At 36.2% G+C, this 58,079-nt stretch overlaps 5 protein-coding genes across 8 annotated transcripts; 2 read left to right on the top strand and 3 right to left on the bottom strand.

Moving 5' to 3' along the window:
• The first annotated feature begins 11,556 nt into the window (after positions 1–11,556).
• Positions 11,557–20,800, top strand: LOC129806852 (uncharacterized). Its single transcript, XM_055855656.1, has 3 exons — positions 11,557–11,641; positions 11,752–12,043; positions 19,067–20,800. Exons 1-3 carry the CDS (start codon positions 11,557–11,559, stop codon positions 20,730–20,732), a joined length of 2,043 nt encoding a protein of 680 aa, XP_055711631.1. The 3' UTR covers positions 20,733–20,800.
• LOC129806862 (uncharacterized) lies at positions 20,757–21,309 on the bottom strand. The gene is made up of 2 exons (XM_055855672.1): positions 20,967–21,309; positions 20,757–20,898 (listed from the first exon to the last, which is right to left on the bottom strand). Exons 1-2 carry the CDS (start codon positions 21,207–21,209, stop codon positions 20,797–20,799), a joined length of 345 nt encoding a protein of 114 aa, XP_055711647.1. The 5' UTR covers positions 21,210–21,309; the 3' UTR covers positions 20,757–20,796.
• A 3,892-nt stretch (positions 21,310–25,201) lies between these two features.
• LOC129806859 (replication termination factor 2) lies at positions 25,202–26,476 on the top strand. The gene is made up of 2 exons (XM_055855669.1): positions 25,202–25,411; positions 25,487–26,476. Exons 1-2 carry the CDS (start codon positions 25,343–25,345, stop codon positions 26,294–26,296), a joined length of 879 nt encoding a protein of 292 aa, XP_055711644.1. The 5' UTR covers positions 25,202–25,342; the 3' UTR covers positions 26,297–26,476.
• A 497-nt stretch (positions 26,477–26,973) lies between these two features.
• On the bottom strand, positions 26,974–33,674 carry LOC129806857 (zinc finger protein 664-like). 4 transcript variants are annotated; one of them, XM_055855665.1, is made up of 3 exons: positions 33,443–33,674; positions 31,596–32,982; positions 26,974–27,103 (listed from the first exon to the last, which is right to left on the bottom strand). In XM_055855665.1, exon 2 carries the CDS (start codon positions 32,934–32,936, stop codon positions 31,608–31,610), a length of 1,329 nt encoding a protein of 442 aa, XP_055711640.1. In that variant the 5' UTR covers positions 32,937–32,982; positions 33,443–33,674; the 3' UTR covers positions 26,974–27,103; positions 31,596–31,607. The 4 variants fall into 4 exon arrangements, with proteins under 4 accessions (XP_055711640.1, XP_055711639.1, XP_055711641.1 ...); XM_055855664.1 differs by having other exon boundaries at positions 27,086–27,118; XM_055855666.1 differs by lacking the exon at positions 26,974–27,103 and adding an exon at positions 30,168–30,262.
• Positions 33,675–33,729: 55 nt separating this feature from the next.
• LOC129806848 (protein cappuccino) lies at positions 33,730–56,379 on the bottom strand. Its single transcript, XM_055855643.1, has 9 exons — positions 55,832–56,379; positions 55,438–55,743; positions 51,020–51,424; positions 44,997–45,239; positions 42,383–42,546; positions 41,380–41,970; positions 37,168–38,371; positions 36,802–37,099; positions 33,730–33,978 (listed from the first exon to the last, which is right to left on the bottom strand). Exons 1-9 carry the CDS (start codon positions 56,061–56,063, stop codon positions 33,867–33,869), a joined length of 3,555 nt encoding a protein of 1,184 aa, XP_055711618.1. The 5' UTR covers positions 56,064–56,379; the 3' UTR covers positions 33,730–33,866.
• Between the last annotated feature and the right edge of the window lie 1,700 nt (positions 56,380–58,079).

Raw genomic sequence — 58,079 nt, 5'->3', positions numbered from 1 at the left:
TCGAGTCGTATTCCCGGTGAGAGTTTGATTAATTTACATAGAAAATAAGCAAATAAATTAAAATATCGCATTTTTTTAAGTTTTAAATGGTTTTTAAATGATTATTTCAATTAATTAATACAATTTCCGTGTATTTAAGATAAATTTCAATTAAGTTTTTTTCTTAATAAACTGAGCAAGCATTTCGAACTTCTTTTTATTATCTGTTTTTATTTGTCTAATTTTTTTGAGTTTGATACCAATCATTTTGCAAATTGTTTATTATTTTAGTTTTATTTTCTTTTAGCTCCCGTCAATAAGAAAACGGTTGTGACCATTTAATTATTAGATCTTTGAATAAACTATTTATATTCTTAATAAATACGAAATTGAACAGATTTTTAGCAGTTTACTTGGCCGTGATCTCTTTAAAACTCTTAATTTTTGTTTTAATTAAAAACCAGAGAAAAAAGATCGCATAATTTATAGGGAGTTTGTCAGGAAAAAGGTCTTTTTTAGTAAGTTGAAATTGTTAGATCTCAAGAGTCAACAAAACAATTTTTTTTAAATTTTTTTTTATGTACGTGTTCCTCTTTAAATTAGGAAAAAATATATTGAGTGAGATTCTTGAAATTTGCATCTATATTATCCTTTTTTATTCGACATACAATCTAAGAAAAATTGTTACTTCTCTATCGAAAAACTAATTACAATATTTGAGACTCTTTTCTTTAGGTTAATAAAGTTTTTATTCGAGAAAATTTCTTCAAATACTCCATGTAAAATAAAAAATAAAACGGATAATGTCTAGAATTTTCCGAGAAAAACATATATCAATTTTGAATTTTACTCTTGAGTGATTGTATGTATATCAGTATCTTATAAATTTCAAATTTTCAACGATCTTTCTATTTTTCTCAAATTGACTATATAGTTCTTATATGCGTTCTTTTAGAGATAAAACCGAATTCCGAAATAATTCTGTAATAATCGAAAAATCAAAAAATCCTCAAACTGTCATTAAAATAGTGGAAGTTCGAAATGATTATCAAACATTGCGAAACTATCATGAATATTTGTCGAGGTTCTCGTTACAAAAATACTCGTCAAATCCGAAAACAATACCTAATTAGCCACTAAGAAAGCTTTCCTTGGCGAAAACTAGTAACCTTCATAACATTTAATATGACTTGTCGCTTGAAAATAGGTTTGAAAAATCACAAAAAAAAAATACAAGAAAATGAGAAAATATTGAAGATAATCCTTGTCAAATTACTTAAAAAAAAGAAAAATTAAATGGTAATTGGCTTTTTGTTACAAAAATCTCTGAAAATTAACTTTAGCATTATTTGACAATTTTCAGAAAATTTGTACAAAACCACAAGAAAATGAGAAAATCTATATACGTATAAATACGTATTTATAATTGAATTAGTATAAGTGCAAAGAGTTCTTTTTTAAAGATTTTTTTGTACTGTAGTAAAATACTCCCTCCGTTCCGAAATAAGTCGTACGTTTGGGGAAAAATTAGGGATTAAGGAATGGTTTCAGAGAATGTTTTTGTTATTTGCAAATATCTTGTGTATGAACTATCCTCCATGTTCAGGGATAATATGGGGATCTTACCACGATGGTAAGTTGAGGAATCGATATGTTGAAGTTGACCATTTTTCGCGTTTTTTTCAAAGAGCTCCGGTGGATAGTTAATTACTACCAGGATGGACTGTGATTAACATTGCAGGCTAGAATTTGTTCTAAATTTTTAATACGCACAAGTAGTACTCAACAGTTTTTACCGATATGATATTTTTTATATCTCAAATTTTGAAGAATGAGCTATAAAAATTTTTTTATGTGTTCGAATATCTGGGTGCAAAATGGTGAGAGATAGGGACTTGGGACCTTCAGCGCGGACCGCCCATAAGTTGACCCTGGGACCATTTATATATTTTTCTAAAACATATCGCTCCTTGGAAATTACAAGGCGCCATCTCACTTTTTGGCGATTTTGAGGTTTTAATGCACTCAGACAGAGAATTTAATAAAATTTCAGAAGATATAAGTCATTAAATTTCATTATTAGAAAAGTTTTTCAAAATTTTACTCTTTATGATTGCTTGCGCGGTTTTGTTTGAAGTCAAGGAGCACAAAATAGATTTATCGTTCAAATTTTTGTGAAACAAGGGACTAACTCAAGCAAGTTGATCCCTTATCATTCTAATTTCATGAAAATTTGCGCATCATTTAGAATGACAAAGAGCTAACTCATAGAAAAACATATTTTGAAAGGTAAAAATATGTATGTTTCGATATTTGTAATAATGCTCATACAAATAGAAGAGAATTAAATTATTTTTATTAACCTACTTAATTGAGATAATTATTTATACAAAGTTGAATCTTTCATGCTGTCTCCTGAAAAATGGCTCAGATTGAGATGGCCCCTTGTAATTTCCAAGGAACGATATACAGAATTGAAAAAAATCGCACGACGTGTTTTCAAGCAATCCCAAAAAAATGATTTTGGAGGGGTAGCGGAGGAGTGGGGGCAAAATAAAGGACATATTAATGGTCCCAGGGTCAACTTATTGGGGGGTCCCCTGAAGGTCTCAAGTCTGTATCTATCATTATTCTGCATCCATTTTAGATTGAAAATAAAACGCCAAAAATAATACATTTTTAAGACATTCGTTTCCCAATATACCATCAAGATTGGACCCCAATTTTAGTACTAGACATTAGCAATAGTTCTTTACAAAGGATAATTGTTGATACACAAAACATTTACCAACAAACTTTCCCTTAATCCCAATTTTTCTCAAACGTATAACTTATTTCGGAACAAGAATTTTTCCCAAATGTACGACTTATTTCGAAACGGATGGAGGTATTAAAAAGAGAAATTTGGCGAAAATTCCGGTGCAGTCATTTAAGTGTTAAGAGGAGTCGCGATGAATAAATCAAAGCTTATAACAATGTTATTTAATTGTTTATTCATTCATTTAATTTATAATTACTTCAGTATTCATTTTTACGATTTCCACAAAAAGTTCCACACGAAAATCTCACCTGCTTCTCTCCGATATTCCTGAATACGGAGAGCGGGCAGGTGGGAAAAATAGGAGAAAATGTCACGGAGAGAAGCTCAGGATAAGGATACGGGCCCATTGCTAAAATATAGGTCCCTTGAATGTCCGGGACACCCGGAAAATTGGGAAGTCTATGGGGATTATTGACAGTTCCGGACGTTCTTTCCAGTGAAAAAATCTTCAGTGATGAGAAGACCTACATCATTGTGGGAGTTATTGGGAAATCATCCACTCAGCACTGCAATAAAATGGAAATATTTAAGAATCTGAGAGAATATCCGTCCCTCTCGGAGACAATCCTGCCGGATTGTCAAGAGGGCAGGATAACATTTTACATAGATCATGGGAATCAAATAATCTACCTGCATTTTGAGACAACCTATGACAATGGGGTTATGATGAAAATGCTAGAAGAGGGTGAAGATTTTGAGCATTTTGTCAACTTTTCCACGCACATCCGGACAAGATTTGGTCGGATGTTGCTCTTTGCCAGTCAGGTTTGTCACATTGTGGTTCTGGTAGAGACTCAGAGTGCCTTCGATACGACATATTTGGGGCTCTTTAGGAGTCTGAAGGTGATTAGGGAGAAGTATGTGTTGAAATTTCTGCCGAAATTCTTGAAGAATTCCACAGTGGGTGGGATTCTGGGCAAGGAGGGACGTCTGTGTTCTCCTAGATTTATTTTTTTCTTCGAACAATGCCCTGGGGATTGTCAGGGGCAGCCGGAGAGGCTGAAAAAGTTGGAATTTGAGATGGAGGATGATATTTACAAAATGCTAAGGAATGATTTTATTATCATGAACAATTGTGCCAATTCCCTCTTTTCAATCCCGAGGAATAAGAGATTTGTGTTTGTGAATACAGATCAGGATATTCATTCGGATCCCACGGTGGATGCCTTGAATCTCCTGATGGAGTTTATCAATAAACCAAGTGGGAGGAATTCGATTGGTCAGGGAGATGAATTTGATTCAATTAGGCCTTTTAGGGGCTTTGCTAAGCCTCTCAGTGCCTATGGGGATGTGGAGGAGGAACAGAAGCCAAGGTCCTTTATGAGTCTCATCCGGGAGCATGTCCAGGAAGCCCTAAGGGTGGGATTTGATGATAGTATGGCCAAATTTCGAGGGAAAAGCCATTTTGCTGCTCCGACGGCGAAAGTCTGGCTGGAAACTTTCAAGTTGCTCCGTAATATTTTCATCCAGAATCCAGACACACCGGGATTTGAGGCTAATGATGTGGACTATGAGTCCTACTTGGAAAATTTTATCCGAATCATGGATATTGATGAGAGATTCTTTGCTGAATGTACGGATGATGGATTGGAATTTGCCACTTTGCACTACCATGAGCTCCTCCCGCCGCACTACAGCAGGCTGATGCATGAGCAGAGGCTGGCTCAGAGTGTTGAGTTGTTCGGGAAGTATGCCCGAGGGCCGAGAAAGGCAGAGAATGAGGCAAAATTGAGGGAAGTTTGTGAGGCAACCTGGCTGTCAAAGCAACAATGCGAAGTGCCGAGTTTAACAGGGAATCCCTGCAATCTGGCCAAGCACGCAGTCACTGATCCCACTCAACACTCCAGTGGAGTTGTCTATGTGGCCACGTGCAATTGTGGCAGGACCCAGGGACGCCGGGAAGATCCGTATACGACAAAACAGGCCAACTACGATTTCTATCAACTTCTCTCTGTCAACTGTTCCGGATGCCTCAAGGCAGAAAAGTTAATTTTTCCGGTTTTTGAACCTTCCGGACTGGACTTCCGGGCAGCTGAAGTTGTGCACGAGACCCTGGGGGAACTGTATTCAGAAGATGAGTCAAATGCAGCCACCCAATTAACCCACAATTCCCATACAGATCTCAGTCTCAAGTCCCTGGACAAAATGTCACAGGAGAAGAAAAAGTCTCCGGAAGATATGCAGGAGATTGTGGTGAAGGTTGGTGAGAGTCCGGAGAAGGTTTTGAGGCAACATTCAACCACAGAGTACCTTCCGGGGATGATTCATACTCAGAGTCTCATGGGATTGCTGCCACAATTCCCAAGTTGGTCCCTTGTCTGCATCGGTCCAAGTTCCATCTACAGCCACATCTCTGGTCTCCCTGAGCACACTCAATCGGGATTTCTGTCCGGTGCCAACTTCCTCATTCCCTGGGACGTCCATGTCCGCCTTGAGCATTCCGCGTCCTGGGCAGCGTCGTATGAGAAAAATCGTCCCCGGAAGCGCACGAAGCACCAATCAGCCGACGCAGGAGTTGTCTTCCAGCTCAAAATTTTTGTAGGATGTGAATATGAATGTCCCCGTGGGCATAGGTTCATCATGTCAGCTCCGGATAAGATTCTGAGAGGAGGAGCTGGATCACTGGTCAAAGACAGTGGCAGCAAAGTTGTCTACAATGATATGCCTCTCTACTTCCCATGTCCATGTCGTGTAGGGAAATCCCTGACGGCTCAGCTGATGCGGGTGCATGTTGTGACGCCCAAGGCACCGGTTAATGTCAATCTGGAGCCCAGAGTGAGGATTGGGGCCAAGGGAAGTGGAGTTACCTTCACAGCTGGACTTCCGGAACCGGCTAAACTCAGTCAGAGCGCTTATTGGATCCTCAGGCTCCCGTACATCTATCAGGGAGATGATGGACCCATCTGTCCGCCCCTGGAAGTCAGTCCAACCTCAGCCACTGTTCATGGATGCCTCCTGGCCGGAATGTACGGAGTGACGGAGACAGAAGCAACAGACGGTGATTCATCAATTGTTATCTGAAACTCCCGACACTGTGAGTAATTTAAAATGACAAAATCTTGGTTAATGAAGATGATTTTTTGGGAGACGGGTTAAGCGATAAGTGTTTTATTTATCACGGCGTCCGGCTGTCTGAGTGTCTCTGCTAAATGACTCTTAAACGAATTTGCAAATTTTTTTATTGGACTTCCTGAAAGAAAATTGCTGGAGGGGAATTCTGTAACGCTCTGGCAATGCCATATGGCAAATTGGGTTCGAATCTTATACCGGCTTCAGACCTAAGGCTTAGCTACATGGCTTAATTGCTCTAATTTCTAATAAATCACAATTTTTTGGGAAACTTTTACTTAGAATTGGATTATTAAAGATAAATTTACCTAATAGGCTCTCAAAAAGCAATAAAATTGTTAGCTATTTAGGATTTTGAGACCTTCAGGAACTGGGCTAAACCTCTAGTCTGAAGACCGCTTTATAAGAGCTTTTTCGAAAATGCGATTCTGCAGCCGTGACATTGCCATTTCAGCTGACGTGGCATTGTCAGAAGTCACATATTTGAGATTTCTGGCAATTCAAATGACAGTGAATTTTGTTAAACAAATCAACCAAGACGTAATGTATTTTCATAAAATCATCAATTAAAGGGATTTCATTAGAAATTCAATGAATTGCATTTTCGAACTCATATGATATGACAAAAAAAAAAGCTCGAATGGCATTGTCAGGTTTCGAACACATGCGTGACAATGTCACGAAAATTACAGAATTCCCCTACTGAGTATGAATTCTGAGATGCGTGAGTTTTTCACATGAGAAACTCACTGTTTTTAGATCGTTGTCTGTAAACGTTTGGTGAAGCTTTCATAAAAAGTGTCACGTGAAACACTTGCAACATCTAAGAATTCACATGAAAGTTTTTACGAAAGTTTGACAAAATGCTTACTAAAAGTGATCTCAGAGCCGTGAATTTCTCACGTGAAAAACTCATCATATCAGAATTCATACCCTGGTCTCATTTCCATTTTTGATTTTTAGGTTAGTTTGAAAAGTTTGAGGTTATGTGACATCTAACCTAAAAAACTTAACATGAATAATTTTTTAGGTTAGAATCTCTAAATATCTGACGTTCTATAGAATTTTTCATTTAAATTTTGTTAGGCCAAAAAAAACTGCTTGGAAACTCTTTGAATTTTGACTGAGAAAAATTCCAAACTCAAAAACGTAATAGTTCCTCTCCTGATCATCTGGGTTGGTGTTTGCTACGTTCTAAGAAAAAGATAGGGTAAATGTCCCAATTCAAAACCATTTCCAGATGCTTTAACCCATTCCTTACCATGGTATTATACATTATACGCAAATTTACTGATTTTAGATGATTTATTTCTGGGCAATTGATATTCGAATTTCTGTCGGGAATGGATCTTTAGTTACTTTAGTGCTTTAGTCCTTCAATTACTTGGAAAAAATAGCCCGACAGAGATGGAAATACATTTTGTTGTTCTTTTCTCGCTTCGCGGAAAGTCATGCAAAATTTTTGCTCAAAATGGCGCACGGAAAATTCGACATCCCGTGAAATTTGTTAAAATTGGCATCTTTCCTCTTTCCTGATTTGAATTCTAGTTGACAATTTGTTTTCTTGGATAGTTACTCTATCTAAATCAATAAAATTTGTAATAAAATAATGTACAGAATTTAAATTCAGTGACCGTTAAGACGTGTGTTTGAGGGCGGATCCCCGCGCCCCCATAATGGATAAAAATTTTTCTTTTCAAAAAATTCATCTATTAATCTGTAGGAAACTAATCCCAAAATATGAATTTTCTATCTCAAGTATTTCTGGTACATTGACTGAATGGGTTAACTTAACCCTTTAACGACGAGACAGTTTTCACTGACCGAAAATCAGCAATAAAAATGAAACCGATAAACAAAACTTATGAAACGTCTTACATCTAATCTTCGAAAAGCCAACAGAATCTGATTTAGTGTATTTTTTGTCTCTGTGAACGATAGGGACAAAAATAGCTCAAAAATTTAAGTAATTTTTCTGACGATACCAATGACAGATAATTTTAACTTTAATGAAAAATACAATGTTTGAGTATTGTAGTTTCTTATTCCAAAACGGTTTTACTTAAAAAAAATTGGAAGTATAAAAAATAATTAAAATAAATGTTCTATATTAGAATTTAAAAATTCGTAATTTTTGAGCTTAAAAATTTACTATGTAACAAATAGTTGGAGACTTGCAAAAAATATCCTTGATTCCTTCAACTTTCTACTTTGCAATTACGTACAAACATAAGAAAAAAATAACTTTACGTAGTCAGGAAAAATTATTTTCGTTATGGGACACCGGTGTTCTAATCGTGCTTAAAGGGTTAACAGAAGATCCAACACATTAAGTTAATTTTTTTTCTGAAGAAAATTACATAAAGTTGTTGTCCTGGGCTCTAGGAAATCTAATTATCCACCTCCCAAGCCCCAGAACACGGAGCCCGATGCTCAGCTTTTTCATGGTTCTTCCAAGACTCCCTTCTCTCTCTCTCTCCATGAATACCCTGTTGCGGTACCATTCTAGAGAGGAGAAGTGACTCACGACTTTCAAATTACGACCGTTGTAATCTTGATAAAGGAATTTACTTCTACAAATTTGCTCCTTGACTCTTCTAGAATGTTACTGTTTAGTGACAATTCTTTAAATATAATTTGAAAACTTCTGAAATACAAGAAAAATCGACAAGTGCAAAATGCTGCTATTGGAAATAAATTAATCTAAATGGAGACAAGGGAAAGTTTCTAATTGGAGACAAAGAGTTTAAGTGAAACCGCGACGAAAGGCTTCCAAAACCTTGTTGAGTTGCTCTTGAGTGCAGGATTTGTTCTTATTCCAGGTCTTTTTTCCTTTCCCATCTCAGACAATAAGAAAATCTCTCCAGAAATATCATATTTCTGGGTTTTCTATTGAAGCATTTGCAGATACTTTAGAAAAAACCCTTTTGGTCCCCGAACTTAATTTCACATAATTTTGCCAGAAATATTACATAAATGTAAAAAAAAAACGAAGAAAGGACAATCACCCTATTGGGTTTTTCATTAGAAAACATGATCGATGAAAAATTCGATGGTGAAAAGGGTGAAAAGATACACTTTTAATTTTTCTGAAAAATTTACAAATAAAAAATTGTGAATATGAATGGTTTTTCGATTTATTTAGAGCAAAATTAACTAAATAATGAAACTGAGGTATAGAAAATAAATAAATAAAAATTTAATACTGTATTTATCATGGAAATAATGATGTTTCCATTTGGAGTAGCAAAAAGTTTCCATTTGTAACATGTTTTGAATTAGCTTAATTTACCCTAGCTGATTTTTAATTAATTTTTTAGAAAATAGTTAAACAGAGCTCTAAAGGCCCTTACACACTACACTGAGAGAAATCCGAAAAAGTTAAAATAACATTCCGGAAATGTTAATTTTACCATGCAGTATTAATCCGAAATCGGTGTAAATATTACCCTTTTTAGGTGTATTATGGGTTAAAGTTACCCTTTTCATGTTGATTTTACCCTCAAAAGGTGTAAAATTAACATTAAAAAATGTTGATATATTTTTACACCCGAAAAGTGTTAGAGTTATGAGGAAAAAAGTTCATCGTAGCCTCTTTTTTCTCAGTGAAGGAATGGGTTAAATGTAACTGTCGAGATCTCGTCCAGATTACGCCGATCCGGATTAGAAAACGGGAACTGTACCAAATATTCCTTCAATATTTTAGGTTATGCCGAACATAACCTCAAATGTCAAAAATATTAACTTAACCTAAAATTTCAAAATATTTTCATTAAAAAATCTTCTAAAAATCTAGCTTAGAATTTCTTTTTTTTTCAGAAATTTTAGAAATTGGTGAAATACCTAGAGACGTTGAAATAAGCTTATGGTAGCTGAGATTCTTTCCAGGCAAACTACACTGAGAGAAATCCGAAAAAGTCAAAATAACATACCGGAAATGTTAATTTTACCCTGCAGTATTGATCCGAAATCGGTGTAAATATTACCCTTTTTAGGTGTATTATGGGTTAAAGTTACCCTTTTTTCATGTTGATTTTACCCTCAAAAGGTGTAAAATTAACATTGAAAAATGTTGATATACTTTTACACCTAAAAAGTGTTAAAGTTACAGTTCTGTCTCTTTATATGCACACTCTCTATATGCACAGCTTTTGTGTCGGTTGCATTCAAAATCAATTTGTTTACATTTTGACAAAGTAATAAAGAAAATTGTTTTCTTGCTAACTAATTTTTCTCGTTTCTAATTATCTTAATTTTATTTTTTCTGTCTCATATTATAGTTAAAATAACACGGGGAATTCTAGAACAATAAAAAAATAATAATTTTTTAAAAGAAAGAAAAAAACTGTTGGGAATTTCAAAAAAAGTTGTGCATATTCAGAGAGAGAACTGTCAAAAAAAGTACCCAAACTGTGCATATAGCGAGACAGCACTGTATAACGAAAAAAAGTTAATCGTAGCCTCTTTTTTTTCTCAGTGTAGAAATATTAGCAAGGTCAATTTTGACCGCTGAGCGACGTGATTATACTGAGTGAGAGAAATTCGAAAAAGTTAAAATAACATTCCGGAAATATTTATTTTACCCTGCAGTATTGATCCGAAATCGGTGTAAATTTTATGCTTTTTAGGTGTATTAGGGGTTAAAGTTACCCTTCTTTCATGTTTATTTTACCCTTAAAAAGGTGTAAAATTAACATTAAAAAATGTTGATATATTTTTACACCTAAAAAGTGTTAAAGTTATGAGGAAAAAAAGTTAATCGCACCCCCGTTTTTTCTCAGTGTATTTATTCTTTGGAAATATTCCGAGAAGCTCTGTGAAGAATCTCAGCCACCATAAGCTTATCAGGGCTTATCACTGCTTTTTTTTTAATGAAAAATATGAAAGAGCTCTATCACTGAATAACATTTGCTTAATTTATCAATTTGTGAATGAATTCAAAGAAACTTCTACATTACCATTCAGAAATTCAATTTCTTTTGAGATTTTCTCGATCACTCTCAATCTCAGAGTTTCCCTCTGAATTTTCTCTGTATAAGCAATGCTTAGCATTTCCTTCCAATGATCATGATGTCATTACTCTCTATCTGTGCATGATAACGTGAATCGAATGATTAATTGCACGGAATATCAATTTTTGCATTTTGAAAATATAGAATCATACGACCAAGGGTCAAGTGAAGATCACCAAAAAAACCAAGAAATATTTTTTCACTGAAATTTTCAGAATATTTATCCTTAAAAAAAACTGCACACAAATATATCGAGCACTTGACCGAGTTTGATGGCTTCGTACGCCAAAGAGCCAAGAGCGTAGACTGATGGGTCCGGGGCAAATAAATCAAAGTCCAGGCGGGTATTTGGCTGCCCAGACAATGGGCAGTTCCCATGAAGGCAAAGCCGAAGTGAGTGAGAGAGAAATTCTCGGGAGAAAGTTACATAAGACAAAAAGCCCGATTCCCAGACTTTGAAGAGAAAAGTTGATAAGGAATCGGGCCGCGGGTCACCGACAATGATGATTATACTGTGCGTGTGTCTGGGAGTGGGATTGTTAGCAGAGAGTGCTACCAGTGACTGTCCAGCTGTCCAGCAGAGTAAGGTGCAAAAGACAGAGAAAGAGAAGAAAACCGCAACAGAGAAAGAAAAGAAAGAAAAAAAAACGGTTCTGACCGGAGAGAAAGAGCCTGATGGGGATTTATTCTGTGTGCAAGAGTCTGTGGATTTTCTGTGTAACTTGCTGCCTTCTGCCCGTTATTCTCATTTGGTATCCATGTGAGTTGTTTTATTTATTTATTTTTTTATTCCCTATTCACTTTCTCTCAAACCAATTTCCACTGTGACTAATCCTGAGGATTTCCCGCTGAAAACAAAAAAACCAAAAGTCGTTTCAGTTGTCAGACGCATTTGGCTGCTTCTGCTCAAATGGCAGTATCCGGAATTGGCATTTTCGCCCACAAACACCGTAAGGAGTATTGCCGATACGGCAAGGAATCCGGGGATACTGCATATTGTGCTTCAGGTGGAGGGGGAAGCATGGAATGCTGATGCAATGAAGACAAAGATGTTTGAGCATGTTCTGGAGAGGAGGAACAAAGACACTTCTCTGGCATTTCCCTTCATGAAGTGCACTTTGCACAACAAATGGGGACACTATGCCTGGGCAAATGCATCCAGGTGAGTCTCAATTTTAATTAGTAAATAAAATTGCAATCCTGACAACATTTTCCGCCCACTGATTGGGCTTAAACTTTGTCAAAGCATTACTTTGGTGTTCTTGATTACGAAAATTCACCCCATTCAATCAGCACTTGAGAGAAATCCGAAAAAGTTAAAATAACCCTGCAGTATTGATCCGAAATCGGTGTAAATATTACGCTTTTTAGGTGTATTAGGGGTTAAAGTTACCCTTTTTTCATGTTAATTTTACCCTTAAAAAGGTGTAAAATTAACATTAAAAAATGTTGATATATTTTTACACCCGAAAAGTGTTAAAGTTATAACGAAAAAAAGTTAATCGCACCCCCTTTTTTCTCTCAGTGAGTACAGAATTACACCGGAAATTATAATGAGCGCGCAGAGCCCCTAACTAGCAATCGTCTTAAAGAGGTCTTCAGACTAGAGTTTAGCCATGTTCCCGAAGGTCTCAAAATCCTAAATATCGTGTAATTTTAATAACTTTTCGGAATCTAACTGTGTTATCACACTTGCACATTAAAATTTTAATATGATTCACATTAATTGTCGCTGGTGAGAGTCCAAATGTGTAATTTGTGTGTTTGAATCATTTTATATTCAAAATTTGATCTATTTGTTGATAAAAAGGTAGACTTGGTCCGCAAAATTTGATATAAATTGATTTATAGCATTAATGCGGAAAATTAATGCGATTTTCTCTTTAATTTTTCAATGTGAAAAACATTTATGCTTAAATTTAAACTTATTTTTGCAGGCCAAGTCCACTTCTTTATCACTAAATAGAAAAACCCCAAATATTAAGTGACTCAAAGACACAAATAGCATATTTGGACGCTCACAAGCGACAATTAATGTGAATCACATTAAAATTTTAATGTGCAAGTGTGATAACGCCGTGAAGGATCATTTGCCGAATAATCTAATACTAATTTTTTTTCTAAAAATCTTGACTAAAGGAATTAGAGCAGTTAAGAAAGGGACAGATAATCCTAACCGGCTTATGTAGGTGAGATTCTTAACGTGAGCTAACTCGGAGTGCGTGCAAATTCGATTTAGAGCTGAAGTTGGGAGACGCCATTCAGTTATCTTGAATCAAATTCGTGAAATTATACAAATTTTGTATTTAAACCAAAATATCAAGGATTTGGATGAACTGGCACAAAAGTGATATATGGGTGAAATGTAGACCAGAATGTTCTCTATAATTTTCCCATAGAACATGATCTCATCGATTACTCAGAAGTCAAGATTAGCGAGGTTTTTTGTTTCTTAACTCGTTTTTTCATCCAGAGTTCCCTAAGTAGTCATTTGTTGAACTTCAACTATATCAAAGAATTGTTGTCTTTTGTGGGACTTTCCATTTAAAACCCTATTTTAAGTGTCTTGGTGTTGTAGAGGCAGTCAAATTGGCATCTGAGTGATTTCAAAGCGTTATTATGGGAAAAATCAATTTTTTCACACTTAAACGACAAAATCGGAGTGATAGCGTAGTCTGAGCGGAAAATGATGTATGGACGAAATGTAGAGACAAATGTACTCTACAATTATGTCAAAGTAATCATCAAAATCGGTTCAGCGACAGTCGAGATAATTGAGGTTATGTGATATTGAAATTGGTTTTTCGACTGTGGCGCCCCTGGTGTTGGTCCCACGAAGTTCAAATATTCTAGAAAGTTGTAGCATTTGGTGAGATCTTTCGTTTAAGCCCTCATTCATCAAAATCGGTCACATAGAACCGGAGATATGATTTTTTGAATTTTGTGAACTTTGACCCCTCATATCTCCGGTTCTATTGAAACCACAGCGCACATACGCACCATTTTGGAAAGTCCTAGACTGGACTACAACATACTAAAATTTCATTAACTTGCACAATGCCGTTTTTGAGAAAAGTGACTTTGAATTTCGATGAATTTTGACGCTATCACAGTGCCACCTGTCGTGACTCTTTGAACTTCCATCTGAAAGTGCTTATCGAGACGAAACCAAAAAGGTAAAATTTAGGTTGCTATGTTAATTAGAACCGGAGATAGAGGCCGGTCAATGTTCGAACTTTGACCCCTTATAGCTCGGGTCAGGGGTTATGGATCAGTTAAAGAGGAATTTTTCAGTTATTTAACTTTTAAGATTTAAAAATTTTCTTTTTAATAATAGCACCCCTAGCGGTAGTTTTACGAACTTGCGATGTTAGAAGGGGAAGTGGCATTTCACGAGAGCTTTCCAAAAAGCCCCCATTTTTTAAATTCTGACAATTAGAACCGGAGTTATGGCCATTTTAAGAAATTTTTTTTGGACCCTTATAGCTCGGGTCAGGGAGGTCGGGGGACCTTAAGTTTGGTATTGATGGAAAGCCCTAAGGCCCAGCTATAACATTCTAAAATTTGAGCCCGATCGATGCCATAGGGGCGGAGCCATTAAGAAAACAAAAACAGGGGGGTCTTCAAAATGGCGGAAGGAGGGGTTGGGGGTGGGGGGTCAATGCACCAAGTTGCAATTTTCATGCGATATATAACCTTTGCCGAAAACCGCAAGTCGATATCTCTTTTAGTTTAGGAGCTATTAAGCTCCAAAGAGCGGCCGGACGGACGGACGGACGGACGGACGGACGGACGGACGGACGGGAACGGTTTTTAGCCATCCATATATTCGTGATCAGGAAGTGTCAAAACACATTCTGGCAAAGTTTGGGGCCAATCGGAGGACATGAGATTTTGTTAGGATTATAGTAGGTGAGATTGTTAAGAATCTCACCTAATATGGCTAAGCCTTACTATAGGTCCTCAAATAAGTTCTTAGCTCTCGCATATAAAGACATTAGAGAAGCATGTATTCGGTATACGTCTTTCGAACTTTATTTATTTTAGAGGTTAGTCATCTCCTAACAATATTATCACTCGCAATACCGACAGATATCGGAGCTCAAGAAAAAATTTTCTAAGATTTTGGGTTTTGTGTAAAAAAAAAACAGCATTGGAGGAAAGTGCTACTTTATTACTTTAATCATTCGAAAGATCTTCAACAATTGTTTTAAAAGTAAATAGAATTGGTTTTCGGGTAAAAATTAGATATCGGCTATGAAACGGTTAATTACCGGTTCAGAACCGATTGGAACCGGTTCAGTTTTATAGAAAATTCCAAGACCTTTCCAACGGGCCCAAACATGACCCCATTCGTTTAATAAATGCGCTCTCTAGTGTCTTTTTATACTTTGACCTTAAAAACCTTATTAAGAATGATTCAGCGGTATTGTGGTCTAAGGACGAAATATCCGCCTGGATAATCTCTAAAACATATCCAAAAATGAAAAAAAACGTTGAATTTGGATGTACTACCGCCCCCGCTCTATACTCCAGGCCTGGCCCCTTGCAATTATTTTTTGTTCCGATCGATGATGAATGGCATACCTGAGCTGCACTTATATTTTTCAATGTTAATTTTACACCTTTTAAGGGTAAAATTAACATGAAAGAAGGGTAACTTTAACCCCTAATACACCTAAAAAGTATAATATTTACACCGATTTCAGATCAATACTGCAGGGGCTGCAGGGTAAAATTAACATTTCCGGAATGTTATTTTAACTTTTTCGGATTTCTCTCAGTGAAGGATAGGGAGTTCTATGACCTTTATCTTTGTCTTTATCTTTATCTTTAGAAAAATATGGAGTTTTTTTATGGTACTGCTACATGTAATACTAAAAAGATAGTAAAAGGGTGTAGGTCGCAAGAGCCAATACTTTTAATGAACTAGTTTTTGTATTTAACTAGAAATTTTTCATGTTTCATTGGACAAAAAAGGCTAAAAACTTAGTGGATGACCTAATAGGTCTGAAGCCCGTATTAACAGTCACAGAATTTAAATTCCTTACAAATACTTCTATTTATTTAAATAGTGTAACTGACTAATAAGAAAAGAATTTGTCGCCCAGAATTCAAATCAAGAAAGAGAATTTAGGAATATATTATCAAAATCAGCCCAGTGTCAAACTTTACATGCATCTCTGTGAGAAATGAACAATAAAGTAAAGGAACTAAAAATCCTTCTCGGCAGCGTTTGGTATTTCAATTGCACAGAAATAACCCGTCAAATAATATCTGCAGATATCTTTAAGATTTCTGTAGAGAAAATCTACACCTCTACAGAATATCTGCAGATAAATTCTGTAGATATTCTTACGAATTTTATTTGGGCTTGGGACAAAATTCGTCAGAATATTTCGGCAGATTTTCTGACGAATTTCTGTAGAGATTCTGTAGATTTTTTCTACATTCCAGACTTTCCAGACAAGATGTGTCAGAAGAGATGGAAAAAATTTTCACTGAAGTTTGCAAAATTCTATAGAGTTATTCTTAGTGATATCACGGTGTTTATATAAAATAAAGAATTCTGCGACGCCGTGTTACAAGTAGAGAAAAGTGAAGTGAAAACTTTAAACAGAGTGTCGACCAAAATTTCGTGTTTTTGTATCATTCGATTGGCGATTTTTAAGAAATTAGTATTTTTGCTCGCAGTTTTTTTACTTATCTAAAATGTGTACTCGGAGATTCTCGGCAGAATTTCTCCCTAGAAAATCTGCATAACCTCCATTACTTCACAAAAATATTGTTGATTTATGAAGAAACTGTAGAAGTTATAAAGAAAATTGTATGCTCTGCTTAACAAGCATTACCGAGTACACATTTTAGATAAGTAAAAAAACTGCGAGCAAAAATACTAATTTCTTAAAAATCGCCAATCGAATGACACAAAAACACGAAATTTTGGTCGACACTCTGTTTAAAGTTTTCACTTCACTTTTCTCTACTTGTAACACGGCGTCGCAGAATTCTTTATTTTATATAAACACCGTGATATCACTAAGAATAACTCTATAGAATTTTGCAAACTTCAGTGAAAATTTTTTCCATCTCTTCTGACACATCTTGTCTGGAAAGTCTGGAATGTAGAAAAAATCTACAGAATCTCTACAGAAATTCGTCAGAAAATCTGCCGAAATATTCTGACGAATTTTGTCCCAAGCCCAAATAAAATTCGTAAGAATATCTACAGAATTTATCTGCAGATATTCTGTAGAGGTGTAGATTTTCTCTACAGAAATCTTAAAGATATCTGCAGATATTATTTGACGGGAAGTGAACCGCCTAAACAATAAAGGTTGGTACGAGAACGAGTTTCGGCATTAAAGTGATACGTCAGTCGATATAAATAGTCACTGTCACTGAACCAAATACACACGGAGATGGGCTGCTGTGTTTTAGTAGCGGCACTGGACGCATACAGAAAACATTACGGCCTGTAGGAGAATTCTGTATAACAATGTCATAATATGGCAAATTTGAATATTTCTATGTGGAAAATTCGGAAAATTGAAAATCAGATTCATTTCTCTTACTTAGTGCTTCAGAGAGCCCATTGTAATGGTCATTCGAAGCTCACTGGCTTTTTTTTTAATGTGGCCGTGTTCCCGAATTTATCACTAAAATTTGTCATATGACATTGTCATATCATTACAGAATTCCCCTACTGGATGTATCAGTAATCCGAAATTGGCTAAGGTATTTTGGGCAATGTTTTAAGTGATTTATAAATTGTTTCAGATCGATTGCGAACCGGTAATGTATCGGTAATAAACTGATAAGTAATTTTCGTCCGAAAATGAATTTTATTACTCTTAAGTGTTTTTTTGGGATATTTTGAATGATTATTATGATTTTGAATGACCGGTAATGAACCGGTTCATAGCCGATAACTAATTATTATCCGAAAATTGGTACTTTTAAAACAATTTTGGAGGATCTTTTGAATGATCTATGAATCTGTTCAAATCGGTTGAGAACCGCTAAATGGTAAATGATGCGAAAGTACTTCTGAGGTATATAGAATCTAAAAGTCACGAGTTCGAGCATTTCGCAAAGCCTGGGACGCTTTGCCATCCCTTTTACACAAGGACTTACATTAAAAATAATTCTTTTGATTAAAAATATCACTAGGGTAAATTAAGCTAATTAAAAAATTGCTCTAAATGGAAATTTTTCTCTATTCCAAATGGAAACGTCATTGTTTTCATGATAAATACAGTACTAAATTATTATATTTATATATTTTCTATACCACAGTTTAATTATTTAGTTAATTTTGCTTCAAATAAAGCGAAAATCCACAAAATTCACAAATTTTGATTTGTTAATTTCTCAGAAAAATTAAAAGTTTACCTTTTCACCATCGAATTTTTCATCGATCGACCATGTTTTCCAATGAAAAACACAATGAGGTGACTGTTGCTTATTCGTTTTGTTTAACATTTATGTCATATTTCTGGATAATTTTAGTTAAATTAAATGTTAATAAAGACACTTAGACACTTAGAATAGGGTATTTTTGAAGTGTCTGCAAATGCTTCAATAAGAAACTCCGGAAATATGATTTTTTTGGAGAGATTTACCTATTGTTATATATGGGAAAGGAGTAAAGCCCTGGAATAAGAACAAATCCTGCACTCAAGAGCAATTCAAAAAGGTTTTGGAAGCTTTTCGTCGCGGTTTCACTTACACTGTTTGTCTCCAATTAGAAACTTTCCCTTGTCTCCATTTGGATTAATATGTTTCCAATAGAAGCATTTTACGCTCGCGTATTTTTCTTGTATTTAAGAAGTTTTCAAATTATATCTAAAGAATTTTCACTAAACAGAAACATTCTAGAAGAGTCAATGAGCAAATTTATGTAATTCTCTTCAGAAAAAATTTGAACTTAAAGTGTTGAATCTTCTATCGAAGTTAAAGCGTCTGGAAATGGTTTTGAATTAGGACATTTACCCTACCTAATTTTTTTTTTCAATTCAAATACATTTGCGTTTTTAATTCGTGAAAATCACTTTGTCGCTGATCCGTTGACGCTGATCAATAATCCAATATGGCCAATATGGTTGCATTAAGAATCTCTTCTAATTTGAGCTAATCCAGGCTTAGCATTAATTTTTCCTTGATTTTAATCCCCTCAATCCAGAGACTTTGACATCGATAACCATGTGATCTTCAGCCAGGAGGGATACAGAGGACGTCCGGTGACTGATGCCAATGTCCAGATGTATCTCAGTGAGCAGACATCCAAGTTCCTTCCCCTCAACCTTCCCCCTTGGCAGATAATAATCGTGCCAATTTATCAGCCACAGAGATCCCATTCAAGTTCCTCGGAAAATCCTGTTCTCGTCATGGATCACTACTACATCCTCCTGAGATTCCATCATCTTCTGCTCTCGGACATGCCCAATTTGCGCATCTGCGATCTCCTTCTGGTGGAAAGTGGGAAGCCAGCTGTTCTGGCTGAGGAGAAAGTCGACGAAGAGAGTCAATTCCTGCCTTTTAGCAATCTCATTGAGTCTCCAAATAGTATCCTGGAACTCTATTCGCGCATCACCGTGGCCATTACGAATCGATGGAATGAGTTTATCTATCGGCATGATCCGCTTGAGTCTCCGGATGGATTGAAGAAGAAAGTGAAGGAATTGTCACAGCTGCTGTCTCTCATTCTGATTGCGGGAGTTTGTGTAGTCAGTGATTTCTGGCGAGGGTATCATGCCATCCGGGCACATCCGTCGGAGAAGTTCAAGTACTTTATGAGTCTCGTGAGGCGGGAGGTGAGGAGGAGGAATCTGTCGTGGGAAATTGTGGGAGATTGTATTCTGGATGCTGTGGATCCGGTGTCGATTACCAGGAGGATTGTTAGAGGATTTTTCTGGGTGATTGGGCAGGCTATTGTTATCATTCCGTGTGCAATCATCAGGGAATGCATGGCTATCAGGTGTTGCCTGTTCCTGGGACATTGCGGATATCCGAATACGATTATTGGGTTCCTATTTGAGTTCACTCCTTTGGTTTATGGGGCATTGAGGGAGATCCTCGAAGCTTTTAGATTGATCATTGTGGCCCCAAAGTGTCTCTATGAGAGTCTAATTGCTGGAGGACGCGGGAATAGCCATGGGATCAAGACTGTCACAATTTGTGGGCGGAAAGTCATTTCCTGGTCAGAGATTGTGGAGAAGGAACAAGTGAAGGATTGTGCCAAGAGATCGGGGGCTTCCGAAACTGAAATTTCCCTGACAATGCTAGCAGCTTCCATTAGAGATGCCCTTGAGGACTTTGGAGATGTTCCTGTGCCAGAAACTGTCGATGTTTCTGCCAGAAGTGTCCATCAGGATTGCCTAATGGGGAGAATGTCGAGATCTTACGGAGTTGACGGGGTGATTTGCCTCTCCTTGCCACTGGGAAATGGCGGGAAGGAACATTTGGCAATCATGAGGAAAACTCTTCAGGAAGCCAGAAGAACAAATATTGCTCTGTACACAATTACGGGATTTGAAACAAGGAGGACAGTGATGACGAATGTCTTCACCTGGGCTTGGATCAAACTCCTGACAAACTATCTCTCAAAGAAATTCTGCATCACAATCACAGATACCGTGGAGAATACCGCGAGGAGATATAGAACTCTCTGGGGACATCCAGTGATCGATATGATTTACTTTCGACCACCCATGGCCAATACATCGCTCTCCCTGACCCTGCAGAAGTTTGGTCAGCACATTCGACTTGGTGTCATTGCTGATGCTGAGCTAACACCATGCCATGTTGACATTGCCCGTTCCTGGACGAATTACATGAGACAATTCTAGAGTCCCGCGAGAAAAAAAGAAGAATTTCAAATTTTGGATCAAGTTTATTAAAAATAAGATACAATCAACGGATGGTTAGAACATTGGGAGCATTTGTGAGGAACTGAATCATCATGTTGTGGGATTTTTTGTCCAATTCTTCACCACCTTCAGGGAGCACAATCACCTGGTCAGATAAAAGTGAGGTTAGGTAAGTACAACCCCAAATTTTCTTCGTATTTTTCGCAATTTTACCTCACTAGCGTTGATGGCATCTGGCCGGGTGGGTGTCCCAATCACCTCAATCCACTGATTGATGATATTCTTGTCCAGAGGGGCTCGCAAATTGATTGTTATCCTGGCATCATCAGTTGCAATGCCCTGCATCACCATTGATCCCCCACCGTAATTTTCCACTTTTACAGTAATACTCACGGGTTTTCCCGAATTTAGGCGCATAGTAGCACCATTTACAATAGTTCTAGGGCAGAAATTCATCTTTTTTGGTGAGAAATTAAAGGAATTACACGAGATTTCGCAAAAAGAATTTGATGTCAAACAAAAAACTGGCGCGGTAAAATTCCCGCTAGATGGCTCTTATTTCCCAGCAGCGAAAGTAAAGCTTACATGTAAGCGATGGTGATTGATTTGTAAGGCTCCGTGTAAGCCTTATGCCCTAGACGCCTAGACACACTTACGACTTAAGCTGACCGTGGTGTCACATATAAGATTAATATTAATAATAAGAAAAGTCGGAAAGAGTGGTATATAATATGCACAATTTCAAATGGAATATCACGTGTGTTAGAAAGAGTACACTCTAGTGGATTAATACGATGAGTAAGATATTACTGTTCGTATCCCGTCAAATAATATCTGCAGATATCTTTAAGATTTCTTTAGAGAAAATCTACACCTCTACAGAATATCTGCAGATAAATTCTGTAGATATTCTTGCGAATTTTATTTGGGCTTGGGACAAAATTCGTCAGAATATTTCGGCAGATTTTCTGACGAATCTCTGACGAATTTCTGTAGATATTCTGTAGATTTTTTCTACATTCCAGACTTTCCAGACAAGATGTGTCAGAAGAGATGGAAAAATTTTTCACTGAAGTTTGCAAAATTCTATAGAGTTATTCTTAGTGATATCACGGTGTTTATATAAAATAAAGAATTCTGCGACGCCGTGTTACAAGTAGAGAAAAGTGAAGTGAAAACTTTAAACAGAGTGTCGACCAAAATTTCGTGTTTTTGTGTCATTCGATTGGCGATTTTTAAGAAATTAGTATTTTTGCTCGCAGTTTTTTTACTTATCTAAAATGTGTACTCGGTAATGCTTGTTAAGCTGAGCATACAATTTTCTTTATAACTTCTACAGTTTCTTCATAAATCAACAATATTTTTGTGAAGTAATGGAGGTTATGCAGATTTTCTAGGGAGAAATTCTGCCGAGAATCTGCAGATTTTCTCTGAATGTACTAGAATATACCGTTAAAATTCAAAAAAACCTCCGAGTAAAATCGGCAGGTAGAATAATGATTTGACGGGCTTAATATTAATCTTATAATGTGATATGGTCATGAGAAGCGACTTAGTGGAAAATGATGGAAATCTAATTTGACCAATATTTATAATACAGGATGGCTGAAAAAATGCAACAAACTACAGCGCTACTTTATCCTCATTTTTTGTTCAACTTTTTTGAAATGAAGACAAAATAGTAGTAAATACATCAAAATTTTAGAATATTTTCGGTTTTGTTCAATACGATCTTATTTTGACTTAATTATGGTCTTAAGTTTGTCGGAAGTGCTATCGCAGTTTGCACGAACGTCAGCCTTCTGAATGTCCTGCTATTCACGAGGAAGGGCTGCCTTCAGCTCATCGATACTGTGCTACTTTTTAGTCTTAACCTTGACCAACAAAATGCCTCTTTTTGAGAAGTGAAACGATGTTGCATCCAAGAATTATGGAGGTCATTGTTTTCCCAAAATGAAATGCGAAACATTTTTTAAGCCAAATCTTGTTCGGAGCGTGATTTCTGCGACGTTGTCGAGTCTTGATCAAACTTCCATTACTTCTTAGTGAATTTTTTGTTTATCCACGGCTCCAACACTCCTTCCAGGACAATTTTCAGAAACACACTGGCATTCGTTTTGACGGTACAGCCTAAAAACCCCCAATGGAATGTGATAATTTGTCTTCAAAGAAGTCCAGAGACCTTCAAATAGGTGGTCCTTGACTTCCGGTGGCCATTATAACATCTAAATTATCGTATGATCATTCCTTTAGATAGACACAATTATTTTGTTTGCACATTAATTGCTAAATTAAAAATTTTTCCTATCAGAAACAATGATATTCTGGAACTGACTATGAACGTGCAAGCAAATTTATTCCTTCGTCGATCGAGCATAACTTTTTTTTAAGCATCGATGAAATCTCGTCCTTTTTAAGATTTTCAGGGCTTCATATTGAGGTCCCTTAACAATATTTATTTCGTGGTTATTTGCTATCTATACGTCTCACAGATCGTTTGTTTGCAAATGTGACGCAGAATTGTACAATTCGCTTCTTCACTTTAAGGACGATGACTAGCGATGAAGAAATTTTTTTTAGACATCCACCAAAGCATTTTAAAATGCTACTAGTATCCCTGTATCAAGTTATGTTTCGAAAAATGGAAAGCTTAATTACATTAAGGATTTTGAACAGCCCTAACGATAGTTGCTTCCGCATTTCCTGCAAAATATAGTGACATCAAATTGTCACGTTTGAGTTCCATTACGGTTTAAAAAAGTTTTACAAAATATTATCGAAAATGCTCTTGTAGGCTTTTAACCAATAAAATGAACTACCACTATGCAAAATATGAAACAGCTGTATCAATATCAAACCAGTGGTTTGACAGCTATGCGCTCTGAAAGTTGTTGCATTTTTTTTTCAGCCACCCTGTATAATTACGCTAAGTCGTCTCTCGGCTAATCCTCCGTTCTGTCAAGGCCCTTACTTTCCAACGATATTTAAGTCATACGAAAGCTTTACAAATGTATTGCTTTCAAAATAACTAATATGTATGGTAAATGAAAGTATACACTGTCATGTAAAGAATAAGTAAGTCACAATGTAAGGCTTTCTTTTAATGAATATGCAAACGATACAAAGGCTTTACTATGTTGGTGCCCTACCTACTCCGGAGCCAAACGGTGGAAATGCTCCTTCTTATTTACCTCTAGATACAGAGGCTCAAAATTTAAAATTTTGAAATATTCATATTTTGGCGGTCTTTATTTTTTAATCTTCCCGTCAAATCATTGCTCTACCTGCCGATTTTACTCGGAAGTTTTTTGAGTTGTAACGGTATATTCTAGTACATTCAGAGAAAATCTGTAGATTTTCGGCAGAATTTCTGCCTAGAAAATCTGTAGATTTTCGGTCATTTTATAAATCACTTTATAAAAATATTGTTGATTTATGAAGAAACTGTAGAAGTTATAAAAAAAACGGTATGTTCTGCTTGACAAGCATTACCGATTAAACATTTTAGATAACTAAAAAGATGCGAGCAAAAATATTATTTTCTTAAAAATCGCAAATGGAATGATACAAAAACACGAAATTTAACTTCAAGTTTTGATACGAATGCTTTTCATGAAAAGCGTTCGTCGGCCTTAAATTTAAGGCTTACTTAGGTGACAAAACAGTAGTTATAAAATGTTAAACTTCAAACAATGTTTACATGTATTTATTACAATAGTTTTACAGAATTTGCTTACAAATAATTATGATTTCCGATCGGGGAAATCAGTATTTGGAAATAAAGAAGACGTCTTTCTTCTTTCGATATCCACTTTACTCTTTCTTCTTTCTATTGATACATAATATTTATATGATTGCTCTCCCTTCGATCTTCTTTGTCTTTTATTAGATATCTATTTTTAGAATTTTATGATCTTATGCCGATTTGAATTTCGCAAGAAGTACATTCCTTTTTAAGGTGATATAAACATTGTGATTCTTTGTCAATTAAACATCAAGGAGTGATCCATATAAGCCGAAACTTTGAAAGATAAACATTCTCAGAAAAATTAATATAAACATTTCCACATTCTCATGTCGATTCGAAAATAAGGACACTTAATGTATGATTTATGATCGTGAGATCTAACTAAAAGCTTTACTTATGTATTTATGTAAGGTATTCTTAAAAACCATAAAAATGCATCCAATAGCTTTCTTAGGACCTTGACAGACATGAGGATTATCCGAGGATTAGCGTAATTATATTCGAAATAATGGTTATGCTACTTTTCCATCATTTTCCACTAAGTCGCCTCTTGGCTTATGTCATAAGTGATCTACGGCATAAGGCTTACGTAGGTGACAAAAGTGTGGTTTATATACCATGTTAAACCTCCATTCCATAAGCGATAAGTAAGGCTTACATGCACTATCATGTAAGACTTATGTAAGGCATCTTTTCGCTGCTGGGATGAACTGTCAAAAAAGTGTCACAATAAAAAAAGTAAACAGAGGCGTTAAGTTTAGAGAAAAACAAAGAAAAATCCAAGAAAATTTGTAATTTTCTCGTGAAAAAAGGCAAAAAGTGAATCTTAGAAGTTTGTGCAATGGGTTGCGATGGTGGAACAATCCCTAGGAGGGATGAATTGGTGAGGACAAAGAAGAAACCTGAACAGGTGAGTCAGTTTATGAAAGTTTTTGGGGGCTTTCCGGACGATTACTAAATGGGTTGTTTGTTTGGGGCTGAGCAGAAAGACAAGGAGGCAGAGATGCAGTTTAAATGGAGACACTGTGCCCTGACGCAACAGCCTCTGCAGGAGCCAGTGGTGATGTGTGGCCTGGGCAGGCTGTACTCCAAGCAGAGTGTCATTGAGCATTTGCTTGAGAAGGACAAGATGCCAGAGTCTGCGAGTCATATCAAGAGTCTGAAGGACATTAAGCAATTGACATTGACGCCCAATCCCACATTCACGGATGCTGATAAGCAGGAGGGTTTGCTGGATGTCAGGAGTGCTCCGTACATTTGCAAATTGATTGGGCTGGAAATGAGTGGGAAGTTCAGGTTTGTGGCACTTTGGGGATGTGGATGTGTGTTTTCTGAGAGGGCTCTCAAGGAGATCAGGAGCAGTGTGTGCTCTCTGTGTCAGACGCCGTTTACTGAAGCTGATGTCGTTGTGCTGAATGGATCGGATGAGGATGTTGATGCCATGAGGGTGAAGATGGAGGCTAGAGTGGCCAGGAGGAAGGCTGAGAAGAGAGAGAAGGAGGGTAAGAAGGCCAAAAAGGCAATTGAAGTCCCCGAAGCTGGGCCATCGTCCACCAAAATGGTCGAAAGCAAACTCCCGGAAGTCAAACCAACAACCAGCAAAATTGTCAAGGAACTCAAGAGGACCAATGACGAGAAGCTCACTGATCCCGCCTTCCAGAAGGCCAAGAAATCCTACAGTGTGGCAAGTGATCCAAAAGCCAGTGATGTCTACAAGTCCATCTTCACGACGCATCGAAGTGAACAGGAACAGAATCGAGCTCATTGGGTCACCTACAATCCCTTCTACAACTGATAAACAGGTAAACACACTCCAAAAAAACATGTCTATTATTAAATTTTTTATTGTACAATTGAAAAGAAATTCAATCACTCTACAGAAATAAAAAAATTACATCAGCTCAATTGAGGAGCTCTTACAACAAAATAATAATAATAAAAAAATAAGAATTAAAATTATTTTGGTTCAATGGCATCTCTCTCTCTTTTATTTTTTGTCTTAAAAATTCGGGGAATACTTGGCAATCACAATACAAAAAAAAATATATGCCCCTAATCTTTACAAAACTATTCGCCAGATTAAATACTGCATGGCTTCTATATGGCAGAAGGAAAAATAAAACTTAAAATTATACATTTTCTTATTGGCTAATGTCTCGGAAAAATATGGCAAAAAAAAATCTACACAAAGTTCTTCTTTGAAAGAAAAGCTTCACTTCCCCCTCTAAATGCTACATTATTCAACTCTTTGTATAACTCTCTTTCACGCTCTCAACTATTCTCTTTTATTTATTTATTTTATTTTACTTTTTTTTAATTTTCTGTGAAAAATACTGCGTGGAAGCTATATCTTCGTCCTCTCACACTAAATCAACTCTTCTAAAATATATATATTCTCTCTGCTAAATATTTATAAAATACTCTACAAATCGCTTTTTTTTGAATTTTTTTTCTTGTTCTGGAAAAACTGGCACGAAAAAAACTTTCTTCTAAGTACAATTTGTTGGACTTTTTATTCTACATTTTTTCTTTGCTTGCTTAAAATTAGGATTTTTGTCATGATTTCTTCAGCATTATTTGTTGTAATTTATTTTTTGATCAGCTTTTTAAGAAACACCTGAAAAAAAGATGGAAATTGCTCTCTTTATAACTCCTTCAATTTGAGATTGATTTTACGAAGGGGGTCATCGAAGACAGGAAGTCGATATCTCTTTCCATTCGGCCTCTATTCGATTATAAACTTTTGGTTAAAAAATAAAAAAAACGGGCGGCACAAAAGTAAAACTGATAAAGTGCACATTTTAGAACAGGGGCATCACGTTTCCTATGTTTCCCATATGTTTCTAGCATGCCGAAAAAACTTTGGAGTTTATTCTGTGTTTTCTGTCATTGTGGAATGAATTAGCAAAAAATACAAATACAAAATAGAAGTAAATTTAATATCGAATAGGCAACCGAAAACTCCAAATTGGCAACCTACTTAGTTTCGGAGATATCTCGTGAAACGTGTGCGAAAAGAGGGAAAAATTTACACTAAAACTGGTTGCATTTTTCAGAGCTAATGTCATACCCCTGTTTTAGAACGTTTACACTTTATCGATTCATTAGTGATTTCAAGACCTTTCCAAAAAATCCAAATTCAACCAAATCGGTTGAAAAATAAACCCACCAGAGTGGTTAATGTTTGAATACAAAAGAAATCAAGATGTAGATTTTTTAGGACATGTATGGACGAAATGTTTGTCAAGACTACCTCCAAAGCATATCCAAAAAGGGTGGCAAAGACTTTGTGAAGTGCTCGAACTCGAGACTTAGAATGCTATCCCTCAAAAGTACTTTCGCATCATTAACGTTTACCGGTTCTCAACCGATTTAAACCGATTCATAAATCACTCGAAAGATCTTCCAAAATAGTTTTAAGAGTAATAAAATTGATTTTTGGACAAAAATTACTTATCGGTTCATTTACCGGTTCAGAACCGATTGGAACCGGTTCAGTTTTATTGGAAATTCCAAAACCTTTCCAACGATAAAAAACGTGATATCATTCGGATGAGGAATACGCTCTCTAGAGCATTTTTAACTTTTGACCTTGAAAAACCGCTAAGAGAACTAATTCAACGGAATTTTTACACATGGTCAAATGTCCACTTCGGTAATCTCTAAAACATATCCAAAAATGAAAAGATTCGCTCGATGAATTTTCGAGCAATCCCAAAAAGCATGATTTTGGAGGGGAAAGGGAGGGATGGGGGGAAAATGAGGGGCATATTAATGATCCTTGGGTTGACTCATTCACCGAAGACGGAAAGTTCATATCTCTTACCGTTTGGTCTCTATTTGGGTATCAAGTTTACGGACAGATAACAGACTAAAAGGGGTGGCAATGTGTTCCAGGCTTTGCGAAATGCTCGGACTCGTGACTTAGTTTCTATACCGCAAAAGTACTATCGCATCATTTACCGTTTACCGGTTCTCAACCGATTTGAATCGGTTCATAAATCTCTCAAAAGATCCCCCAAAATAGTTTTAAAAGTAATAGGATTGATTTTCAGATAAAAATTTCTTATCGGTTATGAACCGGTTCATTACCGATTCAAAACCGATTGGAACCGGTTCAGTTTTATAGGAAATTCCAGGACCTTTCCAACGACCCCAAACATGACCCCATTCGCTTGATAAATACGTTCTCTAATGCCTTTTTAACCTGTGACCTTGAAAAACCGTTTTTACACAGAAAAAAAAATATTTTGTAAAAATGTTCGTAAATGTTTGTGAATTCCTATGGGGGAGTTACGAAATGCTCGTGAATCGTATAACCCATAATCATGTTCGTAAAAGTTTGTATTTTTTTCACAAACATTGTTGGTAACATGATCACTTGACGAGCATTTTTTACAATTTTACACGCTGCACCCAGACCTCTCTATTGGGCCCATTATGCATCCCTTAAAAAATTAAAAAACACAAACAGGCCAGCTGTATCCCTGATAACTCACTTTGAGGCAGTACCGCTTTATCAAGCAGCTTCCGCCCCAAATTACATAAACTGGGGCAAAAACGCACAAGGCGTATGACCGTCTCCTCAGTCTCATTACATCCTCTGCACATTGGATCGCATTGGATGCCAATCCTATTCAGATGTTTCTTGAAACAATGGCCGGTCTAAATCTTAATCTAAAACTCTGTCTAAATATAATCCCTGAAAAGAAACATTTATCAGTTTTTCGTCAACGATGACGCATTGTTGCGTAACGTTTACAACGAATGCAGACGCAGACACAGAGCAAATGCAGTTAGCACAGTTGTTGATCCAACCGACGTGTTTTGTCGACTCAAGGGACAACAAAAAGCCACGGGGCTTTTCGAAATATGACGATTGCTAAGAAATATTCACGGAACACGAATCTGGGGATCTCTGGCGCAATTGGCAAGAGCGTTAGCCTTGGCGAAGAGATCTCTAGCTCGAGTATCCCAGTTCTGAGCTCGATTCCCGCACGAATTTCAGGGAAAGGACACATTTCCTGCACTGCCTTTGCCCAAAAATTCTGAGAGTCCGGAAAAGTGTTTTGTATAACAGTTTGCCAGTGTCGCCCTTCAGGAGGCACTACAATCAATAGTCCTATAAAAGGCGAGATCGTAGTAGCTCGCTCTTTTGTTCCTCCGCAGCCATCGCGTGATAAAGGTGTATCATAGGCCAACTCTAAGACTTTTCAAGGCGCTCCTGGGCGGTTTACAATGGAATTAGTAGATTCTTCCAACACGGGATATGACATTGTAAAAATGAAAACTTATTCAAGATAGAAAGGAAGGTAGGAACCCCAAGAAATCAATGAAAATGTGGTTTCTGTTCTTCAATATTCCATTCTTCAGCTAATGTTTCGATCCTGGAAGGGATGTTCTTCAAAGTGTTAAAGGATTTGGGATAAAGATTGTGATGTTCTATCTGATACCCAACCCTACAGGCGATCTCGGAATGCGTGCAAATTCGATTGTAAGTTGAATTTTGGAGCTAATGACTCCGGCACACCTTTTAGATCAGGAAAATTTCATGACGTCGAAATTCAAATCCCTTTCAAAATATTTCCTTCTTCAAAATCAAATACTTTAAGAAAATATTTAATATTCATCTGAAATATGATTGAACAGGAAAAAAGACGGGAGAAATTTCCTTAATAACATTTTTCGAATGTATTCTCCAACTCAAAAAACTTCATATAGAAGAAGTACGATTCTAGACGGTCATTGCAGCATAAACGATCTGAAAATTACGTTCATAAAGTACTCTTATATTTCATAATTGTTTTTAGTTAAATATTATATAAAGTAAAACATGATTGAGCTAATGTTACAGATATGCAGCTACGTAAATTAATTGCACAAATTTGGTGCTAGATAATTCTCAATTAATCAAAGTAAATCTAGGTATCATTCTTTAAGTTTTCCGCTTTTGTCAATTATTTTACTGATAATTGTGAAACTATGAAAACGATTGCATTGATTACTCGATCTCTCTCATTATTTTATCTAGTCCTATCAGTGTGATCATTTGTTGCCAAATAAAATTGCTCAAAAAGTATTTAAATAGTTCAATTAGCTTCGAGAGTCTCCTACTGTAATTTGTGACGCTTTTGAGAATCCTGTGATAATTTTTTTTTAAATTCAATATCACGTAATTTAAGCAATCTTATATCGACGGCTCTTACAATAGTACAGAAAGATGGTACCATTGGATGCAGAAACTTTAAATCTATAATCCCCACAAAATTGTATGTTGATTAAGTTATTCTTGTAAAAATTATATGAAAAAATTCAAAACCACCGTGCCCAATTATCGCGTTTTTTGTCCACAAGTTTATTATAATATTAACCAGAGCGTTAACCAGAAGATGTTAAAAACCTATGTACTACTAGTATACTTTCAGAAGTTGAAAGTATACTAAATGCAGTGAGATTAATGAAATATAAATATTAGATGTCAAACTTTAAATCTTTCTCCTGAAAAGTTGCATTTTAGAGTTACAATAGTATTCTTTGGAGCCGGCGATATCCATTTTTTCGTTAGTGATAAAATTGATTAATAAAAAGCGAAAAATACAGTAGTGAGGGAAGTAGGGTACCTTTTAATGTGGGGTAGCTTTGAAATTGGGATTTTTCTTAAGTGGAATTGAGCCATATCATAATGTAACTTAGCTGAGCAAACAGATTGAGAAGCTAAATTACGTCACGATAAGGCTCAGTTCAGTTTAATATAGGAGAAAAATTCCAATTTCAAAGCTGTCCCATATTCAAGGATGCCCCACTTACCCCAACTGAAAAAAAAACGTATTTTTAACCAAAACGAAAAAGCATCGTCCTTCTCTCTTTCTCATCATCATCTCTCTCTCATAACATCGCCGCGTCGAGCGGGCGAGTAGCGATCGGCAAAAGTCGTTGGGCTTCGAGATACCTATCGGCGACTATGTATGTATGAGTAAAATTTTCAAGTTTTCGTCTATGATAATATGAAGGAGTCGTTGGCCGGAGCCATAAAGAAAGCATTTTCCACCGGAAAGAAATCCCTGGGCATTTTATTAGGAGAGTTGTGTTCTCACCTTCGACAAAGCCTAGTCCTTAAAGTGTCCCCTGAGATGGATGACGAGATCATCGGAATTGTTAAACTGCGATCGGCAGATGGAGCATTGATAGATCTGTGGATGAGCCTTGATCATGTGCCTGGACATGGCAACTGGACTATCAAAGGTCTGATGGCATTCGGTGCATTGATCTGAGCCGGTGCTGTTGCGTGCCAAATTGTGCCTGATGGCCATGTGTTTGTTGAAGTAGGCCTGCTGACTGTAGGATTTGCCACATTCGCGACAGGTGAAGGGTTTGTCTCGGCTTGAGTGGATCTTCATGTGGACTGAGAGACTGGATGCTTGAGTGAAGGATTTTTCGCATTCGTGGCATTTGAAGGGTTTCTCACCAGTATGGATTCGCATGTGAGTATTCAAGCTTCCCGGTTGTGTGAAGCTTTTTTCGCATACGCTGCATTGGAAGGGCTTTTCGCCCGTATGGCACTTCATATGCTGCACAAGTTCACTGGCATGGTGGAAAGCACGACGGCATATGCTGCATTGATAGAGTGGTTGCTGCGTATGCAGTATCATGTGTTCTTGCAGCATTTGTGCAGCTTTGAAAGTTTTGTCGCAACTTGGACAGGGGAATGGTTCACCTTGACTGTGCAGACGCATATGCAGCACCAAGCTGCTGCTGTTGACGAAACCCTTGTCACATATGCTGCACTGGTGGGGCTTCTTGGTGGAGTGGGAGCGTATGTGAACCATGAGGCTGCTCGATTGTGTGAAAGCTTTATCGCACTGTTTGCACTTGTACGGCTTCTCACCACTGTGGATGCGTATGTGTGTGTTAAGGCTGCCAATGTGCGTGAATTGCTTGTCACAGATGGAGCATTGATAGGGCTTATTTTGTGTGTGTGACCGCACGTGCTTGGCCAGATCGCCGGCAAATTTGAATGATTTCTCACAGACGGTACACTGAAAGAAGCACTCTCCAGTGTTACGTGATTCAAGTTCTTCATCATCCTCATCCCGACGTCGTCCTCGGCCTGGACCCTGGGAGAATATCTTGGGTACGCCATTGCTGGACCCAGAGGAATTCTCATCACTGCCCAATTGGATGAGGCTGAGTTCGGTGTCATCGTGTCTGAGTTCACAGATGGGCTCCATCAGTGGCAGATAATCACAGTCATCATCGAGATCGTCAAAGTTACCATTGTCTTGGTTGTCTGAGTGAAAGAGCCCCACGTGGTGGGCGAGATCAGTCGGTAAATCAAAGTCAGCATGACAAAAGACACACTGAAATGTCAAATTTGGCGGTTTTAGCGCCACAGATGCTCCACCAGAACCGTCTCCCAGAGAACTCTCCACTTCCATTCTCTATTGCCCAGCAGTTAATACCCCAACAAAACATACAGAGATTCTGCAATAAAAAACCTAATCTGAATACATAGGACCCATAAGGACCCAAGTAAAATACCCCCAACAATGATCAAACATAAAGAAACATAACTTCAAGAGCTTCAAGACAATCGCTAAATTTGCGCATCGATTGTGTTAATAATTTAGGAGAAGGGTGGAAGGAGGCACCCTTACTACAAAACTTCCAAGCAGCTTTAAATTATTGATTTTTCTTATGAAAAGTCTCAATAATTATGGTGTGTAAAATTTGCAGAAAGTCCCTTACAGCAAATCTTTAAGACATTTGCAGAAAAATAAGTCTTCCTTTGCCAATCACATTCTTCAAGATATTTTATAATAATTATCAGCATCTTGCCGCGAGACACAAAGAAGATTATACACGCAAAAAAAAAGGAAAAGCAATAAGGCGTAAAAAAAATGAGAATAATGTTGAATAGCAAAACCCACGCTTCTGCCCTTACCTCAAGTGATGGCCCAACTTGGAGGGGCTGTACCAGCAAATGGGCCCAACACAAAGGCTACACAATGCACTTAATTCACAGAAAAGACATCAATTAAGGGGTGTATGATGTGATAAACTGAGAAATTGTGTAAAAAAAATAGATTATTGAGTGAAATATTCGCGAAAGACTCTTTCTCGCGATTTTAAACCATTTTGACAGCCCAACTGAACGGCCACTACGTGGCGCTCTCGGCGCTACTGGCATGTCAGTATGACACTTTAAACTTCAAAAATCACACACAAACGTCTTTTTACCATCTAAGAAGGTGCTACATTGTGAAAATATATTACTTCTCGTCTAACAATACTATAACAAGGAACAAGGGCAATATACAAGAAATATAAAACAATTGAAGGTTCTAAGAAATGTATCGTGGTGCTGTCTAACTGGATAATTTACTGGAGATCTTCTGGATTCGATCCTTTAGGCTGCCCGGAACAACTTTCTTTGCCTTTGGTTTCGTAGCCTTAGGTACTGGTTTGGTCTTTTTGAGCCTGAAATGGAAAATCTGTGATTAATTGTCGTCATTGGAAGAATACAGGGTGCTTCAGAAAAGTTGCCGAACAAATGTAGATGGTAAACCCACCGAGTTGCCAATACTTTAGACGGCTATTGTTTGAAGAAACATCTGAATAAGATTGGCATTCAATGCGATCCAATGTGCAGAGGATGTAATGAGATAAGACAGAGGAAACGTCATACACTTTGTATGTGACTGACCCAGTTTATGTAATTTGAAGCGGAAGCAGCTTGGTAAGGCGGTATTGCCTCAAAGTGAATTATCAGGGATACAACCGGTCTGTTCCTGTCGCACGTAGGAGTGATCGAAAATGATATTGCTGATCAGCAGCGAGACGGGGAGTATGTGCATTGGTGGTCCAAGAGGAAATGTGAACGGAGGATTGGTTCGCAAGTGCATAACGCAGTGGAGGATAGCATGGCATATGGGTGAACTGGGTAGATACTGCCATTCAATTTTGCCAAATTGTAGTGTACAATCTTGGTTTAACTCTTTCGTCTCTTTTGTGACTCTGAGTACCCAAAGAAGCATATGAATATTCTATGAAAAACAATGTTTTTTAATTATTCAGAACTGATAAAAGTCTGATTCTTGTGGATGATTACAAACTATAAGGATGTCCAAATGTAAGATATTTTTGTAGGACATCAATTAATTCCTGAGCTTAGATATTTTTGATTAAAAAATGGTGATATTGGCTTGCAGCATATGCTGCCGTCCGGAAAGAGTTAAGGGAATGGGAAATTTGAACAGGGAAACCATTGTCATTATAAGCAGACTTATTTCCAATCACAATGATCAGAGAGCTCATAAGAAACAGAATATCCATAACCGAGGACCCACTATGTGCCGAATGTATCGAATACGAGGACAGTGATCATGTCCTCTTCAAGTCGTCGGCTCCGAAGAAGACTATTGTTAGTCTAAAATGTAAACTTTACAGGAGAGAGCTTTAAAGTTTGACAGCTAAAATTTATTTTTATTAATAAATTTCACTGCAATTAATTACTTTCAACTTTTGAAATTATTGTATCATACTTACGCATTGAATATCTTTTGGTTAACGCTAATTTTAAGTTATTTGCAGTAAAATTGTGGACAAAAAACTCAATAATTGGGCACGCTGATTTTCAGTTTTTTTTTCTTGTAACTTTTCCAGGAATATCTTAATATCCAAAAAAATGGTTTGGGTTTTCGACCTTTCTAATGTTTTATAAAATTTCAATAAAAACTTTAAATAATATTTACAACGATTCTCAGATAGCTGATTGTAAGTAAATATATTTATTTTTATTCTTCTACCTAGCAAATTGATAATTCGATAAATTATACGATGCACTTTCTTCGCTTTTAAAAATTTGTTGAGGATTTTCATTCGGCTCTCTAAATAAGCAATTTACATTACAATAATACTACTTAATAAAGAATAGATCTTTTTATTGAAACCGTAATTCTCAATATTTCTGTGTGAAATTCAGAGAGAATACTTGAAATGGTCCTACTAATTGATTTCCATTGCGGAATTTGCAAAATTTCGACAAGAAATTTTTTGACCAAAAAAATCGATAGGCTAACCCCTTACAGTTTTTTCAAAAAATCGAAAATCTGCCCTAAAAACCGTAATTCTCAATATTTCTGGATGAAATTCACAAAGAATACTTGAAATGGTCCTACTAATTGATTTCCATTGCGGAATTTGCAAAATCTCGACAAGAAATTTTTTGACCAAAAAAATCGATAGGCTAACCCCTTACAGTTTTTTCAAAAAATCGAAAATCTGCCCTAAAAACCGTAATTCTCAATATTTCTGGATGAAATTCACAAAGAATACTTGAAATGGTCCTACTAATTGATTTCCATTGCGGAATTTGCAAAATTTCGACAAAAAATTTTTTGACCAAAAAAATCGATAGGCTAACCCCTTACAGTTTTTTCAAAAAATCGAAAATCTGCTCTGAAAACCGTATTTCTCAATATTTCTGGGTGAAATTCTGAGAGAATACTTGAAATGGTCCTACTAATTGATTTCCATTGCGGAATTTGCAAAATCTCGACAAGAAATTTTTTGACCAAAAAAATCGAATGATTAAATTCTCTGAGATATAAAGTTTAAAATTTCGACTTTGGGCCATCATGTTTTAAAGTCATTCTACTCATGTTATGCATTGTAAAGTCATATGTTTTTATGTCTATTTCGAGAGTATGTGGTCATTTAATACATTTCATATAACAGATTATTTTTCTTCTACGAAAATAGTTTTTGCTGTAGAACTTTTTCCCCATGGTTTAGAACTTTGGTCCCGGAACAAAAGTGGTTACCTATACCAAGGTCTATTCAATGATATAGGTCTCATTGGTGGTCACACCACAGACCACTTTTGCCCATTGTCTTTTATGACATAGTCTGGCTATATTCACTCATAGAAGTGGATTTTAAGTCTGTTGTAGTCCGTTTCCGTTATTTATTGATTATATCTTTTAATTAAGTTATTGACAGTTTAAATTTTAACGTTTTTAGGTATTTTATGGGACAGGATATAGGTCAAAATAGGCCTAAGGCCTAAGACCTGAGCAAGGGGATTAAACGAGGGAAAAAAAGCCGGTCTGTTTTTTCTAAATCTTACCGCCTCCCTTTCTAAATTTAAAATCAAATAATTCGCAACTGTGGATTCCTAATGAACGCCATGGCCTCGTTTCCTCTGCACTATAGGACCTTCTGGCCTAGGCTGTTTGAGCCAAAATCTTTTCAACGTCTTCTTAGATACCCTTCCAAAAGAGAAATAGATAAATGACTTACAGTTCTCTTGTGAGGTCCTGAATCTCTCGCTTCCAAATGTCTTTGAAGTCATTGGCAAAAGTCACCCAAAGTTCGAAGAATTGTTCAGGTTTCGTGTCCTCTAATGTTCCAGATTTAGGTGAGAATTTGTAGAACACCATGGTTTTGCTGAACACCTTTTTGCAATCGCTGACCTCTTTCTTCTGCAACAGCAGACGATCTGTGGCAGCATTTAGGAATACCTTCATTTTTTCCTCGAAAGGTTGAACATTTTCTGGACTTGAGGAGTCTATCACTTTCTGGGAGGTTTCCTTGCATTCTGCAAATTAATCTTGTTTAGTATCGAAAAGGGGTTTTGGATCATCAAAAGAGAATATCCTCATCTACCTTTTAGTTTCTTCTCAAGGCGCTCCAGTTGCTGTGTTAGATCCTCAAAGTCTACAGTTGCACATACTGATACGTCTGCAGCTTCCGGTATGGGAATCTGCAGTTCAGTGAGTGGGGTTCCATTTTTTCGGCATTGATCGATGTATGTCTTTACAATAAAGTGTAGGAGTGTTATGCGGGAATCCTTGGATTTGACGTCCTTGAGTTTGCCTAGGATTTCTAGGCCGAAACCATCTGCTTGGCCCCGGGTACGATTTCCGCCATTCATGTAGTTGCCAAGTGTTAAAATGAGGGAAAAGAGATTCTTGAGGCTTTCGCTGTCCAACATCAGAGTGCAGGTGTCTGTGAAGACTCCCATCTTGCGTGCGAGCAGAGTCACTGCTTCGTCAAATTCAGCCTGAAAGACTATGCAGGAGATCCGTTCGGAGCATGAGGAGATGTCTTCCAGACGCAAAAGGAATTGCTCAGGTTCATCTAGTGGCAGTTCCTCACTAGCAGCTTCGCGGATTTGTGTTAGTTCTTCTGATGTTGCCCTAATGTCTCTGATAACTTGGAGAGCTTGGAGGCTAATGACTCCTGTATCGCAGTGATTGATGGCATGTTCGATTTCGGCAAAGTCTGCATGTAAGGATCTCACGAAGATGGCTACATTTTGACTCCTCTTGCTGTCCAGCACTTTGACTGATCGGATCTTAGTTACTTTGGGGGTTTCCTTGGCTTTTGGCACAACAGCCTGTCGTGAGAAGAGTTCCGTGAACTCATCCAGATTGTCCAGTTTCATCTCATCAATTTCAGCCCATAGCAAATTTGTGCTTGTATTCTCAACGGGAGATTTAGGAGCTACGATTCGTGTCCAGTAGAGTGGTCTCATGGGTTTGGGAGGATTAACTGCGGATTTCCTGAGCGCCGCTGTCTGTTGCCATCCTCCGGCTGGTGGAAGTGGAAAGGCAGCAGGTGTGATGGGGCCTTTGGTGCCATCTGGGCAGGGAGGAGCAAGGGGCGGAGCTGGAGGTGCTGGAGGAGCAGGGGGAGCTGGGGGGCCTGCAGAAGGTCCAGGAGGCATAGGAGGCGGTGGTGGACCGGGAGGAGGTGGTGCTGGAGGAGGAGGTCCTGGCATGGCTAAAGGCGGTGGCGGTGGAGGTGGTGGTGGAGCCGCCGGTCCAACTTCACTGACAGTCTCTGCACTCTCTTTCTTCCCACTCTCCTGGATAGAAAGAAAAAAACAAATTTTGCAGATTTGAAGATTAAGCTTAATTAAGATTGCAGATTTGAAGAAGGTTGAAGTGGAAATGCAATAAATCAAATGATTTATCAACGGGTTGCCAAAGAAAACCAATTTAGTACTTTTCACGCGGAAAAGGAAAGCTAAAATAACTAAAAAATGAAATCGATCTTAGGGATGAAGTCAAGTATTTAGGCTTGATCCTTGAAAAGAAGCTTATTTGGAATAAACATTTGGCCAAAAATCATTTGGACCTGGGGTCTATCACCAAGAATGGTGTATTTTATATATACCATGATGATCAGGCCCATTGTAACGTTTGGAACTGAAATTTGGTGCCTAGGGTAAATTTGCAATGCGTCAAGGATATTCTAACTAGATTTCAGAGACATATTTGCATCGCAATCACGGGTGCTATAAGATCGACTCCAACAACTGCTTTAAAGATACTATTAGGTTTACCGCCTTTTCTACTTTTCATTGAAATGGAAGCTGCAAAGGGGGCTTTAAGATTTCGCGATCTCGATTTGTGGACACTGAAAGGCAATGTTGTACGGCACTGTTTAGCCTTTTAGCCTTTTAGCCTTCATAACTTTCATTTTTTCCGCGGTTGATCCGCCAAGTTTGTTTTTAATCACAATAGCAAACATACAATAATTTTAGAACGTTACATTTGCAATTTATCATCTCGAAATTATTTTTTTTCAATAATATATTTTATTTTTCAAACTTGAACAAAATTCTGTAAGATTGATGAATAATTTTTAACTTAAATTTACCTTATTTACTTGGTAAAGCAACTTACTTGAAAAACATGTTTAAAAACATTTTTGTTAAGCGGGATGAAAGAGATTCATGCGGAATCACAGGAAAAATTTATTCATTATAAAGCTTGGGATCATAAAAAGCATGGGCACTTTCTCCTAAACTTAATATTTTCAAGTGTTTTTGAATTTGATATTATTTGGAAAAAAAGTAAGATATCGAAAAGAATCTAACCCGAAACAAGGAATGCCGTAGATGACGTCCCGAAATGCGTTTCTTAATTGCGACTTATGACAAAAATTAAAGTTGCATATCTCGGGAACGTACAAAGGTTTTTAAAATAAATAAATAAATAAATAAATGAAATGAATAAATTAAAAAGTGTTATTAAAGAATTTAACAATAAAAGTGTTAATCAGTAATATTGAATGCTACATTCTATGACAAGACAGCTTTTGCTTTTATTTTCTTTTAACATAATTAAACTACATTATAAAACGGTTTAGATTGAGCTTAAAATCACGCACAGCTCAATCTTAAAACGGTAAATGTGCTTAAAATCACGCACAGCTCAATCTTAAAATGGTAAATGTGCTTAAAGTCACGCACAGCTTAATCATAAAACTGTAAACGCGCTTAAGATCACACACAGTTCAATCGTAAAACGGTAAATGTGCTTAAAAATGCGCACATCGCAATCATAAAACGATTAAGATTGCGCTTAAAAAATCGCATTCTTAACGGTTTTTTTTAACTGAACTGTGCATGTTTTTAAGCGGAATCTCAACCGTTTTATGATTGAGCTGTGCGTTATTTTAAGCGTAATCTAAAGTGTTTTATGATTCAGTTGTGTGTGATTTTAAGCGCAATCTTAACCGTTTTATCCTTAATCTACGAGTGTTTTTAGCGCAATTTTAACCATTTTATGATTTAAACACAATTTTAACGAAATTAATTTAATTTTAATGACATAACATGCTGAATTTGATCAAAAATATGAGTATTGGTCAATTTATATAGCCAGATATTAGTGGACTATACAATAAAACATAAAGTGCTTTTCAGTTTTGCGCTTTACAAAACAGTATATGTATGTTAATGTGTAATTTAACAATGGTTTCACAAAGTGATATCCATTATTAGGCAAACATGCATATTGTATGAGCATAGTAGCATAATCCTGTCAAGTGCGTAATTCTTGGATCTAGTATAAATAATATTTGTCTTCGTCGCATCACTTTATTACTTCTTCAAATTCATATACTCTTCCACACACACACACACAAACACCTTGCCATTTTTCCCACTAATAAGTGGGGTTGGCACTCCTTGTACACCTTCGCCAGGTTGCGCGATCCTGGGTCGTTTCACTTTCGAGTCCCTTAGACTTCATGTCCTTTCTACATATACTCTTCATATACTCTAATTCATATACTCTTCCAATTACATAAATTGTTCTTTGATTTATCATATCGTTTTTCTATGTTTTTGTAAACTTCGCCAAAACTTAATCAATTAAATTTTTTTTTTTACAAAATCCTAGAAATCGGGTCGGATAAATGTTTAAATAATACCCGAAAATTTGAAGGGTTGTATCCGTGACCCGCCCGACTCGCAGAAAATAAAATAAAACCCGCCCGACCAGCAAAAAATCATGCGGGTACCCGCGGGTCGGGTCGGGTCGGGTATGCAGGGCTCTACTTCCAATATATTACAAGAATAGAGCATACAGCACTTTGGAATAATGTAAAAAGTTGTAGTTTCGTGAAATCCGTAATAGATGGATGAGATTTAAATAGATCTCAACTCTTGTTAAATCATAACAGGGGGAACTTGAAGGGCTATTATAGGAATTTACACAGGACACTGGCTAAATTCACATCTTGCAAAGTTGGATGTAGACGTTACCTCAGCTTGCAGTGAGAGTTTGGAAACAGTAGAACACATTTTATGTTATTGTTCCAAATTCTCAAGCCAGAGAATTAAAATCTTTAAGAAAGAAGTGCTGACACTGGAGGATATCAAAAGAGCGGCAGCTCAGGATGTTCTGCAGTTCAGCCAGGTTTTAAAAGAATTGGAGTAGGGTTTGTTGGGTAGACATAAGGGGCACAAATAGAGCCTAGGTGTCTGCAGCCCACAGATCGTACCATGCTCCCTATACAATCTATCTATCTATCAACGGGTTATCTAGGTCAGGGGCTTTCCCGCCAAAAAGATATTCTTACCGTGTCCATGGCTTCCGGGACATGAGGTGCTGGAAGTGGTGGTGGTAGTGGCGGAGGAAGAGGTGGAGGTGCTGCCTGGACAGGACTCGAAACCGGACTCTTTGGTGTAGTGGCGGAAATAGTGATCTTCTTCAGATGCAGCACATTGTAATCCTTCTCAGTATCCGTTTGTGTGCCTTTGTCTTCGGACAACCCACGAAAACCATTGATCTGCCCATTCTGCGCCACATGAATTGATCTCATGTCAGCGTCTGTAAGGTCACTGGACAGATTTCTCCGAATTCGTTTAACATGCGGTTGCACTTCTCTAGACACTTTAGCTACTTCGTAGATCACAACATCACTGTTTGGAATTTTACGTTCTTCACAGTATTTGTCCACAAGGATCTTCATTTCACTGACACTTTCACATTCACTGAGGCGTTCTTTGAGCTGTCCTAAATTGTCTTCTGGATCCTCTTGATCAGGTTTCTCATGCAGCGTTGGTGGCTTTTCTGAATGAGGCCAGGCTGTGGAGGTGTCCAGACGACCAGGAGTCACTGGAGTTGCTGGTGGTGCTTCGGTGTGCGTCCACTGATACATGAGATTTGTCTGGAATTACATTGGAGAGGCGAAGAAAAAATTCCGCATTGAATTAATCACAAACTTTCTTGCAAAGAGATAAGCTTTTAACGACAGTTTCAGCCTGAATTCCAAGAATGAAAATATTTACTGAATGAATTGTTAAGAAAAGATAAGAAATGAACTTTTTACGATTTGGGGATTCTTTAGAGGTGAAGCTAAGCACAATAAGATCCAGAATAACCCCATGGATAAGTCTAATAACCCTTATCGTAGCTCTTCTGAGCTGTGATTAGTATTTTTTGAAATTAGAACTCCAGGCCAAGTGCTGGAAGTTCACTGACTCAGTGAGATAGAAGTGGTAGCACCAGTGTGTGCGACATGGGAAAGACACCTGGCCTCGGAGGAGGACAGAATTTGAGGTGTGTAATATGTGGCTTACGCGGAATGTCTCCTGAATGGGTGCAAAACGATCTGGTATCTGCTTGATGACTCCGGCCATGAGGAGATTTGTGCAAGTCTGCTGGCATATGGTGTGGATGTCGTGGTCGGTGAGATTGGTGTGTGGTTGCACTGATGTCACCAGCCAATTCATTAGCATTTGACCTGGAATGAGAGTGAAAGATCACGCTTGAGAGATCAGTATCGAATGCGCCCGCGCGCGCAGCAAAACCCACATGGATCGATGGGCACGAGAGAGAAAAGGTACTCTCGGGCTGAGCGAAAGTGATGACTTAGGTGAAGTATTACTACGCCGGAAGTTGTTCTGCACGCACACTCAATATTGAGATACCAATTCAGTGAAGCGCACTGATAGCAGACAACCTTCACACCAAAACACGCGGGATGCACAAAAATACCGCGTCTCCTCACCCTTCGCCATCCCAGGCACCTCCGTGGCAGCCACTCAAGGCACTTTTGGCGCCAAAAACGACGAAAGTGCCGTAGAATTGAGAGAGCAGTCCGCGTTGAGGATACCATGGTCTGGGATTGCCAAGGAATAACTACCAAGAGCTTGCGGATGAGGATGATTTTGTGATCTTTCATCGTGTCACCCGAAACAATTGTCTTGGACTGAGAGAGAGGTGATTTTCCCATGAGTTCAAGAAAAATTACTTAAGACTCATGAAAGCAGGGCGGAGGCATTTGCACGGATTAGGTGTACACATGATTTTTTTAGTTAATATACTTTGGTTGCTGTTCACTGAATTCCAATACTTTTAAAGGTCTTTCAACGTCCCTTTAACTATTTCGCATCCTTTTGAAAAATATTTCTCTGGGGACTATCCCATTGTTTCTTCAGGAACTAGGTCTTCCCGTAACCGAGACTTCTAGCTGTGCACTATTATTATCAGGGGCATGACATTTCCTATGTTTCCCGTATGTTTCTAGCGAGCCGAAAAAGCTTTTGAGTTTATTAGCTGTTTTCTGTCATTGTAGAATGAATTAGCAAAAATACTAATACAAAATAAAAGCCAATTTAATAGCGAAGAGACAACCGAAAACCCTAAATTGGCAACCTACGTAGTTTTGGAGATATCTCGTGAAATGTGTACGAAAACAGGGAAAAAATACACTAAAACCAATAATACAACGATTATCATGTTTGGCATGAGTTAAACGCTTAACAGAGCAGTATTTCTAACGATTACCGTATAGCAAGTAGTTCATTTTTAAAGGAAAAATGAAGTTTACAATGATTTTTTTTGGAAATAGTGGGCACAGTAAAACAAGTTTGCGGGTTAAGGTTCCAAAAATAAAACGATATTCATTTGGCAATTTTGGAGCAAAATATTGAAATTGTAAATGATAATCGTTGTAAAATTCAACTTTTGCCAGGAAAATGAAGTTTTTGCTACGATAATTTATTGGAAATATTACTACAAATTGTGTTACTCTCAGTATTCATGATAATCGTAGTAATTCGTTTTAGAGTGGAATATTACCGGGATAATCGTTGTATTTTTTTTTGTAATTCATTTTGCAATTCAACCAAAACGAAAATGTAATTTTACTATTTTCGATAATTGTTGGTCATTTTATTGCAATAATCGTGCTACTCAGTTTAATTTCTTACACAGGATAATCGTAATAATTTATTTTAAAGTAGAAAATTACTTCGATTGTCGTTGTATTTTTGGTAATTTAACCAGAGAAATTTTATATTCGATAATCAATGTAAATGTTACTACGGTAATCGTGATACTGCACCCTCTTACTCAAGATAATCATAGTGATATACTTAAAGTAGAGAGTTACTTCGATTATCGTTCTTTTTTTAAACTTAACTAAAGAAATTTTATTTCGTTTTTACTATGTTCGATAATCGTTGCAAATGTTACTACGGTAATCGTGTTACTCTATACCTTCTTTACCCATGATAGAAATATTTTTTTTAGTTGAAAATAATTATGATTAAAATGGAAATTTCCACTTGTTTTTATTGGTAAATATTTAGAAAAATATTTATCAAGTAATTACATTTTCTCTAAGTTAAAAAAGCATTTTTTAGTAAAATACGGAAAGTGATAATAAATTTACTTTACATTAATTGAAATCACAATAGGAGCTTCTCTTTATATGACGAAAAAAGATATAATATTCTTCACTTTTAAAAAAATTAGTCTTTAAATCATTTTAAAAAAAATTTGACCTCTTCTATAAATAGAACAATTCATCTTAAATGGTGCTAATCGCCGGTTCGCGATACAGGTTCTGTGTTCAAATATCAGTTTTCCGGTCAAAGTAATAAATTATTTAAAATATGCTTGTCAAAAAGAAGCAATTCCCATCCAGATAATTTTTTTGAAAGTATTCTGAGAATTTTCAATCATGTGTACACCATTTTTTGCAACACCCCTTCCCTTGGGCACCATGATAAATTTATCAATTGAACATCGTCACTCTTTGTCTGGTTTATCTTATCGTTTAGTGTGATAAGGTGGTCAAAACACTGGTATACACTTCAAAGTCCCTGCCAAGACTGCCAAATTGCCATTTGAGTCACTCTCTGGCCGCAGCTCAAGGCATGGGTACCCTCTAGCTAGACCACCTACCTTCGAATTTCTCGTAGGCGCCAAAGTTGAGCTTCTCAGGTACGAAGGAGGCCCTCCTCTCTGGCTGCTGCTGCTGCTGCTGCAGTCGCTCAGCCGAGATCAGGGAGGCCACTTTCTTGAGCACACTTCCGTCCGAGGGGCTCTGGGGGGTGCCATTGCGTATGGTTGAGGCTGGAGTAGCCGGCAGTGGAACATCCCGCGGACTAACACAGTCGATCTCGGGGCCAGACTGAGTTTGAGTGGCTGAAAGAGTTTTCAGATAACATGCCCGTGAGCAAATTTTATGATGATAAATTTGTGGATTTTAACACTTGATTTCCCGGGAGATGTAAATTAGTACTTTTTCGCTCAGAAAAAAATTTGGAAAATTCAAATAGATTTTCACGTAATTTTCTTTTTCTTTAAGTAATCCGCATGAACAAAAAACATTAAAGAAGTCAGGAAAATAATTTATCAATTTATAATTTATTCCAATGAAAAATAAAAAGGTGGCAACTTTCTCCTGAACATTTTTTTCTAGTACATGACCTCTCTCATGAGCTTCTGCATTATCGACTTGTTTTTGTATTGGTTCCTGTCAATACCAAAAGCACTAAACAGTCGTGACAAGAACCAACACAAAGACAAGTCGATAACGCAGAAGCATAGTACAACAGTCATGTACTAAAAAAAATATTCAGGAGAAAGATTTCCCCTTTTCATTTCTCATTGGAATAGCACCATAAATTAGTAAATATGATTATTTTATAGAATTTAAGAGACCGGTTTGGACAGTCAAGCCATGCAGATGGATTAGTCACAAGGTGAAACAATTTTGTGAATTTATTAGATATTTAAGTGAAATTAAGTAACTAAATATAATCGAATATTACGATACAAAGTTATTAGTTTTAATTAAAGTGGAAAAGACACTATTAAGAATAAGTGAGAAGTGAAATTTAAAAAAAAAATTTGGTGGAGGAAAGACCACATGGTCTGAATCCACGATGGGTGGAAGTTCAATAGGCAGTAGAAAGAGACGAAATTGCAAAAGTGCACCTGATGTGAGTGATAGAAAAGTGAAAAAAGCCAACTTTGACCAATTGAAAGATGATGATGATGGAAGTTCTTTTTCATCCATGGAGACATTTGAAGCTGCTGAAGAAGTAGATAAATCAAAAGCTGAGAAAATTCCACCAATTGTGGTGAAAAGTCACATTGCGGATAGCAAGACTTTCTATGGAGAATTGAAGAAAGTGGTGGAAAACATCCATTTCAGAACATTCAACACAACAAGACAAATTTACACATACACACAAGCTGACTTTGTGAAAATAAAAAATCTATTGAAGATTAACAAGATCGAGTACTTCACATATACTCTAAAGAAAGAACTATGCAAGAAACTCGTCCTAAAGGGACTGGACAAAGATTTAGATTGCAAGGAAATACTTGCAGATCTACTGATGCAACATAGTGGAATTTCTGATGTGAAGCAAATGCACATTATTCGAAAAGAGGAATTGAATGGTCGTCCCGTTACCAAAAGAGAAAAAATTGGTGTATTTATTGTGTACATCAATCGAGACACCAACACTAAGGAAATCATCAGAGATATCAGATACGTTCTGGACCACAAAATTGTCTGGGACAAGTACAACAAACGTGAAAATCCCGCCACATTCTGCGGAAAATGTTCCAGGTGAGGTCACAGCTCTAAGAATTGCAATATGCCGGACAGGTGCCTAAAATGCAGCCAATCACACCCACCGGACAGGTGTACCCTGAGACAGGAAGAAATTCCCACGTGTCCAAATTGCAAAGGACAACACACAGCCACAAATCGAGAATGCCCATCATTTATGGCGTACATCGACAGAAGAAAAGAGCTGATTAACAAAAACAGACAGAGACAGCAGAACCAGCCCAATCATAGAAGACAGCCACAACAGTATAATACCGATGATTACGTGAAACCGGGAATCTCGTATTCACAAATCACAAATAACAGGAACACGGAATCTTCAGGCAGCCAGCCCAACAACTTTAATTTCATTGATAATGAAATTAATGAGCTATTCGGGATATCAACAGCGGAACTTGTTCTCAAAATGAGAACTTTTCTCCCAAAATATCGCCAGATGAAGGACAAGTTAGAGAAGCAAATAACCCTTATAGGGTTTATCTGTGATATCTGCAAATAATGGACTATAAGGTAAAAGTTATGACTTTCAATACAAATGGTTTACAAAGTAAAATGAAAGAATTAAACCACTTTCTAAAGAAACACAATATAGACATATGCTTATTAAATGAAACAAATCTGAAACCAAATCGTAAGTTTTACATGAAAGGATATGTTATCCACAGAAATGATGATCTCAATAGTAGAAAGGGAGGGAATGCAATAGTGATAAAGAATAAGATTAAACATAAACTAATAGATTTGCAAGAAACTAATTTTTCAAACCCAATTGGAATTAAAATATTTCTAAAAGATGATAGTTTTTCGATAGTTAATATTTATTTAAAACCCTCAAGTAAATTAGATCTGAATGACCTTAAAGAATTATTAAAAAAAGACAAGAAAATAATACTGGCTGGAGATTTTAATAGTAGGAATAAAAAATGGCTGTGCCGCTCAAATAATAGTAATGGAAAAATTCTTTCTAATTTTCTAGAAGAAAATCACAATAGAATAAAATTGTACACTCCCACCTCCCCTACGTACATACCAAACAGTACCAAAAAATCTTATAGTATAATTGATTTATTTGTAAGCAAGGGAATAACCCTTCAAGAAACAAAAACTGTAATAGAAATGAATTCAGATCATGCTCCCGTACTCTCAAACATTATGCTTAAAAATAATAAAATAATTAATGAAAACACGAATAAATATAATTTTAGCAAAGCAAAATGGGGTACTTTCAGAAGGTATTTACACGAAAATGTTAATCAAACAGTAGATTTAACAAACACTAGTGATATTGATAAAAATATCACAGAACTAACTGAAAAAATTACTGAAGCAATAGATCTTAATGTACCTAAAGTAAAGGAATTTTATGAAAAATTACCAGAATACATATTAAACACAATCACCTACAGAAATAGAATTAGACGTAGATTTCAAAAATACAGGCAAAAAGAAGATAAAAAATTAATTAATAAGCTAAACACTATTATAAAACAATCTATTTACAATTTCTGTACTTCCGAATGGGATAAAAAACTATCAAAATTTAAACCTAATAGTAATGAAATTTACAAATTTGGAAAACATATATCTAAAATTAATCCAATATCACAGACAATCAAGATCGAACAAAGTCAATTAACTTCTGATCCAGAAAAAGTATCTAACATTTTAGTTAGGCATTTTGAAAAAATTCACAATGAAAATAAAAGTAGGGGTAGTGCACTTTTCAACAAAACAATACAAAACCAAGTAAATCAATTTTTAAAGTCTGATAATCCTGTAACTAACAAGTATGTATCAATCACACCATCGGAAATCAAAGAAATAATTAAGTCATTAAAAAATTGTAAAGCGCCAGGCCTTGATAATTTACCGAATATAGCACTAAAAAACTTACCAAAAAATTGTATTATATTAATTGCTAGAATAGCCTCAGCCATACACACCATAGGATATTTTCCAAATGTATGGAAAAAAGCAAAGGTGATCTCCTTCCCCAAACCGGGGAAAGATCCTCACCTAGCAAGCAGCCAAAGACCTATAAGTTTGTTGTCTTCACTTAGCAAAGTGATTGAACATACAATACTTACTAGAATAAACACTCATATATACTCAAATAATATTTTACAAGATCATCAATTTGGGTTTAGAAATAGACACTGTACAACTCATGCTTTAGTCCATATCACAGAAAATATAAAAAAGAACATCAATGAAAAAAAAATAACTACAGCTGTATTCTTAGATATTGAAAAGGCATTCGACAAGGTCTGGCACTTAGGTTTAATTCACAAACTAATTGAAATGAAATTTGACAAAGAAATTGTTAGGCTAGTTCACAGCTATTTATCAAACAGAAAAATTCAAGTGCAAGTATCAAACTATCTTTCTGAAGAAAAAACAATAAAAGCAGGCTGCCCACAAGGTGCAATATTATCCCCAGTATTATATAATTTGTTTATAGCTGACATGCCAAAACCAGAAAAATGTAATCTTTCAATATATGCAGATGACACTGCTATATTTTCCGCTAATGAAGATATAAATGAAAACTATAAACAAATTCAGAAATATTTAAAAAGGCTAGGAGACTATTACAGAAAATGGAGAATAAATGTTAACGCTGAGAAAACTAAAGTAATAAATTTCACGACAAAAATTAAATTTTAAAAAAAATTAAAACTTAAATTAAACAAATATGAAATAAAAGAAGTAAAAGAAATTAAATATTTAGGAATTCACTTAGACTCTAAGCTCAAATACAACAAACATATAGAAAATTCAATTAAAAAAGCTAAAATCAGTATGAAGTCTCTTTTCCCTTTATTAAAATATGATAATAAACTTAATGTTAAATTAAAAACAAACTTATACAAAATTTTTATTAGACCAATTTTGTGCTACGCTAGCATAATTTGGAAAAACACTTCAAAAACAAACAAACAGAAACTTCAAGTTATACAAAATAAATGCCTAAGAATGGCATCAAACAATAAATACAATAGTGTACTAAAAAAATATATTAAAAATACTGATCTTCATAGTATATGTAAAATTGAAACAATAGAAGAATTCACGTCAAGAATCAACAAAACTTTTACCGAAAAATTAAAACTTTCAGAAAATTACACAATTAAAACATTAGAAGAAAGCTATATATACCAAAATAGATTAAGAACTTATAAACCAATATTTTTATAATAAAATGTGAATTATTTTCGCAAAGGGGGGTGGGAGCATATACTAAAAAAAAAAAAAAAACGAACACACACATAAAAGTTAATGAACAAAAAGATGTAAATATAAAATCAACAAAGACAAGTCAACAAGCAATAGAAACAAAAAGGTTTCTTTTTGGAAATATTGTATATAAGTTTGTAAAACAAAAATTTGTAAATAATTTGTAAATATTTTGAACTTAAATAAATTTGTATATATATATATATAGAATTTAAAAAATTCTAAGTTTTAAAAAAGTTTTATGTAATTTTTCCTTCGCTAGAGCACGTGAATATAAATATATAGTGCATAAATATTTAGTACATGTATGTACTAAATAAAAGTATGAATAGACGAATGGACTAAGGCGCTGCTTTCAAGTCGCTGTCCACGCGGATTCGAATTCCTTTTTGATTTGTTTTCCTCAGCTGAGAGAGTCTGTGTCCAGCCACGGAAGAGTTTTAGACCTTATCGAATGGATAATTATTAGTTATCCCAAAACCCAGGACAACAAATCATAAGTGGAATTCGAACCCACGTAAATCCTAAATTTTAGCTAGTACCTAAAAGCTATCCTAAATTTTATTTAGTACATGCATGTACTAAATATATATATATATATATATATATATATATATATATATACATATATATATATGCACAGCTTCTGCATATATATTTTTTTATTCTTTAAATATTTTATAGGCTAAAAGAAAATTCAAAGAGTTTTCAATAAGTTTTAGCACATTCCTGTACTACATTCGTATCACCAACCTTCAATACGATTCAAATATCGTGATCGTGATTAGAGTTAAAAGTTAAAAGGATTACTCCATAAATAATTAATTTTAAATAAAATTTTCCGTGTTTTACGAACATTTGCGAACATTTGAAAATGGTCGTTAAGTGATCGTATTATACGAACAATGTTTTTGAAATATTACAAAAATTTTTACGAAATATTTTTTTCTCGGAAGAGAATTTGTAGAAAATATTTGTCAAAGCCCATCTCTTGTACAACATGCTAATCCCCAAAAGAGATGGGCAAACAGAAGATTGGGAACGTCACCAGGAACTTTATCTAATCAACTAACTGATAACATTACAACGGGTTTCAACTCACGTATATTGCTTTCGGTGAATTTAGCCAGATTATCGATCAGCTCGACTCTCTTGACGCGTGAGACACTAAAAAGTGGTCCTTCCTCGGCACTGCCCTTCCTCATCCTCTCCTGAGCCATGTCTGTGGTTCCTGCCACACTGATAGGACTCAGCTTGGCCACAGTGAGTTTTGTGAGGAGCTCCCCGTGATTCCTTGCTGCTAGAGCACTCAGGAAGGGACCCTTTAACTCATCATCCGTTCTCGTTGAGTCACAGACATCCTCCTCTGAATAGTAACACTGATTAAATTCAGCTGTGAAGCCCAATGGCGTCTGGGCGTCCGTAAAGACGGAATCGGAACTTGAGGACGTTGTCTGCTCGCGCACCACGATAAAACTTCCACAATTTGATGGGGAAATCTCTCGACCTGCAAGAGGAATATTTTATCGGTATTAAAATGTGTCTAGAGTCTAGAGAGACTCATGATCTCAGTCACTTGGGGATTTGCGCCAAGAGATAGCAAGTAATGAGGATTACATGAAAGATTTCCAACTGTGAAATAATTCGTGGTTTCGCTTTAGGATCTTCTTAATTTGTTTTTGATTCTACGGTGGCCAAATTAGTTAATTTCTTGGTTTTTTAGGTTTAAAAGACACTCGGGAATTTATGAAAAAAGGGGTACATTGGGAGATGGGAGAGAATATTAGGAAGTTTCTGAGCTAAATTAGCCAGAAATATAAAGTTGTTTGTGCGTATTTTTTGTGAAAAAGACTATATTTAGATAGATCGAATCCTTATTCACAGAATATGGGGATATATTCGATTAAATAGGATTTGCTCAATATTCCTTTTCTAAGATAAACTAGGACAAGAAGATTTGAAAGATGGAATACGCCTATCATAATTGCATTCATTTCTATTTTATTAAATAAAATTAAAATATCCATTTTTATTGTTTTTTAAATCAAACTTTTCATGAAAATAGCTTGAATGGGTCTTTTGTGGCAAATTTATGAACTTGTAATCTTCGCACTGAGAGAAATCCGAAAAAGTTAAAATAACATTCCGGAAATGTTAATTTTACCCTGCAGTATTGATCCGAAAACGGTGTAAATATTACCCTTTTTAGGTGTATTATGGGTAAAAGTTACCCTTCTTTCATTTTGATTTTACCCTTAAACGGTGTAAAATTAACATTAAAAAATGTTAATATATTTTTATACCCAAAAAGTGTTAAAGTTATGACGAAAAAAAGTTAATCGCATCCTCTTTTTTTCTCAGTGCGGAAAAGTTGTAGATAATTTCAATACCTTTCCAAAATTATCAAATTTGTTTGAAACGAGCATTTAGTTTTGCTGTAATAGCAAATAATGTGAAAAAAAATGAAAGAAATATAGTTTTCAGAAACTATATGGTTAAGCACCCTATAGCCGATCGGCCGCAAAGTTTCACTTTAAATGTAAGATCCGTGGAAATTATCTGCTCTTTTTCCGCGTAACCCTCCATGGAAAAACCTGCTAATATGCTGCGTACACTTCCGCGGAGTTATCATATTTTTCACTTGGATATCCGCGAAATAAATCTGAGGAATTTTCTGCTAATATATTTGAGAACATTCCCTGGAAATTGAAAAAAAATTTCCATTGAATATTTCAAGTACATTTACGATACAGTGCCCGCTCTCTAATCCGGTTCGGCGTAATCCGGACGAGTTCTCGACGGTTACATTTAAAATAATTTTGAGGTTATGTATGCATGTGTGTTCAGCAATGAAAATGAATTATCCTGTGTTGTTTTGTTTAATAAATGAAGTATAATAGCATAGAATTTTCTAATTGTGTCTTTTTAATCCTCTTTAAAACTTTCATTCTAATTCTTCAAAAAAAAAATTATAATTTTCGAGACGTTGAACAAATTCAAAAAATCCATCCTGATACGAAGTGGACATCTGTCATTTTGTTTCCCAATCATCCGAATAACAAAGCGGGCATTGTATCTTTCCGGCCAAGACTTCATGGAAGTAAATGTTAAAATTCCGCACTTGTTTTTCGCCCTAACGCTATAATTCTTGCGAGCTAGACATACTCAAATGTACCATATTGTAGCATTATTTTCAATTCAAAAGCAGAACAACTGAGTGTTCGTCTGATAGATGAATACTATCCAAGTTGCCAATCGGCACTGATCTTCCATTTAAAAAAAAAAATGTAAAAAATCCGATGGAAAAATCGTGGAATTCTGTAATGTTAAACCACGGAAGTCTTTATGGCCGTTACATGGAAAATTCCACGGGGAAAATTCGTGGAAATAAAGAGGATTTTTTCGAATTTTTAAGGTGCTGACTGACGATTATACCGCTAATAATCCATAGGAAAATATGTGGAAATATCAGAATAGTCCATGAAAATTCACGGACATTTCTTATTAGATGGTCCTATACAGAGTTCTCTAAACTTTAAATGCAGAAAAATTCTAAATCTTTAATTTTGACTGTAATGGTTCTGGCTAGAGTTGGTAAATTTCAAGAAATTTCATGAATTTCCGCCTAAAGTAGGTGACGACTGCTGTGAAATTTCTGAAATTTTATCATATCTAGCTCTGGCACAGCTTTTAGATCAGGAAAATTTCATGAAATCAAAATTCACATCCCTTTCTTTCCCACTTTACATATGTTTATCTCAATCTTTCGCCCTCTAAATTCGATTGAGCTAAATTGAATTTGTTGTGATGTCTAAAAGAAGAAGAAGAGTACGACAGAATAAGATAGACATATGCAAAACACGTGAGAAAGAAAGATATTCGAATTTCGACTATATGATTTCCTGATCTAAAAGATGTGCCGGAGCCATAACTATTTAACTAAAATCTTTAAGCCTTCTTTATCTCAAAATTGAGAGGCACCTAAGAGACTAAATGAAATTTGACACTTTAAAATTAAAATTTTTTATCGGAGAATATGAATCAATCATAAAAAGTCGATTAAATCCTCAGAGATTTATATCAGAATTGAAATTTCTCGAAAGAACGGTTTTAGTACGGCTTTTGATTTCATCTACACGGATTTTCTTTTGCAAAATGTTTATAAATGTTGGTAAAATAACGAATTTACGAAATGCTCCCCCAGCGAAATCCTCCCCCAGCAGAATTTCAATACATTTTTTTAGGTAATCCGAAAAAAAAACATTTGTAATTTTTATATACGTCAAGTTAATTAAGTTTAATCCCTTAAAGACGAGATGGTCAAAAATTTGGGGTCAGAAAAATCACTTTTTCTGATTTCTTCGAGTAAAATATAACTTTTGAAAGCCGTAGGAAATTGTTTTTAGGAACAACGGTGTCCCTATCGTCCTTAAACGGTTAAATCGTTAAAATATGTCCAGGAGGGTCCCGGTCAAAATCCCGAACGCTAAAATCTCGAACGCCAAAATCCCGAAAGCCAAAATCCCGAATGGGCCAAAAGACCGAAAGTCAAAATCTCGAACGCCACAATCCCGAACGCCAAAATCTCGAATGGGCCAAAATCCCGAAAGCCAAAATCCCGAATCCTTAAAAGTATATCACAGCTGCTCCCACGATTGTACCCGCGCTTGCTGGAGGCAAAGGGAAATCTTCTGTGTCTTAGGAAATTATTCTAAACATTTTCCTCCATATAATTTCATCCCTTTCAGGATTTTTAAAATTCGGGATTTTAACCTTTTCGGGATTTTGGCTGCCACCGATCCAGGAGACTTGTTTCTCAACTAATTGGGACAAGGAAGACAAGTCTAGAAATGTTTTTAAATCCCTGTCAAATTGAAACCGATTTGAACCGATTATCTAATATGTACTTAAACCGTTAAATTATTTTTTTAATAACCCGAAATCTAATGTTTTTGTTTCTACGTTGTTTTTAGAATTTACGAATTGGTTCAAACTGTTATGAACCGGTACAAATTTGCAAAATACTTGAACTTGTGAACACGTTATTTATCAATTTTATGCACATAATACTGAAGTCACGATTTGGAGCATTCCGAGCATTCTTGATAGCTGGATCTCTTTGCCACTCCTTTATTTATTTCTGTTTTTTTGTTCTTTAAGATCTTTTTTTATTTTAGATTTTTTTACACTTTAAAATCTTTTAAAAATGTTTTAAACTCATTGAATTTATCTATGCTCAAGTGATTATTCACAAAAAAAAAGAACTCGCGCGAGACTTTGCAGTAATAAAAAAATTGAGCCACAAAGACAATTATCTTGCCGGAACCACGCTGAAATGTTTCAAATTTTCCGGGAGTCTTTCACAAATATCCAAGCAACTTTGGGATGGGTGTAAGTGTAGTGTTGGATACAGAAGAACTGGTTCCTCGCCATTGTTTGCGGATGGTGGCATATGGAGATACACAAATCTCTATTTCACTATAAATTAAATCTTTGGCTAGAAGCTAAATCATTTCGCACCTGTATCTGGACCTCTGTCCACACAAACACTTTGAGCTTTGTTCCACGAATCCGTAACAAAAAGGATGGATTTATCGTGATTTTGGACACTGGATTGTGGATGACTTCCGGCCCGTGTGACGGCGGAATTGTAACTGAGAAGGTCGTCCCCATCCAAAAGCACTGAACAATTCACTGGAGCTGGTTTCTCCTGTACACCTCTTTCTCTCGAGGTCAACGACACGTGCTCACTGATGGATTTACGCGGCTGTACCTCCAATTGTGCTTCATTCACCTCACAATTCCCATTGTTTGTCGACTCTTTCTCTACACCATCAGTGGAAAAGGAAGGAGAAAAAGACAAAATCCATCAAGATTTTTCCCAGAGTACCCAACCTTTCCTCCCCCAACTTACTCTTCTCTGTCAATGGCAGAGGTTCCTCAGGAAGATTCCTAAAATACGTTGAGTCTGCAGACTTAAATTTCTTCCTGTGACCTCCAATTAAAATGCCTGGAATCTCCTCTGGTTCACTCTTGCTCTGCTGAGTGTCCTTCGTGGGTGTTTTCTTACCCCCGAAACGCATAAAACTCTTGGCTTTTACCATCTTTCCCGGAGGCTTTTCCGGAACACCCTGGGAATTGCCCATTTTCCCAGAATTGGATTTTGCCTCCCAGGAAGTAGTTTTAGGGTTTTCCCGCCAAAAAGCACAAGATCACCGACTCACACACTGAATTTTCACATTCTTTCCGAGAGGAATTTTTCTTCCTGACCAAAAGGGGGTTGGGAACAAAAGAATGACGGAGGAGAAATTGCAATTGCTTTGGGGCTTGCGCACTTTTCGTGGGGGATGATTCGAGAGGGAAAAGTCTCCAAAGGGGACCAGAGTCTTCAGTTCAACTGACTGAATGGCGTAGCTAACTACTGACTTGGGCTGGTCAGCACGTTGAAGAATCCCTGTTATCTTTCAAAAGGATTAACTGGTTTTTTCTTTCGACCCAAATCTCTGCGGTATTTTTTTGTCTTGAGGGATTTATTAAAAGTTCACAGCTATTGTAATTGCCTAAAGAACCTAAGAAAAAAATTGATGCCTTTATAGAACCAAACTGTACTGTAAAAGCTGCGATTTTCAATATTTTCATCTCAAACTAACACAGAATGTTCAGAATGATAGCACTATTCCAATGAAAGACGAAATCTTTCTCTTGAACTTTTTTTTTAGTACATGGCTTTTCTCATGTCGCTACTGCGTTATCGACTTTTCTTTGTATTGGTTCCTGTCACGACTGTTTTCTTTAGTTCTTTTGGTGGTCCAAAATCACCAAACAGTCGTGACAGGAACCAGCAAAAAGGAAGTCGATAAAGCAGAAGCACATTAGAACTGTCATGTACTGTACAGGAGAAAGGCTTCCTATTTTTATTTTTCGTAAAGTCTCAAAAAAGTAGACAGATCTTCTCAACATTCTCGTTCTTAAATAATTGTTTCAAGAATTTTTTTTTCAAGAATTAAACATCCCTCTCTAATAGCTAGGGGAAAGTACTCTCCCTTCGAACGTTCATGGCTTCGAACAATGTAAATTTTCTTTTAGTTTTCCTAAGAGACTTACATATTTCTATTAAATATTAGTTGAGTTATCATCAGTTGTTGATAATTCCGTGATAATTTAGTGCAGAGGTGTGCAAAAACCGTTGAAACCGAATTAACGTCAAAATAAGTTTGTTATAGCAGCGTTTTGACCATTGACGTACATGTTCCATTTGACGTTTATTCGATTTTAACGGTTCTTGCACGCCTCTGATTTAGTGTAAATCTCTTATGAAAAACAAAAGAAATTCACATTATTCGAAGGCATGAACGATCGAAGGGAGAGCAATTTCCCCTACATTAGAGGGAAAACTAAGAAGTTATGAACCCTTTTAATTTTTACTACCCAAAATGTATTTTTAACTTAGCGAATTTGCTAATTTGTTGACCAAAAATGTTTTGCATATTTAAAAAAAAAATAGGATAAAGAAATGTAGTTGCATTTTGTGACTATACATAATCTAAATTTATTTTTGAATTTTTTGCAGGACATATAATCATGTGTTCTAATCCGGGCGCTTCGCTATCTGGATCGTTTATGTCTAATCCACTTAAAATAATATTTTTATTTTTATTTCCGTAATATAGTCACTACAGTAACGTTTGAGAAAAAGCAAAAATAATAGTTTTATCCATTAAATAAGTGAGTGTAATCGACTCATTGCAATCTTGTGCCAGCTGGGTTCTTCACTAAAAGTTTTCTAGCAGTGATATTTTCGCTAATAACAGTTGATTGATTGAAAACATTTAATGTTTTTTTCCTTGTGAAAAAAGTATTTTAAATCCAAAGGTTTAATTTAAAGTGAATTAGCGAAAAGGCAATCCACTTAGTGCATGCTGACTTAAGTATTATCATTATTTTATAAATTTCCTTTAATATTTTTGATAGTTATTTTTATATTATGTTTCTGAATGAAGCAGAGAATAATTCTATAGATTTAGAAGAAGTAAAAAAGAATGTCATCAGTCGAAAAACAAGCGTTTAAGTAGCACTCTTCGGAAAACGATCCAGTTACCCCACCATACTATACTAATAATTTTTATAGATCGGTAATCATTTTGGCTAAGTGTTTTCTCTTA

The sequence above is a fragment of the Phlebotomus papatasi genome, chromosome 3 (assembly GCF_024763615.1).
Source record: "Phlebotomus papatasi isolate M1 chromosome 3, Ppap_2.1, whole genome shotgun sequence".
Taxonomy (NCBI): domain Eukaryota; kingdom Metazoa; phylum Arthropoda; class Insecta; order Diptera; family Psychodidae; genus Phlebotomus; species Phlebotomus papatasi.
This window is presented reverse-complemented; position numbering and strand designations above follow the sequence as displayed.

Coding starts and splice junctions, on each gene's coding strand:
- LOC129806852 (XM_055855656.1), top strand. CDS start 11,557: ATGGGGATTTATTCTGTGTGCAAGAGTCTGTGGATTTTCTGTGTAACT. Junction 11,642..11,751: donor TATTCTCATTTGGTATCCAT/GTGAGTTGTTTT, acceptor AAAAACCAAAAG/TCGTTTCAGTTGTCAGACGC. Junction 12,044..19,066: donor GCCTGGGCAAATGCATCCAG/GTGAGTCTCAAT, acceptor CCCTCAATCCAG/AGACTTTGACATCGATAACC.
- LOC129806862 (XM_055855672.1), bottom strand. CDS start 21,209: ATGAATTTCTGCCCTAGAACTATTGTAAATGGTGCTACTATGCGCCTA. Junction 20,899..20,966: donor ATGCCATCAACGCTAGTGAG/GTAAAATTGCGA, acceptor TTATCTGACCAG/GTGATTGTGCTCCCTGAAGG.
- LOC129806859 (XM_055855669.1), top strand. CDS start 25,343: ATGGGTTGCGATGGTGGAACAATCCCTAGGAGGGATGAATTGGTGAGG. Junction 25,412..25,486: donor CAAAGAAGAAACCTGAACAG/GTGAGTCAGTTT, acceptor GGGGCTGAGCAG/AAAGACAAGGAGGCAGAGAT.
- LOC129806857 (XM_055855665.1), bottom strand. CDS start 32,936: ATGGAAGTGGAGAGTTCTCTGGGAGACGGTTCTGGTGGAGCATCTGTG.
- LOC129806848 (XM_055855643.1), bottom strand. CDS start 56,063: ATGGGCAATTCCCAGGGTGTTCCGGAAAAGCCTCCGGGAAAGATGGTA. Junction 42,547..44,996: donor CGCCTACGAGAAATTCGAAG/GTAGGTGGTCTA, acceptor CTCTCATTCCAG/GTCAAATGCTAATGAATTGG. Junction 38,372..41,379: donor TCCCGGAAGCCATGGACACG/GTAAGAATATCT, acceptor CTTTCTATCCAG/GAGAGTGGGAAGAAAGAGAG.